The sequence below is a fragment of the Musa acuminata genome, chromosome BXJ1-8 (assembly GCF_036884655.1).
Source record: "Musa acuminata AAA Group cultivar baxijiao chromosome BXJ1-8, Cavendish_Baxijiao_AAA, whole genome shotgun sequence".
NCBI classification, from domain to species: domain Eukaryota; kingdom Viridiplantae; phylum Streptophyta; class Magnoliopsida; order Zingiberales; family Musaceae; genus Musa; species Musa acuminata.
Window position 1 is genome coordinate 31179064 of NC_088334.1, and position 72089 is coordinate 31251152.

Consider the following 72089-nt stretch of genomic DNA (forward strand, 5'->3'; position numbering starts at 1 on the left):
TGTTCAATAATAATAATAATCCAAATCTGTCTTCATCTATCAGAGGCGATTGAAATAAATAATAATAATTAAATAATTCACTAATAAATAATTTAGATAAATCTTTTAATTTTTCAATTAAAGTATCTACATGGCTATTTCTCGAACCTTTTGTAAATTTTTAATTTTTATTAAAAAATATCTTCTCATCTAATAAAAAATCTTTGTATGAATTTACGTTCATTTATGAATAAGTTTTCAAAAAGTGTTGGAAGAGTCTGAAGTCTAACAATGAATTGAAATGACACCTAAAACATTGGTATGAGAAGGAGAGAAGAAATGATTCCTTCGGGAGTGGAAAGAGATGACCATATCTGTAATTATTTTACCACCATCCACTATCTATCCACTATAAGAAAAATGCCTTTTGGCCACAGATAAAAATCATCATCAAAACATAAAAACTTGTAGTAGAATATTAATGATGAACAGATGGATGCTTCCTTTGTTAGTGTAGATTCCGTGGTTAAACTTTTAATGATGAAAACATATGTTTGTCACTGAATTACTCCCTAATATCAACTTTATTATTTCATTTCATATATATATATATATATATATATAATTAAAAAAAAAACTTTTGTGAATATCAACATGCTCTTTTGAATCAAATTCTGGAAACAAGTGCGAAATAAACAAGTTGAAAATTTTGATACACATTCTTCATTTAGATTAGCACTGTGGCCTGCATAGCGTAGATACTGTGGGCTGTGCCGTGAACAGGTCCTTATCATATACGTTGTACTGGTCCTCGGCAGCGAACCCAGAATTCATGCCCTTGTCCTGGCTAAAGAGCCTCTGATCGTATATTGTGACCTCCCCACCCCCAAGTATATTAGCCATGCCCAGAGCAACCTTCTCACTGACATCTCGATTCCTATCCCTGGTGGTCTTGCTCTTCTTCGCCACTGCGGCATCCCTATTCTCCAACCTTCTCTCCCTCTCCCTCTCACGTCTACGCTCTTCACGGATTTGATCGCGCTGCAGCCGCTCTCTCCGTTCCTCGATTGTCTCCTTGTGCTGTTCTTCTTGTTCTCCTGTTTCAGCATCGGCAGGTGCTGAAGCATTGCACCTTTGATCGAGCCTTTTGAGCCACTGCACGGAGCTCCTGCTCCTGCTCCTTTCTTTCTTTCTTTCTTTCTTTCTTTCTCATTCATCATCAACTCCCTCTGCACCTTTGATCGCATTGCAACAGCCTCTCTTGCCTAGTGCTCCGCCACATACAAGGCCTCGGAGAGCTTCGCCAAGTTGTCATCGACCTGCACTTCCCGGAGATCCCTGCCATCCGCAGCCGGACGCTTGTCCAAAGAAATCGTGTAGCCTTTCGGGTTCTTCCAATTCGAGATGCACGAGGGATCTTCCAGTCCTGCTGGTCCGTCATAGTGACAGCCCGTGAGGGGGAATGCATCACCGGAACCGGTGGTGACCCCGACGCCCTCAAGACTGTTGTGCTTGAACTTTGGGGGCTCAACTTGATGGATCCACGGGAATCTAAATTATCAGAAAGATTGTAACGCCCCCAAAAAATTGTTAGAAAGGCCGAAATGGTAGCCGCAATCCTATATGTTTTACTACGGGAATGTAAGACTAAATTCTGAATGGATAATTTAATTTTATAAAATATTCATTATATTTTAACTCAAACAATTCAATCATTGGACATTCATAACATGTTCTATTATATTTGAACAACTCATATATATATATATATATATAATTAACAAAAATCACACAATCAAAACCTGAACAAGCAACATAATTTTCACACAATCAAGTAAGTTATTCATCTTCATATAACCACCGTATAATTATATAAAATTCTGCATCATATCACAATCAATACTAGTGTATTCACATAATTACAAGATCACCATATCCGATCCAAAATAATATTTCATATTAACATTATACAAGCCCAAGATATAATAAGGTTCTAAACTATAATATTTTCCCTTAAGCATATTCACGCTAGACTATTCCTCGGGATTTGAAAATTTTAAAGAATAGAAATATCAGCAAATAATAGTTCATTAAACACCATAACTCATATACCAACAAAAAATTATTACAAATAATTGTTGAATCTCGGATTTTGATGATAAAATCAATTGTCAATTGTTTGTCTAATCTATGTGTTGAGATAAGTGTGCAGGATTAACTACGATGAAAGTAAGACATGCAGCAGGAGTTGCGCCGGAGTCATGACAATGATCACGTTGGGAGTTCAAGAGCTCGACGGAAGTTCGGACAGTCGTCGGAGGTTCTGCGGGAACAAATCCGAGAAGTCCAGAAGCTTGCCAAAGGAGCTCGTCGGAACTTGCCAAGTGGATCGTCGCAAGTCCAGGAATTTGCCGGAAGTCCGCAGGAGGATCACCGAGGGTTCGTCAGATGATCGACGGAAGTTCACCGGAAACTCGCCGGAAGAAGCGATTGACGCACCGGAGCAAGCTGCAGAATATGTCTTAGGAAATAATCGTAGTTAGCACATTGATTAAGTTAGAAATGGGAGGTGATCCCATTAGCTTAATCTTGGGGCAATTGGGCCCCTGAAAGAATCAAATTGGGCCGAATGGATTAACCCATTCGGACCCAGGTTGCTGTGGGAGGTGCAACCGCCCAGGCAGGGAGGTAGCACTGCCCAGGCTATGTCTCCCAACGAGACTGGGCGGTGCAACCGCCCCAGCCAAGAGGTGGCACCGCCCCGGGCTCAGTCTTCGAGCGAGACTGGGCGGTGCAACCTCTTCTGTCAAGAGGTAGCACCGCCAGAGCTCAAGTTTCGAGCTTTGCCAGATGGTGCAACCTCTCTAGTCAGGCGGTGCAACCGCCTGAGCTCGATCTTCGAGCTCTGGCAGAGAGGTGCAACCGCCCCTGACAGAGGTGGCACCGCCTAGAGGCTCAGTCTTCGAGCTCTGCTAGGCGGTGCAACCGCCCCAGTCAGGAGGTGCAACCGCCTAATCCCGGAATTTCGGGAATTGACAGATTTGAGCTCCAAATTTGAACTAGGTTGGGGCCTATAAATACCCCACCCATTCAACACTGAAAGCACAGAACACACACTCGAAATCTTGCTGTCTTTCTGTGATTCTTAGAGCTCAAAACTGTTAGTTCTCCTCCTTCTGTTCTTCAAAGTTTGAGTTGTAAAGAGAGGAGAGAAAACTTCTGTAAGGGTTGTCTCCTAAGCCCGCCAAAAGGAGTGAATCTGTAAGAGGGTGGTTGGCCTTCACCTATTGAAGGAAGGTCTCTAGTTGACGTCGGTGACCTCGTCGGTGGAGGAAGCCAAAAGTGGAGTAGGTCAAGATTGACCGAACCACTCTAAATCTCGGTTTGCATTTCCCTTGAGCATTTTACCTTTACTGCAAACTTTTCAATAGCTTACTACCCTCTGCGATTTTACGAATGAGTTTCAAGGTTCAAACGTAAATCTGCATTTAGACGTAAATCTGCGTTTAGACGTAAATTTGCTTTTTCGTATGATGATCTTATTGCAGATTGCATTTACGTTTTGAGCTGTACAATAGCAGCACACTGCCTTTATACTTCTGCTTAAACTGCGTCTTATCTAATCAAGTGATTTACGAATCGGCACTTAGACGTAAATCTGTTTCTTCGTACGAACGTCGGATTTCAGTTTGCGCCGATATTCTGGTTTTCATCATAACTGCAAACTGCCTGTATAGATTGACTGTAACCTTGCTTAGTATCAACTTTCATACAGAGTTGTCTTTATCGTTCAAACGCAACTTTCGGTTTTAATCGCAAAAAGTTTATCGTTCAAACGCAGCTTTCGGTTTTAATCGCAAAAAGTTTTCCGCTGCACCAATTCACCCCCCCCCCTCTTAGTGCTCTCGATCCTAACAATTGGTATCAGAGCCCGGTTAACTCTCAAACGGATTAAAACCGAAGAGAGATGGCTTACGCCAGAAACCAAGAGGGCCATTCTATTACACGTCCACCCATGTTTAATGGGACGGACTACACCTATTGGAAGACCCGAATGAGGATTTTTCTTATTTCTATGGACGTTGAACTTTGGAATCTTGTCGAGAATGGTTTTTCGAAGTTTTCTCTTCCAATGATCGATTGGAATGATTTGGAGAAGAAGGCTTTCGCTCTCAATGCAAAGGCTATGAATGCCTTATTTTGCGCACTTGATAAAAACAAGTTTAATCGTGTTTCGATTTGTGAAACTGCATTCGATATTTGGCACACACTCGAAGTGACTCATGAAGGCACAAGTAGAGTGAAAGAGTCAAAAATCAATCTTTTGTTACACTCTTTCGAACTTTTCCGAATGAAACCGAGTGAGACTATTGGCGACATGTTTACCCGTTTCACGGATGTCGTCAACGGTCTAAAAGGACTCGGAAAAAGTTTTTCGGATTTTGAGCTCGTAAATAAGATTCTAAGATCCCTTCCTAAGAGTTGGGATCCTAAAGTCACTGCTATTCAAGAGGCAAAAGATCTAAATAACTTCCCTCTTGAAGAATTAATTGGGTCATTAATGACCTATGAGATGACTTGCAAAGCTCATGAAGTGCAAGAAGACATCCTTCCAAAGAATAGGAAGGATATGGCACTTAGAACTTTGGAAGACCACTTGAAAGAAAACTCTGATGAGGACTGTGACGATGACTTGGCACTTCTAACAAGAAAATTTAAAAAATTCATTAAAAGAAACAAGTTTAAGAATGACACTAAAAATAAACTTGAACCCAAGAAGGACCAAGTTATTTGCTATGAGTGCAAAAAGCCGGGACACTACAAGAGTGATTGTCCCCAAGCCAAAAAGAGAACAACAAAGAAGAAGGCGCTCAAAACAACATGGGATGATTCGAGCGCATCCGAAGAAGAGGAGTCCAACACTGAGCAAGTTGTTCATTACACCTTAATGGCCATCGGAGATGAGGTAACGAATTTACTAGATGCTGATTTATCTTTCGATGAATTATTAAATGCCTTCCATGACTTATTTGATGAATGCAAGATTATCAATAGAAAATACAAATTGCTAAAAAAGGAGCATGATAGTCTTACTTGTGATTTTGATAAGTTAAAAACTGAATATCATGATAGTTTAAATTCATGTATCAAATGCCATGATCTAGAAACTCTCCAAAAAGAAAACCTGCTACTTAAGGACACCTTGAAGAAATTCGAGGTTGGTAGTAAGTCATTAAACATGATCCTTGCAAACAAGGGTCACGTTCCAAAAAGGAGTGGAATTGGATTTGTGAGAAGTCCTCACCTAAATCCAACCACCTTCATAAAAGGCCCCATCTTACATGTTCAACACCAAGCCAAATGCAACTTTTGTTGCAAATTTGGACACAAGACGCATTATTGTCCATTCAAGAAAATTAGTCCAAACAAATTGATTTGGGTTCCTAAAGGAACCATGATAAACTCTACGCAATATGATAAACAATATAGATCTATCTTTGAGGCACCCAAAAGCAAATGGGTACCTAAAAATCATCCTTTCTTGTAGAAACTCACACCATCGCAAGCTAGGAGCAAGAGATGGTACCTTGATAGTGGATGCTCAAGGCATATGACCGGAGATCCATCTCAATTCTCTAAGCTCACTAGCATAGACGAAGGCTATGTCACCTTCGGAGACAACAACAAGGGTAAAATCATTGGCAAAGGAACCATAGGTAACAAATCCAACTTCTTTATTGAAGATGTTTTGTTAGTTGATGGTTTAAAACATAACCTCTTGAGCATTAGTCAATTATATGATAAAGGATACACTGTCAAATTCGAATCTAATGCTTACATCATTGAAAAACCACATAAGAACATGTCTATGATTGCATTAAAACAAAATAACGTATACACTATTGACATCAATGATTTATGTAATGAAATGTGTTTTGCGGTTATGAATGAGGATGCTTGGCTATGGCATAGAAGATTAGGTCATGCTAGCATGAAACTAATCACTCAAATATCATCTAGAGAACTTGTAAGAGGAATTTCTCATATCAAGTTCATCAAAGATAATGTATGTGATGCTTGTCAATTAGGTAAACAAATTAAGGGTAGTTTCAAAGCTAAGAATCAAATAAGCACCTCTAGGCCCTTACAATTGATCCATATGGACTTATTCGGACCAATCTCTACATCGAGTCTAGGAGGTAGCAAATACGCCTTTGTCATTGTTGATGACTATAGCAGATATACATGGACCTACTTCTTAAAACAGAAAAATGAATGCTTTAGATATTTTACCAAGTTTTGTAAACTTGTTCAAAATGAGAAGGGTTCTATGATTTCGTCAATTAGAAGTGATCATGGTGGAGAATTTCAAAACCATGATTTCTAAGGATTCTGTGAACTCAATGGATACAACCATAATTTCTCTACTCCAAGAAATCTTCAACAAAATGGGGTAGTAGAAAGAAAAAATCGAAATCTACAAGAAATGGCAAGAACCATGTTGAATGAACATAGCCTACCCAAATATTTTTGGGCCGAAGCCGTAAACACTGCATGCTATATTTTGAATAGAGTTCTAGTAAGACCCTTACTCACCAAAACTCCTTATGAGTTATGGAATAACAAAAAACCCAATGTCTCATATTTTAAAGTCTTTGGGTGTAAGTGTTTTATCTTGAATGAAAAGGATAACTTAGGAAAATTCGATGCTAAATCTGATGAAGGAATCTTTCTTGGTTATTCTTCGGTTTCTAAAGCTTTTCGTATTTTCAATAAAAGAACTTTAATTATTGAAGAATCCATCCATGTTGTTTTCAATGAGATTTCCGAAATTAGGAAAAATGATCTTGATGATGATGTTAATTTTGATTCTTTGAATTTAAACGAAACCCCGTCTCCAACTAGCAACTTGGATGCATCCACTTCCCAGATTTCCTTACCCAAGGATTGGAAGTATGTAGATGCTCATCCTAAGGAGCTAATCTTAGGAGACACACCAAAGGGGGTTCAAACACGATCTTCTCTTAAAAATTTTTGTGCTAACGCCGCTTTTCTCTCCCAAATTGAACCCAAGTGTGTTGACGAAGCCATGAAAGATGATTCATGTATTATCGCAATGCAAGATGAATTAAATCAATTTGAGAGAAATGAGGTGTGGACGCTTGTTCCTAGGCCAAATGACCATTTAGTTATTGGTACTAAATGAGTCTTTAGAAACAAGCAAGATGAAAATGATATCGTGGTTAGAAACAAGGCTAGATTAGTGGCAAAAGGTTTTAACCAAGAAGAAGGTATCGACTACGAAGAAACCTTCGCTCCTGTGGCTCGATTAGAAGCCATAAGGATGCTCCTTGCCTACGCTAGTAGTAATAATTTTAAGTTATTTCAAATGGATGTTAAAAGCGCTTTTCTTAATGGCTTTATTTCCGAAGAAGTCTATGTTGAACAACCTCCTGGATTTAAAAATAATAGTCTCTCTAATCATGTGTTTATATTAACTAAAGCTCTCTATGGTTTAAAACAAGCTCCAAGGGCTTGGTATGAGAGACTTAGTTCTTTTCTTATTGAAATTAATTTCATAAAAGGCAAGGTTGATACTACATTATTCATCAAGAACTTTGAAAATAATTTTCTCATTGTTCAAATTTATGTTGATGATATTATCTTTGGTTCTACGAATGAATCTCTTTGTGAATCTTTTGCTAAAACTATGAGTCTTGAATTCGAAATGAGTCTAATGGGAGAGTTAACATTCTTCTTAGGTCTACAAATTAAACAACTAAGCAATGACATCTTTATTAGTCAAACTAAATATGCTATGAGTTTACTAAAAAGGTTTAATATGAATAACTCAAAAGCTATTAACACTCCTATGAGCACCTCCACTAAATTAGAAATTGATGAAAGTAGAGAAAACTTCGATAAAAAAACTTATAGGGGTATGATAGGAAGTTTACTTTACCTCACTGCAACTAGACCAGATATCATGTTTAGTGTAGGACTTTGTGCTAGATTTCAATCAAACCCTAAGATATCTCATCTCAAAGCAGTTAAAAGAATACTCAGATATCTTAATAGTACCACAAATCTAGGATTATGGTACCCAAAATCAGAGAATCTTGAGTTAATTGCTTATGCTGATGCAGACTTCGCTGGCTGTAGACAAGATAGAAAAAGCATATCAGGAACATGTCAATTCTTAGGACATGCCCTTGTTTCCTGGTCATCTAAGAAACAAAACTCGGTTGTACTATCAACAACCGAAGCTAAATATATTGCAGCAAGTGCATGCTGTGCACAAGTTGTTTGGATGAAAAACACCTTAGAAGATTATAAAGTTCATCTTAAAAATATTCCCATTAAATGTGATAACACAAGTGCAATATGCTTAACAAAGAACCCTATACAACACTCAAGAACAAAACATATTGATATTAGATATCACTTTATACGAGATCATGTTACGAATCATGATGTAATCATAGAGTTCATTGATACGAAACATCAACTAGCTGATCTTTTTACAAAACCTCTAAGTGAAGAACAATTTGATTTTATAAGAAGAGAATTAGGAATGTTGATGTGTCAGAATACTTAAACTAGTTAAAATTATTTTTCGGACTTTATTGAATGATCAAAACACTTGATTAGTATTACATGCCTTGGTATCACTTGATCAAATAACATGTTGGAAATTATGTGTCAAATATAAAAATGTTTTTGAAAATCAATAGTTTACTCATATCTGAATGCATGAAAGAGGTTATTTTCGGATTTTCCTAACAATTTGAATGCTAAAAATCGGATTTTCCTGTACACTCTTATGAAAATATTTTTTGAAAAATGAGTTTCCTCCTTTATACACAAAGAATTATAACATACAAGGAGAAGATGTATTCAAAGTATTATATGTGTCATGCCTTCCTTTATGTGCTTGATAACCTACTTATATTGTTCTCCTGGAATCACATCTACCATGCTTTTTGTTGATGACAAAGGGGGAGAAATATATGAATTGATATGTTTACTATCACTAATGTTGATATGGTTGATGCTGATATGTTTACTAATGATGATATGGTTGCTATCACTGATTGCTATCACTGATGCTATGATTAGGCTATACTTGCATCACCAAGAAATATATGATTGCTATCATTGCTATATGCCCTGTATCTAGATATCAAACAAAAATTTGCATCGTACGAGCTGATATCTTACAATGTGATACAATGCTACACTTGCTAAATATTCGAAATGTGTATATCATGTAATGATATCAAAATCTTGCTTCACAGCTTTACATGTCGATATCTTACAATATGATGAATTGCTACAATTACCATCATTCAAACTTGTTATATTTGAAAATGAATGTCAAGCTTTGACATCATCTCAAAGAGATACATCATGATAGGAATCATGATGGGAATATGTCTCTTGAATTTATAAAGTTTTTAAATTCAAGAAGTATGACATATAGACAGGGGGAGTTAAGGTTAACTCCATTATCAATTGATTGTCATCATCAAAAAGGGGGAGATTGTTGAATCTCGGATTTTGATGATGAAATCAATTGTCAATTGTTTGTCTAATCTGTGTGTTGAGATAAGTGTGCAGGATTAACTACGATGAAAGTAAGACATGCAGTAGGAGTTGCGCCGGAGTCATGACAATGATCACGTTGGGAGTTCAAGAGCTCGACGGAAGTTCGGACAGTCGTTGGAGGTTCTACGGGAACAAATCCGAGAAGTCCAGAAGCTTGCCAAAGGAGCTCGTTGGAACTTGCCAAGTGGATCGTCGCAAGTCCAGGAGTTTGCCGGAAGTCCGCAGGAGGATCACCGAGAGTTCGTCGGATGATCGACAGAAGTTCACCGGAAACTCGCCGGAAGAAGCGATTGACGCACCGGAGCAAGCTGCAGAATATGTCTTAGGAAATAATCGTAGTTAGCACATTGATTAAGTTAGAAATGGAAGGTGATCCCATTAGCTTAATCTTGGGGCAATTGGGCCCCTGAAAGAATCAAATTGGGCCGAATGGATTAACTCATTCGGACCCAGGTTGTTGTGGGAGGTGCAACCGCCCAGGCAGGGAGGTAGCACCGCCCAGGCTATGTCTCCCAGCGAGACTGGGCGGTGCAACCGCCCCAGCCAAGAGGTGGCACCGCCCCGGGCTCAGTCTCCGAGCGAGACTGGGCGGTGCAACCTCTTCTGTCAAGAGGTAGCACCGCCATAGCTCAAGTTTCGAGCTCTGCCAGGCGGTGCAACCTCTCCAGTCAGGCGGTGCAACCGCTTGAGCTCGGTCTTCGAGCTCTGGCAGAGAGGTGCAACCGCCCCTGACAGAGGTGGCACCGCCCATAGGCTCAGTCTTCGAGCTCTGCCAGGCGGTGCAACCGCCCCAGTCAGGAGGTGTAACCGCCTGATCCCGGAATTCCGGGAATTGACAGATTTGAGCTCCAAATTTGAACTAGGTTGGGGCCTATAAATACCCCACCCATTCAGCACTGAAAGCACAGAACACACACTCGAAATCTTGCTGTCTTTCTATGATTCTTAGAGCTCAAAACTGTTAGTTCTCCTCCTTCTGTTCTTCAAAGTTTGAGTTGTAAAGAGAGGAGAGAAAACTTTTGTAAGGGTTGTCTCCTAAGCCCACCAAAAGGAGTGAATCTGTAAGAGGGTGGTTGGCCTTCGCCTATTGAAGGAAGGTCTCTAGTTGACGTCGGTGACCTCGTCGGTGGAGGAAGCCAAAAGTGGAGTAGGTCAAGATTGACCGAACCACTCTAAATCTCGGTTTGCATTTCCCTTGAGCATTTTACCTTTACTGCAAACTTTTCAATAGCTTACTGCCCTCTGTGATTTTACAAACGAGTTTCAAGGTTCAAACGTAAATCTGCGTTTAGACGTAAATCTGCGTTTAGACGTAAATCTGCTTTTTCGTATGATGATCTTATTGCAGATTGCATTTACGTTTTGAGCTGTACAATAGCAGCACACTGCCTTTATACTTCTGCTTAAACTGCGTCTTATCTAATCAAGTGATTTACGAATCGGCACTTAGACGTAAATCTATTTCTTCGTACGAACGTCAGATTTTAGTTTGCGCCGATATTCTGGTTTTCATCATAACTGCAAATTGCCTGCATAGATTGACTGTAATCTTGCTTAGTATCAACTTTCATACAGAGTTGTCATTATCGTTCAAACGCAGCTTTCGATTTTAATCGCAGAAAGTTTTTCGCTGCACTAATTCACCCCCCCCCCCTCTTAGTGCTCTCGATCCTAACAATAATTATAAATATATTAAAAAGCAATCAATTTAGCAAAATATATAGAATGTTAAGTCATTCTTATTATTTCTATCAAATGTCATACACAAGCTTTATATTCATTTCAGACTAAACAAAGTCATAATTATAGCTAAATGATGTGTCAAAATATCATAGTAGCATATTTATAGAAATGATCATGAATAATTGTTCAGAAGTTCAATAAATATAGCTAAATTGTACATTCATAATAAATATAACTATAGTTATGGGTGTGTGTCAAAACAATAGTCATAATGGTATTAAGACCATATTGTATCCTTATGATACGACTCAGAATCATGTTTAACTTTCATGGTATAGGTAACATATTTATCCGTATGTCAAGATCTAGCTAGAAGAAATTAGTTTCTAAAATATTTTTTAATCTATAACCTGCTCTAGATTGTACTCATACGAGTCATACAATATCAAGTATCAAATACATTTAGAAAATAAATTCTTGAATAATTTTTTTTATCTTTCATAAATAATTTATGAATAATTAAAATATCAAATTGATACTTCTAAAGCTTATACATATTTCATTTAATAAGTGCAAACCATACATTTCCATAAGCTTCAAACGTATAAGCAAATTCATGTATATTACTTTTAAAATAAGCTTGATAGAGTTACCCGGGCCAAATCGTGGATCCTTTAACTCACTTAATAATCAAAATACTTTTTTTCTAATTATACATAAAATATTATTCATTAATCACCCTGAAATATGAACAAATATCATCTATAAATTACCTTGATTTGACTTTATTTTCTTCTTAATTATTCATTGTTATCATTTCTAATTATTCTAAGAATTTTGTCAATTCCTAAATAAACCATAAGCAGCTTCCCTTTATCTCTCTTTTTATTCCTACCTAAGTATCAGGACAGCTTTCTCCCTTTTGTACTCCATCTGAAACATGAACTTTAACAATAAGTTAATGCTAATTAAGGATTAATGTCATTAAGAATTCTATTAACTTAAGAAGCTATAAATAACTAATTAATAATCTTATTTAGTATTCTAATTAACAAAAAATTAAGAATCTAAAATCATACCTAAATTAATTTTATACGAATTTCCTACTGTCAAGTAAGTTCCCTTCTCTTTCTTCCTCTCTGTTATCTTTTCTTTTCATTCTTTTGTTTCGTCCCTTCTTAGTTTCCTCTGTCTTCTTTTTTTCATTATTGGTTACGGTGGCTGGTTTATGACGGTCGGAAGAGGCAGTGGTGGAAGGACAAAATTGTTTTTTTTTTTTTTTGCAATTTAGTCTTTCTTAAGATATATATTCACAATTAGGTCCTTAAAGAATATATATATATATATATATATATATATATATATATATATATATATATATATATATATATATATATATATATATATTCTCATCTCGTTGCAATCTTAAACTATTCTTGATCTCAAGTTGAATCCAATATTTTCCAAAATCACGCATTAATTTTTTTTACTTTAACTAGAATCTTCTGTAAAAAAAGTATGGATAAGGTGAGACTACTGATGTGAATTTCTAATTGGTCTATGAGACTAGCATTTATCCTTTCGGAATAAGAAGATGATGGGAACATATGAAAGAAGTCATAAAGTGTCTATGATAGGAAATGTCACGTACCATCGTCCACGATTCCCGATGCTGAATGGTTGGTGCGAGAGCGAGAGAGGGGGCATGCAGTTTATGTGGTGGAATATGTTTATCTCTAAGCAAAAGCAGCTCCGAAGAAAGGGTTGAATGAAGCTGTCCTTCTTAAGAAACACAACAACTGGTGATGCATGATCAACGTGGAGTGTGTGAGTGGTGATGAAGATGCCATCAGTCGCTGTTGGATGGAGCCTTTGTTACAACATTCCCCTATAGTAATCTCCCTCTGTGGGTCCGCAACGTAGAAATTATGGAACCTGATTCCACTCTGTGAGAGAGAGAGAGAGAGAGAGAGAGAGAGAGAGAGAGTCGTTTTCATGGTGAAACCATATCTCGTGTTCAGGTGCAGCGAAAAAAGGTTCCTGTAGCTATCAGCATAGCTTGAGATAAAGGCAGTGCCTCCTCCCCTGAACAGATACATTTGTTCTCAATTTAACTGATAGATAAGAAGATGATTCGAATTCAGAAAGGTAAGAAGAATTCGATCTCAGAGGCATCTCGAGATTGGAGGAGACAGGAACCAATCACTCGATTGATTGTGCTCCCCTTATTTCTTAGCGTACAGCATGAAGGCAGCAGTCCACACTTAGCTGGAGACCTCTTCCAGGAGCTTATACCTCTTGACTCTACCTCGAAAGGCTTGCTTGGGTTGTGTCCGCGTCTCGGATCTCACGCTTTCGATCGAGCTCGATGATGCTTTGTCGGGCAGTCTTTGCTTCTTGATGGGCTTGTCGAGGTGCAATGGGGACGGTGAAGAACAGCGTTGTAACTCATTTCCTGAACCGAATCCACCATTGCTATTAGAGGGGGAAGACACGGAGTTGATCTGATCTATGGAGGAGTCTGCCACGGGCTTATTTTCTTTTCGATCGCTTAAGCACCAATTGCACGCGCGATAGCACTCAGCTCTCGGGTAGAGATTGCTGCAGTATCTGATATATAGTCCACAGCTTAGCTGACGGATAAAGCTAGGAAAAGGCCAACTTCATACAACAAAGTTAGACGATCGATGATCTTGTTTCTTCTTACTTGTGCTGAAACCTAACGAGGCAGGATCTGCATCGGAAGAGTTCCTCTGACAGGCCGCGATCACCGCACATGCAACAGACGGGAAGCGCCGGTGAAGAGGACGGAGACGACGAGCCTCCTTTCCCTCCCATCTCAGACACTCTTATTTTACCTTCCTTCTTGGAACGAGACGAGGAGCATTAGGAAGAAGAAGAAGAGAGAGACAACGAGAGAACGAAGGAGGAAGAAGACCACACACATTATCGTCGGCTCTTTACGGAAGGCGTCGGACACTTTCATAGGTCCGCTTGTGAAAGTGATTGAAAATTATCTTATATAGTTATTATGCTTTATATAGTTCTAAAAATTTATTATCAAATTATTTTGTAAGTATTTTTAATTTTATCTCCTATTTAAAATTATTTTTATTTTCTTGATTAAAAGTACTCTATTTCAGTTATATCATAATATTTTATTTTTATTATTTCCTTGCCCCTCAATCCCAACATTTGTGGTATAAGAGCCAAGTTCAATTTGAACTGAGCATTATGAATTTCATTGGTGATTTCATGTCTCAACCCCTTATTCTTATCTTTTCGAACAAATGCTATAAATTTTGAGTATCAAGATAAAAACTTACGAAGATCTTTAGGAGTTAACAGAGAATAGATATATAAATTTAAATGAAGAAACATGCTAAGAGTTGTATATGAGATAATCTTCTCAATGGTTATAGTAGTTACAACCTTAAAACAAGCTTGGTTGATACTTTAAAATAAAATTTAATGCTCATAGAAAGTAATTACGATAAAACTTTAAACTCTTCATCAGAAGTTTAAAATTTTGTTCATCAAAGCAATAAATTAGTGTAAGATTTTCTTCCTATTGTGAATATTTTTAGGATCACATAATTGTTATAAAAGTTCTAAGAAGTTTAACTCTGAAATTTGATCATTTTGTTGTTGCAATTAAAGAGTTAAAAGATTTATCTATTTTTTCATTTGATGAACTAATAAATTCCTTGTAAGCATAATGTTGAATGGGTTATTTGAGAAAAGGGAAAAAAAGTATTTTACTTTTAAGGGAGAATCTTCTACTTTAAAAGAAGAGATAAAAAATGAACAAGAAGAGGATGTGGTAAAAGAAATTTCATGGTAGAGCAAATAAAAGTGGAAGAGGAAAAGGACACTTTAATGAGCATGATAAATAAAAATAATCAAATTATGATTAGAAACACTATAAAAGTAGAATTAAATGCTACTATTGTATGATCTGAAAAACTATAAGAGTAGAATTAAATCTCACTATTGTAAAAAGTTTAGTAGGTAAATTAAAGAGAAAAGTAAATAAGCTATATGGAGGAAAATAAAGAAAGTAGCAAGTTATTTATGACTCATTTATCTCATATTTGATTTTTGGATAATGAATCATATGTCAGCTATAACTAAATATTAATAAAACTCATAAGTTGAAAGTTAGACTTAGAGATAACAAACAAATATAAGTGAAAAATAAAAAAACAATTAAGGTGAAGTCAAGACAAGGGAAAGTAAAATACCTTAATAATATTTTCTTTGTTTATAGTTTATCATATAACTTATTAAGTATTGGACATTTATTGAGGATAAATATTTAATTATATTTGATAATGGTTCATGCATTATTAAAGATAAAAAATCTTGTTTGATTATAGTAAATGTTTGCATGACTCAAAATAAGATATTTTCACTTAATGTTTCAAATATTGAAAAGCATACTCTCATTATAACTTAAAAGAATGAATTTAATTTGTAATATTTAAGATATAAACAACTTAACATTAAGGATTTAAGATTATCAAGTAAAAAAAATAGTTTTTGGATTGTTCAAAATTAATATATTTGATGTATGTATAGGATACATTTATAGCAATCAAACTAAGAAACCATTTCCTATTAGAAAAACATAGAGAGCATATAATTATATTGAATTAATTTATGTTGATTTATGTAGACCTATAATTATAAAATCATTTGGTAGAAGTTGATATTTTCTATTATTTACTGATGATTATAATCATATAAGTTGGGTATATTTCTTGGAATTGAAATATAAAATATTTGATCATTTTTAAAATTTTAAAGTACTTTTGGAAAGACAAAATAATATATATATAAAGATCCTTCAAATATATAGAGGTGGTGAATTTATATCTAATAAGTCTAATTTTTTTTGTGAAGAAATGATATTCATAGAAAATTGACAGTACCACATGTACCAAAGCAAAATGATGTGAGAATCAAATTATAGTTAAAATGGTAAAAAATTTACTTAAGAGAAAGCATCTTCCAAATCAATTTTGAGTAGAAGTATTTGCAATAATAATTTATTTGTTAAATATTTCACCAAAGGCTATTATGAATCAAATTCTTTTTTAAGCTTGGTATTGTATGAACCTAAGTATAAATCATTTAAGAATTTTTAATTGTATTGCTTATACTTTGGTAAATTTATAAAATCATCATAAGCATGATGAAAAATCTAAAATATCTATCTTAATTGGTTATTCCTTCTAATCTAAAATTTATTAATTATATAATTTTATTAGTAGAAAAGTTATTATTAATAGAAATATTGTGTTTGATGAAAGGCCAAGCTAAAATTGAGAGAATAATAAAGGTAAAAAATAAATTTAAATTCCAATAGAACTAGACTCCATACAATTAAAGTGATAGATCTTACTCTAATAAGTTCATCGTCAACCTTATCCAATAGTAGCAGTTCAAATTCATTAAATAATTCTTCGTATGAAACAACTCCAAGAAAATTCAAATCTCTAATAGAAATTTATGATTCAACATTTATTTTAGATCCTATTGTTAGGATCGGAGCGGCACTAAGAGGGGGGGGGGGTGAATTAGTGCAGCGGATTAAAACTTCGATTTTAACAAAATCTTTCGTACGATAAGAACGGAACTTGAAAAGTTTAACTTGAAAGCGTATTCTTAAAGTTGCGCAGCAAGGGTAATAAGGAACTAAAGCAGTAAGAAGATTTGCAGTAATGTAAATGACAATAATAAAATGCAAACCAGAGATTACGCCGATTTTTAGAGTGGTTCGGTCAAATGACCTACTCCACTTGCGAGGCCCCTCTTCGATGAGGCTCCCACCTTCCACTAGCAAGTCTCTTGAAATGGAAGGGTAAACACCCCTCTTACAACCTTTTACAAGCAGCTCAACCTCTTACAAATTTTCAATAAGAAAGAAGGAGGAGAACTCTCTAGCAAATTGAAAACAAGACTTGCTAAGACTTTCTAAGACTTTTCTCTCAATCAAAATGCTTCTCAAAAGTTGTAACCTCAGCTGAGATTTGAGGGGTATTTATAGGCCTCAAGAGGATTCAAATTTTGGGCTCCAAAATTTGAATTCTCTTAGGGTTCCTGGTGTTGGAGGTGCCACCGCCCAGCCAAGCGGTGCCACCGCCCAGCGCTCGGGTGCTGGACGGTGCAACCGCCCAGCCAAGGAGGTGTCACCGCCCAGCTCTCGGGTGCTGGGCGGTGGCGGTGCCACCGCTTGGCACTCCGATTTCACTGTTTTGGCTTAATTTAAGCCCAAACCATATCTGACTTTGGGCCCAGTTGGCCCCTAACCAGGATATAGGATTATCTCTTAATCCTAATCCTAATTACAAGTGAACTATATAACAAAAACACATCCTAAGCAAGCTTTCAACCGCGAACGTCGAGTCTTGTTTCGGCGAGCTTTCCGACGAGCTTCTTCCGACGGACTCCCATCAAGCTCCCGATCTTGTGATGACTTTAACGAGTAGCCGAGCCTTCTCGGTGATCTCCGTGAACCTCCGACGATCTCTTCGGCGAACTTCCGAAAATTCCGATAGGTTCCCGATTTCTTCTCGGTTGGTTCCGGCAGCATCTCCGACGATTCTTCGGACTCTTAAACGTCCATCGATCTTGACTCCGGTATTCTTGCTTTGTGTTTTCTGGTTATCGTAGTTAATCCTGCACACTTAACTCAATAATATGGATTAGATCAATTAACCCATCAATTGATTTCATCATCAAAATCTGAGATTCAATAATCTCCCCCTTTTTGATGATGACAATCAATTGATGACGGAGTTAAACATAACTCCCCCTATCTATATGTCATATTATGAGAAGATGAAAACACTTGAATTTCATCCATTGAATTCAAGCATAAACCGATAAGTTCTAACCGTAGAGCTTATCGTTATTCTCATTAAGCAATAGTAAATACGAAACTTCGATGAAAATCATAAGTCAAATGATATGGGACAATTTTTACTACGATAGGAGATAAAGATTTTCAACATGAATTTCATGATATCGATGTAAGGCATGCTTTTAATATGATCAATCAATCTTGTGATATTCTCAAGGATTTTGCAAGGCATATAAGACATTCATATCACACAAGCTTTTGCAATTCATATAAGTCATGCTATTAAAATGATACAAGTCATCACTTTTCTCCCCCTTTGTCATCAACAAAAAGGGAATGAGACTTGAAGCACATAATTTATCATACAAAGATTTTATTATTGATCATACATCACTCATCTATATTATCATTGATCATACAAAGATTTTATCATTCAAAATTAAGTATGCTAAAATATTTACGCAGAGTTCATCTTAAAGGAAAATTCAGCATTCATCCATATTATCAAATCTCTTCTTTTTATTAATAACAAAAATTGTAGATGTACAAAGAAGAGATTGGGATAAGAAAAAAATTTTAAGTAGTAACTCCAATAAGTCAAGATCATAATTCGAATACAAATCCATTCAAATTCAATTCGTCAACTTGAAACTCATAATCAAGCCATCAAAATCAATTTCGAGATTCAAAATATCATAAAATCATTAATCTTGATCAGATGGAAGCGGTGTTTGACTCAAGATAGGATAAGATAATTTAACAAGTCACCGAGGAACGGAGAGAGAATGAAGAACTTTATGGAAAATCCATTCAAACAAGTTTATTCTTAGGGACAATTTAACATACCTAATTCCCTTCTAATAAATTCAAATTGATCTTCATTCAAAGCTTTTGTAAATATATGTGCTAATTGATGCTTTGTGTCAATGAATTCTAGAACAACATCATTGTTAAGAACATGATCGCGTATGAAATGATGCCTAACGTCGATGTGCTTAGTTCTAGAGTGCTGAATTGGATTTTTAGTAAAACATATGGCACTAGTATTATCACATTTTATGGGAATGTTTTTAAAGCGAATTCCATAGTCTTCTAATGTATTTTTCATCCAAACAACTTGTGCACAACATGCACTTGCAGCAATGTATTCGGCTTCCGCCGTAGATAGTGCAACTGAATTTTGTTTCTTGGAAGTCCAAGAAACAAGTGCATGTCCTAAAAATTGGCATGTTCCGGATGTACTTTTTCTATCTATCCTGCATCCGCCAAAATCGGCATCTGCATAAGCTATTAGATCGAATTTTTCAGATTTTGGATACCACAATCCTAAATTTGGAGTTCCTTTAAGATACCTAAATATTCTTTTAACACTCTTAAGATGAGATAATTTAGGATTAGATTGAAACCTAGCACAAAGTCCTACACTAAACATAATATCCGGTCTAGTCGCAGTGAGGTAGAGTAGACTACCTATCATTCCCCTATATGTTTTTTGATCGAAATTTTCACTATTTTCATCCATATCTAACTTAGTCGCAGTACTCATAGGAGTGTTTATTGCTTTTGAATTATCCATGTTAAATCATTTTAACAATTCTAATGTGTATTTAGATTGGTTAAGAAATATACCATCCTTAAGTTGTTTGATTTGTAATCCTAAAAAGAAAGTTAATTCACCCATTAAACTCATTTCAAATTCATGACTCATAGATTTGGCAAATGATTCACATAGTGATTCATCCGAAGAGCCAAAAATGATATCGTCAGCATAAATTTGCACAATAAGAAAATTCTTTTCAAAATGTTTAATAAACAATGTAGTATCAACCTTGCCTTTAGTAAAATTATTTAAAATAAGAAAGGAACTAAGCCTTTCGTACCAAGCTCTAGGAGCTTGTTTCAAGCCATAGAGGGCCTTGGTCAATTTGAATACATGATTAGGAAGAAGAGAATTTTCAAATCCGGGAGGTTGTTCGACAAATACTTCTTCGGAAATAAAACCATTCAAAAAAGCACTTTTAACATCCATTTGAAATAGTTTAAAATTATTACTACTAGCATAGGCAAGGAGCATCCTTATGGCTTCTAATCGAGCCACGGGAGCGAAGGTTTCTTCGTAATCGATACATTCTTCTTGGTTGAAACCTTTGGCCACTAATCTAGCCTTGTTTCTAACCACGATACCATTTTCGTCTTGCTTGTTTCTAAAGACCCACTTAGTACCTATGACTAAGTGGTCACTTGGTCTAGGAACAAGCTTCCATACCTCATTCCTCTCAAATTGGTTCAATTCTTCTTGCATTGCAATGACCCAAAAATCATCTTTTAAGGCTTCGTCAATGCATTTAGGTTCAATTTGAGAAAGGAAAGCGGCGTTAGCACAAAAATTCTTGAAAGAAGAACGAGTTTGAACCCCTTTTGTTGTATCTCCTATAATTAGCTCTTTTGGATGAGCATCTACATACTTCCATTCTTTGGGTAAAGAAATTTCAGAAGAAGATGCATTCAAATGGCTATTTTGAGGAGGGGGTTCGTTTAAATTCAAATTATCAAAATCAAGATCATCATCAAAATCATTTTTCTTTAAATCAGAAATTTCATTAAAAACTACATGAATAGACTCTTCTATTACTAAAGTCCTTTTGTTAAAGACACGAAAGGCCTTAGAAACAGAGGAGTAACCAAGAAAAATGCCTTCATCGGATTTAGCATCAAATTTACCTAGGGCATCCTTTTCATTTAAAATGAAGCATTTACAACCAAAAACTTTAAAATAAGAAATATTTGGTTTTTTGTTATTCCATAATTCATAGGGAGTTTTTGATAGAGATGGTCTTATTAGGACCCTATTCATGATGTAACAAGCCGTATTTACGGCTTCGGCCCAAAAATATTTGGGTAAACTATGTTCATTTAACATAGTTCTTGCCATTTCTTGTAGGCTTCTATTTTTCCTTTCAACTACTCCATTTTGTTGAGGATTTCTTGGAGTTGAGAAGTTATGATTGTACCCAGTAACTTCGCAAAAATTTTGAAAGTCACGGTTTTGGAATTCACCATCGTGATCACTCCGAATTGATGAAATCATGAAGCCTTTTTCGTTTTGAGTGAGTTTACAAAACTTAGAGAAACACTTGAAGCAATCACTTTTGTGAGCTAAGAAATAGGTTCAAGTGTATCTAGAGTAGTCATCCACAATCACAAAAGCATATTTGCTTCCACCTAGACTTGTTGTATCAATTGGTCCAAATAAGTCCAAATGGATCAATTGTAATGGTCTAGTGGTGCTAATTTGATTTTTTGGTTTGAAGCTTGTTTTAATTTGTTTGCCTAGTTGACATGCATCGCATACCTTATCCTTAATAAACTTCATATTCGGAATCCCTCGTATTAATTCTTGAGATGAGATTTTAGATATTGTTTTCATGCTTGCATGACCTAATCTCCTATGCCAAAGCCAAGCATCATCATTTACGACGGAGAAACACATTTCATTACCTAGTTCATCAAGATTGATGGTATAGACATTATTTTGTTTTAAAGCAATCATAGTCATGTTATGATTTGGTTTTTCAATAATGCACATATTTGATTCAAATCTAACGATATAACCTTTATCGCATAGTTGACTAATACTTAAGAGATTGTGTTTCAATCCATCAACTAGTAAAACATCATCAATGGAAAAACTAAATTTGTTACCAATAGTTCCCTTGCCAATGATTTTGCCTTTGTTGTTGTCTCCGAAGGTGACGTACCCTTCTTCTTTGCTAGTGAGTATAGAGAAATGAGATGGATCTCCAGTCATATGTCTTGAGCATCCACTATCGAGATACCATCTCTTGCTCCTAGCTTGTGGGTTTGTCTCTTCTTCTAAAGCCATTAGCGCGTAATAAGCAACTTGCTCGGTGTTGGACTCCTCTTCTTCGAACGCGCTTGAATCATCCCATGTTGCCTTGAGCGCCTTCTTCTTTGATGTCCTCTTTTTAGCTTGAGGACAATCGTTCTTGTAGTGTCCCGGTTTTTTGCATTCATAGCAAATCACTTGGTCCTTCTTTTGTTCAAATTTATTTTTTATATTATTTTTAAGTTTGTTCTTTCTTAAATATATTTTAAATTTTTGAGTCAAAAGTACAATGTCATTGTCACTATCCTCATCACTTGATGTTCCTTTCAAGTGGTCTTCTTGTGATTTGAGTGCCATATCCTTCCTGTTCTTTGGAAGGGGGTTCTCGAGCTCGTCATGAGCTTGACATGTCATTTCGTAGGTCATTAGAGACCCAATGAGTTCTTCAAGAGAGAATGCTTTAAGGTCTTTGGCCTCTTGAATGACCGTAACTTTTGGATCCCAACTTTTAGGGAGGGATCTTAAGATTTTAGTTACTAGTTCAAAGTTAGTAAAATCTTTACCAAGAGCTTTGAGTCCATTGATGACATCCGTAAACCGGGTGTACATGTCTCCGATGGACTCACTTGGTTTCATTCGGAAAAGTTCGTAAGAGTGCACAAGGATGTTGATTTTGGACTCTTTCACTCGGCTAGTGCCTTCATGAATGACCTCAAGAGTTCTCCAAATATCAAAAGCCGAATCACACATTGAAACACGATTAAATTCGTTTTTGTCTAATGCACAAAACAAGGCATTCATAGCCTTTGCATTTAAAGCAAAAACCTTCTTCTCCGATTCATTCCATTCGCTCATCGGAAGAGAAGATTTTTGAAATCCATTCTCAACAATAGACCAAAGCTCAAAGTCCATAGAAATGAGGAAGATCCTCATGCGAGTCTTCCAATATGTGTAATCCGACCCATTAAACAAAGGTGGTCGTGCAATAGAGTGGCCCTCTTGCATGCCGGAGTAAGCCATCTCTCTTGGGTATTAAACCAAATATGAGAGATAACCTCGCTCTGATACCACTTGTTAGGATCGAAGCGGCACTAAGAGGGGGGGGTGAATTAGTGCAACGGATTAAAACTTCGATTTTAACAAAATCTTTCGTACGATAAGAACGGAACTTGAAAAGTTTAACTTGAAAGCGTATTCTTAAAGTTGCGCAGCAAGGGTAATAAGGAACTAAAGCAGTAAGAAGATTTGCAGTAATGTAAATGACAATAATAAAATGCAAACCAGAGATTACGCCGATTTTTAGAGTGGTTCGGTCAAATGACCTACTCCACTTGCGAGGCCCCTCTTCGATGAGGCTCCCACCTTCCACTAGCAAGTCTCTTGAAATGGAAGGGTAAACACCCCTCTTACAACCTTTTACAAGCAGCTCAACCTCTTACAAATTTTCAATAAGAAAGAAGGAGGAGAACTCTCTAGCAAATTGAAAACAAGACTTGCTAAGACTTTCTAAGACTTTTCTCTCAATCAAAATGCTTCTCAAAAGTTGTAACCTCAGTTGAGATTTGAGGGGTATTTATAGGCCTCAAGAGGATTCAAATTTTGGGCTCCAAAATTTGAATTCTCTTAGGGTTCCCGGTGCTGGAGGTGCCACCGCCCAGCCAGGCGGTGCCACCGCCCAGCGCTCGGGTGCTGGACGGTGCAACCGCCCAGCCAGGCGGTGCCACCGCCCAGCGCTCGGGTGCTGGACGGTGCAACCGCCCAGCCAAGGAGGTGTCACCGCCCAGCTCTCGGGTGCTGGGCGGTGCCACCGCCCAGCCAGGCGGTGCCACCACCTGGCACTCCAATTTCACTGGTTTGGCTTAATTTAAGCCCAAACCATATCTGACTTTGGGCCCAGTTGACCCCTAACCAGGATATAGGATTATCTCTTAATCCTAATCCTAATTACAAGTGAACTACATAACAAAAACACATCCTAAGCAAGCTTTCAACCGTGAACGTCGAGTCTTGTTTCGGCGAGCTTTCCGACGAGCTTCTTCCGACGGACTCCCATCAAGCTCCCGATCTTGTGATGACTTTAACGAGTAGCCAAGCCTTCTCGGTGATCTCCGTGAACCTCCGACGATCTCTTCGACGAACTTCCGAAAATTCCGATAGGTTCCCGATTTCTTCTCGGTTGGTTCCGGTAGCATCTCCGACGATTCTTCGGACTCTTAAACGTCCATCGATCTTGACTCCGGTATTCTTGCTTTGTGTTTTCTGGTTATCGTAGTTAATCCTGCACACTTAACTCAATAATATGGATTAGATCAATTAACCCATCAATTGATTTCATCATCAAAATCCGAGATTCAACACCTATAAGTTTTGAAAAAATAATTAAAAAAGAGGAATGACAAAAAATAATATATGATAAAATTAAATCAATTGAGAAAAATAAAACTTATGAGCTAATGGATCTTAAAAAAAAATATTAGATTAAAATAAATATTTAAAATAAAGTATAGAAAAATTCAAAAGCATAAGACTCGACTTATATCTAAGGGATATTCGTAGCAATGTATTAATTTTGATAATACTTTTTTTCGGTTGCTAGTTTTAAAATTGTAAGGCTTTAGTTGCTCACTTGAGTTGTTTTATTTATCAATTTGATGTGAAATTAAATGAAGACTTACAAGAAAAGATTTTTATTACTTAACTTAAAATTTTTTAATTAAAGGATATGAAAAAACAGTGTATAAACTCATAAAAGCACTTTATTAGCTTAAACGAATGCCAAAGGGTATGATATAGTAAAATTGATCATTATTTTTATCAAAATAGATTTAAGAAAAGTAATAATGGACCTACTCTTTATCTAAAGAATGAAAATAAATATTATCTTCTTATAGTTTATCTTTATATTAATGATATTATATATATGATGAGTTCATTTAACTCTTTTGTGGTAGACTTTAAGAAATATATAATGAATAAGTTTGAAATGTTAGACTTGGTAGGTTGGAGGTGAAGCAAAGATCAAACTAAATTTTTATTTCATAAAGAAAGTATATAATAAATCTACTTAAAATGTCTAACATAATTAATTACAAAGGTAATGTAAAAAAGAAATTAAAACTTGAATATGATATATGTTTGACTCATACTCGACTAGATATTACTTTGTATGTTGGTGTATTTCCAAGTTTATGCATAGTTCAAGCAAATATCATATCAAAACTATTAAAAGAATTCTATATTATATTACTGGAGCTACAGGTTATCGCTTCTGGTATTTTCATAATTTTAAATATAAATTATTTGATTTCACTAATAATTGTATAAGAGTTTTCGATAATAGAAAAAGTACTTCATGCAACATTTTCAACTTCGAATCAGGAGCTATATCTTGGAATTCAAAGAAAAAAACAACTATATTATTAACATCGAAAGCAAACAATGTTGTTGAAATGTCAGTAGCTTGTCAAGCAATATGACTTAAAAGACTTCTTGGAGATTTTCATTAAGAACAAAAAGAAGCAACTAAAATATTTTATAACAACAAGTCACAATTGCAATGCCGAAGAGTCTAGCCTTTCACGAAAGAATGAAATATATAGATGATATATTATCATTTTATTCGATATTTTATAGTAAGTGGAGCTATAACAATGAAGTATTATAGCACAGTTGAATAAGTTACATATATTCTCACTAAGTTACTTTCATCTCATAAGCATGTTTATTTTATATCTTAAATTGATATATGTAACTATGAATAAGAGGGAGCATTGAGAATTGATTTATAAGTAGTTAATTATCTTATCTAGTTATCATGTGTTAGATAGTTTTAGCAATATTCTAGATAGTTTTACCTAAATGGCCCATGATCCAAGGAGTTATTGTCATAGGGATAATTCCTACACTTAGCTTAATAATTATGAGTGGCATGAGATGGTAAGATGATTACTATTAGGTTCTATAAATAGGATCATGATTCATAATGTAAAAGTGTATACTCTTGAAAATATTTTATAATTATTCTTGATTTATCTCTTATTTAATACTATTTTAATTTTTTGATTTAAAATATTATTAATTTTTAATTATATCATAATATTGTATCTTTATCTTTTATCCATTCCCGACCACAAGCGGGATCGGTCTTTTTCTCGCTGTGGAAGGTTGATCTCTAGTGAATGGTTGTTGGGAGTGCTTCATATGTATACGTGAAGAGGTCGAGTAATGTTATCTTCTTCCGTCACTTTTGGATTATTTATTTTCGTGTAAGCTCCTATCAATCTTGACGTGCTAATATTATGGCACGTATTAAGCTACTCTCTAGCTTTTAGAAGCGTATCGAATGACCACGTGGATCGAGCCACCAAAGGAGAGCACTGAGATTACGCTGCTCTCTGCGGGTGAATGAATGACATATACTAACTAAATCGAGAGCTAAAATGTGAAATGATTAATATTTATGGCATAAGATGAGATATAACATGATATAAAAAATATTTTAATAAAAATTTATAAATAAATATTTAAATGTATTAAACTTTATTAAATATATAATTTTTATAGATCTTAATAATGACAAAAGATTCATGCTTCTCTTCCATCAACCAAACTCCACGTACACTTGGATCCATTTGATCCTCTAATTCTTCTCTAATTTTATGTATAATCAATATCTCGATATATTCATATATACCAAAAGAAAAAAGAAAGAAGAAAGAAAATGAAGCAATCGAAAGAAAAGAAATATAAGGAGCAAAAGAAAAAACATAAATACAATTGCTTGTATGATGGTATGATTACTAACAAAAAAAAAAAAAAAGAGTTAAGCCTCCTTTTGAGCACGCCAAATGTCGAGAAGTTTCTAAGAGGAGGTGATGACTTTACCAGGAGAAATATTACTTTCATCTTTCTAAATAAAATGCTTAATGTCACATGAAATAAATTTAACCGAATAAAAGTCCAAATACAGATTTCTACAGTTTTCATGTTTACATTAGCAAAATCGCTAAAGCTATGCTTACATCAATAGATATGAAAATTAGAGAATACAAACGCCACATTTTCAAATCCATGGAAATTAAAGCTAAAGCTTTTTAACGAATTGATGACATCTAATCTACTCGTGCGGCAGATAACCTTAGGAAACTGGAGATGATAGAGAACAATGCTTGCACGTTACCATAAGTTTGGCCAGAGTCCACTTCGCTGCTGCCAGCAAAGCCACGATTCCGGACAGAAACAACTCGATTCCGTCAAAGGTAGCATGCACATATAACCGCAAGTTGAATTCAACAGAGAATCCATCTCAAGAACAAGAAGGCTATCCAAATAACAATATCGCCAATGGTCTGATGTGGAAATTTTATACCAACAAGCTATATCGTAAATGACATCTTTTATGTGACACCACCACCAGGGAATACAGATAATGTGTACATACAAAAACATTTACAAACGATTAGAGCAAAAGACAAATCCTCAAACAGAGAAGCTGATAAATTTTCAAAAGCCTACCCAGGGACTAACAGTGGGTCACGCTTTGCTTTCCTTACCGTACAATGAATAATGAGACGCCAGACGAAATAGGTACTGCTCTAACACCATATTGTTACTGGACTGCAAGACGCTGAAGATGATCCAAGAAAACCTGGAAGCTAACATCATCTGTGAATATGATATCTCCACCAGGCGGCGGAGGATTGTCAGAGTTGTATGTGACTGATGGATTCAATTTCACCAAAAGAAATCGAGCCTGAAATATTAAATATCAAATTATTTTTTTTATCAATCGGCCTAAATTTGTAGTGATCTTCCACTAATCAAGCTTAACATGGAACTGATTTATTAAAAATTGGTTGTGGCAAGTAAATTAAACGGCAGCAAACTAAATGAAAAAAAGGAGTGATGTGTCTGTTATCTAATATGCAATTCTAACCAAGCATAAAATCCATTGCAGCAGTAACTTCTATGCGTATAAGACCAAAAACAAAGCTCAAACATCTTGAGACAGACTCATGCTCTATGACTACAATGTCATTTAAAAATCCATCAAAATAGGAAACTCCTGAACAAAATGTGTTTTGTAAAATGCATAGTGCTTTATCAAAATAAGCTTTCCATTATTTAGCAAGTTCTAACTTGGCACTTGAAGCTACTATATCACCTCTCTAAATGCCAATTTGGTGGAGATACATATAAACAAATATTTGTAACACTTACCCTCGGGCTTCTACACAACGCATCAAACAAACAATGGAAGACATAAAGAAACAATCATCTTAATATTCTATATTGCCATTTAGTTCATCTAGCAAAAAGATGTTGAATCTTGTATTTTGAAGATGAAATCACTTGATATGTGTTTATGTTTTAATCTACGTTTTGATTGACGCAGGATGCTTCGATCAGGATGAGACAATTAAAGCAGAAAAAATCATGTTGTGCCGGAGGAATATGTCAGAAGATTGGACGTCGGGTCGGTGGATCGGTCGACGTATCGACAGAAAGCTTCGGGCCGTGGACTCGGGCATCGGGCCAAGAAGAGCAGGTATTGTGCCAAGGATATTGGAGTTGCAGAGTCAACTGGCCGATTGGGCAATAGGCCGCAGGAGAGGACGATGCGCCGAATAATCGGATGACGCGTCGAGGGACCAATGACATGCCGGACAACTTGGTTAATTGCTTAGGATTAATTATCTCGATCGAAGTTTTATTTTATATGTGCAGGATTAACTATGATGAAAGCAAGACATGTAGCAGGAGTTGCGCCGGAGTCAAGATTATGATCACGTTGGGAGTTCGAGAGTTCGACGGAAGTCCGAATTGTCGTCGGAGGTTCTGCGGGAACAAATCCGAGAAGTCCAGGAGCTTGCCAAAGAAGCTCATCGGAACTCGCCAAGTGGATCGTCGCAAGTCCAGGAGTTGGCCGGAAGTCCGCCGGAGCATCGCCGAAGGTTCGTCGGATGTTCGCCGGAAGCTTGCCGGAAGAAGCGATTAACGCACCGGAGCAAGTTGTAGTAAATGTCTTAAGAAATATCGTAGTTAGCATGTAGATTAAGTTAGGAATGGGAGGTGATCCCATTAACTTAATCTTGGGGCAATTGGGCCCTTGATGGACCCAAATTGGGCCAAATGGATCAACCCATTCGGACCAGAATTCCTGCTAGGCGGTGGCACCGCCAGGATTGGCGATGGCACCGCCCAGGAGATAGTCTCCCAGGAAAGCTGGGCGGTGCAACCGCCCCAGTCAGGCGGTGGCACCGCTTGGGCTCAGTCTCCGAGCGAGACTAGGCGGTGCAACTGCCCCTAACAGGCGATGGAACCGCCTGAGCTCGGTCTCTGAGCTCTGCCAAGCGGTGCAACCGCCCCTGATAAGCGGTGGCACCGCCCAGAGGCTCAGTCTTCGAGCTGCCAGGCGGTTGTAGTCAGGAGGTAGTACCGCCAGGACCCCGGAAATCCGGGAGGTGACATTTTTTAGCTCCAAATTCAAACCAGTTTGGGGCCTATATATACCCTACCCTTTCCTGCATGAAAGGGCAACCAATAGACACCGAAAATCCAATCTTACTCTGTGATTTTTAGAGATCAAAAGTGTTGTAAAGGCTAGAAGTTCTCCTCCCTCTTTTCTTCCAAGTTTTAAGCTTTCAAGAAAGGAGAGAAATTCTGTAAGGGTTGTCTCCTAAGCCCGTCAAAAAGAGTGAAACTGTAAAAGGGTGGTTGACCTTCGCCTATTGAAGGAAGGCCTCTAGTGGACGTCGGTGACCTCGTCGGAGGAGGAAGCCAAAAGTGGATGTAGGTCAAGATTGACCGAACCACTCTAAAATTGCAGTGCTCTCTGGTTTGCATTTATTCTTGCTACTTACCTTACTGCAAACCTCCATATGTGCTCTACTTCCTCTTTACCTTTGCTGCACTCCTATACGAACTCGCTTTCAAGTTAAGTTTCAGAAAACGGTTTTACGTCGGAAATGATTTCATCGTACGAACGCAGTTTTAAACATCGAAAGTTTTCCGCTGCACTAATTCAAGATTGACCGAACCACTCTAAAATTGCGGTGCTCTCTGGTTTGCATTTATTCTTACTGCAAACCTCCATATGTGCTCTACTTCCTCTTTACCTTTGCTGCACTCCTATACGAACTCGCTTTCAAGTTAAGTTTCAGAAAACAGTTTTACATCGGAAACGATTTCATCGTACGAATGCAGTTTTAAACATCGAAAGTTTTTCGCTGCACTAATTCACACCCCCCCCTCTCTTAGTGCTCTTGATCCTAACAAAAGAGTCGGGAAAACTTTATAACTATTGCTGCCCTTTAGAGTAGCATCAAGCATCAAGCATCAGCATTAACAATATTCAACAGAAACCTTTAGCAGTTTTTGCCAAATTACTCAGACTCAGGGTAGATAGGTGAGGCATGGATATGAATCTTAGTTTCTGGTAAACCACTACCTCAATTTAGGATGCAATATTGGTAAAGAATCCAAGTTTAAGATTGAAACAGTGGAAATGGGTCCAAATTAAAACATCTAGAAGTATGTAGAATGAAAAGAGATGACACAAATTAATTATGTAAGTTTATATTTAAATTTTTAATATTGTATTTTAATTGCATACACTGAAAATATTACAATTATGTGAATACTAAAATTTTTGTTGTCTCCTTTAATCTATAAAAGAAAAGCAGATCCTGGATGCTAACCCATGAAGATCATTAGATATCTCCTGTGAACTACACTCCTAGATTCCTAATTTTCTCAAGCCCTCTCAATTTCTTATGCAGCAAACAACACCATGGAAGCTCAATGGCAGTATCAGCAGGGCAACATGATGATGACAGCAACATGGCTGTGGCAAGACAGCTTAGTAGTAGCTATAGCAGGGCAACAGCAGTGCAATGGAGGTAGGTTTCTTCTCTGCTTTTTCTTCTCCAGCTATAATGATTATCTGCCTCTTCTTCATCAGTAATGAAAAATCAACAACCAGTTGAAACTGGCCAATTCTGGTCTGGATTGGCTAAATTCAACCAAGGCCCACCAGTTTTTAAACTACGCAGCTGAATCTGGCAAAATTGGACGCAAACCCAATGCTAGAATCTGTGTCATTTCGTGTGAACATGTGTGCAGTGCATGTATAGGACAAGTCCAAGCTTCAAGGGTTTTCACATTATAGACCATAGCAAGACCGCTCTAATCTTCAATCACTTCGATGATACTAAATAAGAATGTTTCTTGTGAGACTTCTAGATTGAGTCCATCCATACCATTTTACATAGAACAAAAATCAACTTGCTAAATTGCTTTGTTCTATGATACACATGTTAAAGAACTCTAAATTTTATTTTCTTTTTCACATAAATTGAACCCTACTCTTGGGGACCACCAAAATAACACTAAACGAATAAAATAATAATACATTGTTCACTTATCATGTAATAAAGTTGCAGACAGCACATTTAGGGATTATATCCCAAGATAATAATTAATCCAAATAATTGCAGTACATTGGCTTCAAAAGGTTGACCTTGTTTTCTTTTTTTCGTGCTTATAGTTAGTTGAAAATCTACTCTTTAGTATGCCTTGGAATAATTATTGTTCATATATGCATAAAAACAAGCAGTCTTAATTACCATTGACAGGAACACATTAAAGTTAAAAAGAGCCAACTAAATTTAGAAAATTGGAGAGAAAGTGACCTGGGAGCCATGTTGATCACAAACGACCAAACGAGGAACAGGAAATCGCTCCTTTGTTATTGCATCTGCCTCATCGCGTGGAGCTTGAAGTAAATGAGCAAATGTCTGTAAAGAAAATACAACACTAAATAAAATAAAAACCAAGCAGTACCAGTCCATGTATTCACCAATTTATAGAAAATATATGAGAAACCAGAAAGTGAATAAACAAAAATAGTTAACCACAATAGATGGATAATGCACATTACCAACAAAATTTATGTATTATTCAAGATAAGTAAGAGCACCTTTCTGACAGGCACCTATGCAGAGCAGCAAGATTGATAAACTATAAAACGATTGCTTCAAACCAGCAGTAAGATATCAAGTTTAAACAGGAAAACCTATGTTCATTGCTAATGTAACTATGAAATGTGAAGGTAGAAATCACCAGAACTGACAGTTCCATATAGTACATTCTAGATGCATATGGACTTCCAAACTGAGACCAACTAGTCATGTTGGATAAGTATTCACATGCATGTGACTTGCACATTTATCAGCTTTTATAATTATATTATTCTAAAATCAAATGATATTACAATTGAAGTAGATCGTTTTTTTTACGATTGCATGGCTTCTTGTAATTGACAAGAAATCTGAAGGTCAAAAATTAAAAAATGTAACATTTATGATTAGATCACCTCATGCTCAGGTTGATTTTGGTAGCCAGCATTTCGCCATTGTGCAATGCTTATTCCATGAAATACAACCACCGTAAAATAAGAATCCAACAGCAGAATCCTATCGGCAGCAATTGCAGTTACATCCAGAAGAACAGGCTCAGGGGCAGAATGGAAGGAGTAAGATATCAGTGATGGCTGGATCATAACAACTGCATTTGCAACATTCTCTCTATTCAGGATCATCCTATAGTATGCTGTCTCATCAGGACTATTGTTAAAGACCTTCATGAAATATAACAAAGGTATTAAGATCAGAGTGGAAATTTGTATTCTATAGAACAACACGGAGAATAATGCATGAGACTTGTCAGTTGTCCAGTTTGAAATCAAATATTTTTGTCATGCCTGGACAAACTGAGAACGCCTCAAGTGGAACATAAATTGAGGAAATATTGATAAGCGTGGAGATAAGCTGAAAGAGGATGGACTGTCTTTCTGGTAATCTCCAAACTTGGAACACAAACGTATCAAAGATCGATCAAGCCATCGTATTGGATCAAAATCAGCCTACAGAAACAAATCCAGACAAGTCATTTATCAGGGCATCAAAATATGAAACACCAGAAAAAGCAAAGTGTTTTCTTATCTCTTACGAGAAGCAAGCTGATAGGAATTGGTCACATAAATATATTACAAACATTATAATTATTAATAAGACCATCAATATGGTAAAATTGAAAAGGTAACAGTAAATAAATCAAAAAAATATCCTTGACCCTAAAAAATGGTTAATTATGAAGGCCTATTTCTAAATTTTACAAATCACATTTTGATTTTACTAGTACAAAACCTGACAAGAACATCAATTTTAATCCTCCAACAGCATTCCAGAGACGTATCACCAGATATAAATTTCCTTTCAGTTGTACAGATGCATTAAATTTTCTTTTGGTTTTGTGACTTGTATTATCGCCAATGTATTGCAACAAAGTATTTCATATCAGATACAAAATAAAATATTACCCTATCCAAACTCAACTTAAGGCACGATATCACCATTTTAGTTAAAAAAGCCATAAGTTGGTTATAAATTTTATACATACTCTCAGGTATTATTCACCGAAATTTAGCGGCTGAATCACCAACAATTCTATACATAGTGTCAGCGTTAGCCTTTAGGCCTATCAATGTAAACAAAGAATATGATTGTTAATTGTTACCTCTGATGCAATAAATTCAAACAATAAAGCATACCTCTGTTTCCATCTTGAAAGAAACCAGGCGTGCCATGACTGCAGCAGCAGCTTCTTGGTCAAATCCAGATACCAAATCCTACAAAAGTACAGAAAAGATTATTCACTGTGTAAGCACTCTTCAGTACAGAAGGGCTTGACTCAATCATAAAGATTAAGATGCATCTCCAAATGACCGTATATATCTGTTCAGGAAACATCCATTTTGAAGTTTCCAATTGGTCTCCAGAAATGGTTAGATGTCCTCTGTACTTGATCACATAGTTGATACAAGTATGACAAGAAATGGCGCGCCCATCTTCCATATGCCTAGTAGGTTCCAACCACTTGCCAATAAACAAACTCAATTTTAAAGTAATAGACCCAGTTTGTCCTATAAACAAACTCAATTTTTCTCCCACTTCCAATGCAGAACCATACTGGGGTGTCATGAATATCCCATATTTGTATTTATAACTTTTAATAGGTTAGTCCACGAACTCACAAAATTGAGTTTATATTTGTATTTGTAACTCACGAATATGAATATATGTTCATATTTATATTTGTATTTATATTTATATTTATATTTATATTTATATTTATATTTATATTTATATTTATGTTCATATTTATATTTATATTTGTATTTATGTTCATATTTATATTTATATTCATATTTATATGAATATGTTCATATTTATGCTTGTATTTATATTTATAAATATGTTCATATTTATATTTGTATTTATAAGTCACGAATATGAATATGTTCATATTCCATATATGGAATATGAATATCCCATATTTGTATTTATAACTCACGAATATCCCATATTTCTTTATATTCAAGTTGAACGTTAATGGAGGAATGTAATCCATATGAGCATTTTGGCAGAAGATACTGAAAAAAAATTGAAAATAATCCTTTTCTTAATCAAAATTCTAGTTCTTAGCATCATCTTATGTTGAACTAGTTTCTTTCTTCTTCATACTAATCATATAAGAATTTACTAAACAAGTAACAACTTCTTTAACCTGCATCAACAAAAGAACTCCCAATTATTTGGGGTCACCTCGTCATTGAGCTTCTTGTAATGCAATATTTCCAATTCAGTCAACAGCATTCAACTCTCCTTTTATTTGTTCATAGTAAATTCTTCTTATATCTACCACCATAATCTTCTTGCACTACTAATTCTAATTAACTAATCTCGTCTAGCCACAGTTAACCACAATATCAATACCTCCTTTATACATATTCATAGCATCTTAGTCAATCTTACCTCATTTCAATTTCTATCAAAGTGCACCAAGTTATTCATCAACTATAAAGCCTTTTAATACATGTGGATTCTTATGCATATAACACTAATTTGAGCATGACATGTTCATGCGAAATCCCCAATGAACTTTTTCCATTTTAATCACTTAGTTTTAACTATGTATAATATTTTCATCATCAAACTCTACAACCTGTTGAATAATGTATTCAAAATATTTAAAACTTTTACTTACAAAAACTTGTTTTTCATCCATCTTAACCACATTTCATATATTCAGTATTAATCCTTATTAATATAAAATACTTTAAATTTTAATATTTGTCCCACAACTCAAATATAGAATTAATCGCAACTAAACTCTCTAATTGGCAGTAAATAACATATATCCTGGAGTCTATCATGTATATGGATAGTTAATGTGTCCATCACCAATGTGAAGTAAGAACGTAAAGGTGTTCCACAATTTCGCCAAGGAAACTAATTAATCACAACCCTTAAAGTCATAATATCAATTACCTCTTTATCAAGAATATCCTTTTATCACATTGATATAATTGCTGGATCCACTTTTATTTTCTAAAAGGCCCCAAAATAAATATTTATGAACTCTATCACAGACTCCTTCCAAATAAATGAAAACTTTCTGCACCAACATCAAATTATAACCACAAAAGAATAAAAACTGATATAGAAACCTGATTCTAGAAAATGATAATTCACATAACAGTTAGTATAAATCTTAAGTGACAAAATAATGCCAATCATTATGATGTGCAAGTTTTCTTTAAATAGTACAGAAATTGGATATTAAAAATGGAGACTCGGAATCATTCCAAGAAAAAACAACGCCACTTCTTGCTGACACTTAAAAGTCTAATATAACAAAAGTTACATCAAAGCTTAATATAACAGAAGTAAGATCTATGATTGAATAGCTTAAGGTATAATCTTTTCAAGGTTTGAATCAACCTACAAATATTAAGGGAATCCAGCAGAGCAACAAGTACTCTTTTCCAATATATAAAACTGATCAACCTATATATATAGATATACCAATCCAATAACAGATATAGATAAAATTAATGAATCAATAATAAATTTATGCCCCAAATCAACAAATCCCACATGGAAAATGTCTACCTACATGCAATATATTGAATCAAAACTTGTAAAGGAGCAATTCCCAGGATTGCCTTTGTTAAAACAGAGCATGGTGTTCAATCAGAACATTCAGATATCCTTCTTAACAGTACCTGTTAAAGTCAGCAGCATGATTCAAGCCCACATTCAGGGTTCGACATGCAATCAAGAATGATTTCATGTGGCTAATTAAATAGTTTGTTGTCTATTTCTCTTTATCTAATAAGATTCATCAAGATACTCAGAATCTTTATAATTTTAAAGGGTCAGCAAAAATAGCAAATAAAAAATGTGAATGCAATCACTTCATCTTTTTCATATAAAAAGTAACTCGAGCATTATTTAAGCCCAAAAAAAAGCAGCTTGTAGAAGACAAGTCGTGGTATAATTACTTCTTTGCTATACAGAACTAATCAACATTGATATGTAGACAACATACGCATAGCATATTAAACAAAAGCAAATGCAGAAAATGTAGTCCAAGTTAACCTGTGTACTGCCAGGACCTGCCACCCATCTTCTGGACAGAGTGGTTGCACGTAATCTCATCTGGCCATCGCTATGTTGATAACTGCAGAAAGATCTTTAACGTCTGTCAAAAAGTCCACAGCTGTCCAGATAGTAAAATAACGCAACAAAATAGAAAATAAGAAAGTATATCACCCATACTATGTCAAAAATTGGAAATAAAATTGATTGCTTGTAGGTTGAGCATTTGTTTCTGGACCATCTTTTCTCACAATCTCAAATATCAAACATAACGATGTCTTTTTATCAAGGCCGCACATCTTCCAGGCACTTGTGTTTCCCTGACCAACAATTGTTTCAGCGCACAAAGGCCCCTTCTGTTCAAAAACACCAATAACCAACATTATAACCAAATTAAATGATAGTGTGAACTGTGAACTTCAACCTTCATATCAACCCACCTTATCAAGAGAAGCACAAGGACCAATGATGCCCTGGACTTTCAGATCCTTTGAGCAGTTAACCTCAAATACGCCACTGCAGGAACCAAATTTTCAACCCACACCACATCCCCAAAGAAACCCCACAATCAACACCAAAGAAAATAACAACAGTAAGTGATGGTATTACCTACTTGGAAAAGCATCTAATATGCTAAGTTATGGCTCAGAATCCACAAAAAGTTAAAAGACAGATAGAATTAAATAGGATACAAGTTTAAATTATAAACAAATACAGTTTCTCAAGGGAGGAACCTTACTTGAATGCTAGACCAAGATCATACTCAGCTGACTGAAAAATGCGTCGCAGTGAATCCTTGAAAACAGAGTGTCCAAAACTTTCTGCAAGAACCACAATACCTCCAGTCCTTTCAACTGCAACTTTAAGCTCTGCCACCCCAACCTAAAAGAGAAACTGTTAAGTGTGAACTTATATAACAGAGAAAACACAGTAAATCCTCAAAAGTACCGGCATCTTCACAATATATTCCACAAATTAGCGGACCCAGATTGCCCCTTCAGAAGTAAACAAAATCTACAGTAATTAAGAGCATTGTCTAGAACATTTCAAAAGAAATATAAAGGGCAATTCCATTTTAATCATGGTCATGTCAGAAATGCTTGAAATTGTTTATCTTGACAATATTTCACATCTCAGAGTACTCAATAACAATACATGAACTACTCAAATGAAGCAACAAAATCCTTCATTGTGTATCATATTTGCAAATATATTTTTTTCCTACAGGTTTGTGGTGCTCATATAACTGTCAAATGGACCAATGTAATCATAAGATTGTCTTCCCCCAGACACCATCAAGGACACATCTGACAATCAAACACACTCCCGTCCACAATGACATCCTATCTACATCATGGTGAATTGAGAAAAAGCTCTAATACCAAAGGCATTACCATGATTTCATACATTGATCACTTCAGAACCAAGGCACAAGATAATTTCCCTAAGACGATGTCATATTGAACTTGAAAGCTTTTGACCAAATGCTAGGCCAAAATAAATCAAATTACAATTGAAGGTTGAAACGAATGGTTACAAAACCTAAAAGCTGAACATTTAAGAAAGCATTAGCAAGTAAGGATAACCATAAGTTCCTCAACAGCAACACCAAATTTCCTCTGATGTACACAAACAGAAAAATAAAAGACGAAGAAAGAATGTTATAGGAAAAAGCCAAAAAGAAACTCTATGACATCTCGCTTTCATATGCCACAGAAATTTTCTTCATCCCATGGTATTCGGCACTGCTCCATTTTTTTGTTCTCAATTTTGTTGCTTAATGAAAGGGTGGATTCATCATTTTTCATACTGAACAGTCATCGATTACGAAACATCAAATTCCTGAAAATTTATACGATGACGAAGCAAATATTTTAATTTCAACTGTATAAATTGATACAGATCAGTATTTACCTGACCAAGGGTCAACTGGTGTGCCAACAGCAATTCTCACCTTTATAAGTCGGGCATACCATACGGTACACTTACCCTGCTCAGCATACCATCTGATACGTTAAACCCACAAACATACTGCCTGATACACTTAACCTACAAACATACCACCTGATATACTTAACCTACAGACACACAGTCTAGTACACTTACAGTACTAGGCATTCTGTCCAGTATACCTGGCATACTGCAAAGCATATCATCTTTAGTACCAGTGCCAATCCACTATCATCTCTGGTCTGAATCCAACCACATGTGCAGCCCTCCCAACAGAGTTTTATCTGATTGCTCTCTCTCTCTCTCTCTCTATCTCTCTGGGTCCTCAGTATTAAGCAAAATATAGCTTCTCATTCTTAAACTCTGCACTCAAAACAAAGCTAGCAAATAGGAACAGAAGAAAAAGCAATTGATCCAGTAGCAGTACATAGCTGGCAAATAGCTTCTATAAAGAAGCAAAGTTATTGATGCTATAGTAATAACACTAAGCTAGCATTTAGTTCTATAGGAGTAAAGTTATAGCAACAGTACTAGTACAAGATTAGTAATAGTACGCTAGGAAATAGCTGCAGTAATACAACATACTAAAAGCTAACAAATTTCTCCATATATGAGCAATGATACTGCTTATACAGTATTATTGTATTAGTAGAATACTGCCAGTACTAATTAATAAATTAGCAAATAGTTATACCAGAGGAAAACTACTGCTGCTGTAGTAGTACAAAAAGTCAATGCTGCTAGACCAAAGCTGCTACTTCAACTGTAGTAATATTACACTATTGAACAATTCAATATACTAACAGAGCTATTGCAGTAGTACTATGGCATTATTTAGTACGAAGCTAGCAAATAGCTCCATATAGGAACAAAGCAGCTACTGTTGATGCTGGAGACATAGTAGTACACAAATGCACTGGTACAAAGCTAGAAAATAACTCTTTGTAGGAGCAAGGTTGATGTTGTCGTAGTAGTAATAAAATACTACTAGTAACAAACTAGCAAATAACTCTATGTGAGAGAAAAGTTGATGCGAAGTACAAAAATTTGCTGCTGCAATATTAGTACTAAGCTAACAAATAGCTCTAAATAGGAACAAAGCTGTTCCAACTGGAACTAAGCTAACAAATAGCTCTTTATAAGAGAAAAACTGCTGTTACACAGTAGCAGAGTAGTATTAACCTAGCAAATTGCTCTAAATAGGAGTAAAGTTGCAACAAATTATAGTCGTAGTACAGTATTACTAATACTAAGGCAGCAAATAGCTGGCTTTACCTGAGAGCAAAGCTGTTGCTGCTGCAGTAGCAGCACAGAAGGATACTGCCATTGGAGAACTGCTACTACTTCGCAGAAGTAGTATCATGCTGGAATATGGCTCTATATAGGAGTAAAGTTGTTACAGCTAGAGCAGCTGCAGCAGTATTCCTATGCTAGAAAACAGCTCTAACCTAGGATCAAAGTTGTTGCTGCTGCAATATCAGCAACAACTATCAAATAACGTTATATAGAATACTGCCACAACCTCGACAGGCACGTACGATGGTGTTATATCTTCCATACGCTATATTCCAATTGATGCTGTTTTTGACATATGGTTTATAACAATTTTCAAAAATGTACTTTCATGTATTATTAAGATAAAAAATCTAAAAAACCAAGGCCAACCATCAATTAAGAAACAAAAAAAACACTCTTTTAAGAGTCAAACTAAGACACTCTCAACTTGAAGACTAGGAGAAAATTATACCAGCTGAAAATTCAATGAGATGTTTAAAATCAAAATCTGGAAGCACGCACCTGGTCAAGTGCACAAGCAAACAAATCCAATACATGACCTTGATGCGCAAGTTGCTTTGAAAGTGCCTCATAGAATTTCACAGCTTTATTATAAAGTGGAGCAGCTCCTTTATCAAGGTCTTTGTGAGAACGAATTGGCTCAGAAAGATTCTTTGATACGATCTGCAAGCATCCGGAGGGCATTTAGGAACATATAAGGAAAGATAAAAGAAAGGAAAAGATAATGTAAACATGTAACTTGTAAACAATGGCAAAGGAACTTCAACAAGAAAGCAAACATTTTCCTGCAGCAACCTTCAAGGCCATAAAAAATTCATCTTATGATGGAAATAATCCAGAAACCAAGCTGGGGTGAACTACAAGCAAAATATGAGAAAAAGGTTCTCCATTTAAGATGTAACACCAGCTCCATAAATGTGATTTGATAAAAATGGTCCCACCACCCTTTGGAGGCAAAATTTTCAAAATCAACCTATAAACCAGATTGAAGATTATTGAAAGTTGAAACACCAACATGTTTCTTTATTAAAGTACTGTGGCCCAACTAATACTGAATATGAACAATCACCACTCAAAAAAAATATAAAATGAAGAAGAAAAATTTTAAATACATGATACTTTAACCTCAATAGTTTAGTATAGCATGCTGAGGAATGTGCTGCATTAGGCAGAGATGCTTGACAGTCAGTTCACATTATTATCACATACCACTACCAAATTACTGGTTCTACGAATTATGTAATCAAAACTAAACTATAATATTATGAGGATTATGCTTTTAAGTTTCAATGAGCCATGTTCAAGAAATTTTCATATTTTCAAGCACATAGAGTTTTACCTCCATGAATAGTGTTTGTTTATCATGTTACCAGAACTATAAGAGTTTTGAGCATTAGCAGTGTTTCTTTTCTTGTAATGTAGGTTTCGCACTCTATGGCAAGTAGGTTTGTAATCCATTTGTACTTTTGACTCCACATTAATATTTAACAACCTGAATATTTAAAGAAACTAAATTCTGCATATCTTTCAATTACCAGACATAACTCTTCAACAAGGAAAGAAGGGCCTCCTTGTTTCAATTTTTTAAAAAGAAACTAGCATTTGACCACAAAAGCCATACCGAATAAAATTCCAAGACCTTGTCAAATCAATGGGAGCATTAAGTTAGAAAGATATAACATCTGTATCTGATATCCAGTGTGATAACTCGGTTCAAGTAAGATTTCTATCATCAGAAGTAGAGGCACAAGAAAATAAGATCCATGAGATGATTTATATGAAAAACACTTACAGAGCCTGTTCCCTCTGTAGACGGACCACCAACAAAAGCCATAATTCTAGCTCCTGTACCAGGAACACAGAGACCTAACAAACTAGCTGCAATACTTAGTGCCGTGCTGGTGCATCTTGAAGCACGTTGGTCAGCTGGGACAGGCCAAGGATCTCTCTGTAGTTCTTCTAGAACCTACACATCCAGTCAGAACCCAAAGATTGGACATCAGCATCTTCATTGTTAATGTTTACATCAGATAACAAACCAAAAACCAGGAAAATGCAAAGGTACCTGCACAAACATGTAAAATCACCATATCCTTATATTACATTATACAAAACAAAAGAATGTTTTATGGAAAGCATAGTACCAAGCAAAAAAATTATCAGTGTGATTAAATTTGACAAAAGACATTATTTTACAAATCATTCATCACAAAGTTAATCATTTGAACCATCCATGAATTTTGAGTATAAATCGACTTATCATATATATGGAAAGAGCATGCATGACCTTACCTGAAAGTAAGATAGATCAACAATGATGCAGATATCATATATTTAAATCACAAAATATATGTGTGCAGACAAGAACATATACACTTAACCCTCCTAATGCTCCAGAGTGGCAAGAGTTTCTGAACAAGCTTGCCCTTTATTACTTCAATATATAAGTACATAATGATTCTAATGCTTTTTATTTTTCGATCATATAAGCAACATAAACCCCTTTATACAGTGATGCTAACTCTTTTGTTTTTCAATCATTAAAGCAACAGGAACCCCTCTATATAAGATATATATTAGGTCCAAAAACTTAACTGAGTTCAAGACAAACTCGCACTCAGAGGCAGGTAAAAGGAATCTGCCAACACTCTCTGATGACAGTCCATCCCTGGGGCCCGCAATCACTCCAACATTTGGTCTTGCCTTCCCTGCAAAAAAACACATTTGGTCCAAGAGTTGTTCCTTTGTGTACTCTTTCGACCCTTTGAAAACATAGGATTTTGGCATATGCCCGAAACCTAACTCATGGACCTGCATATAAGATATAAATAATTTGATACTAACAAGAAAAAAAAAAGTTTCAGATACAGAGTTAACTGCTAGATGTTAATCACCTGTACGTAAGTCCCAAAAGTGATTAAGCCAACAAGAGAATTCTCTGGCAACAGCTCAATAGCCTGCGACAAGGCTGACTTCAAGAACACAATCTCCTCCTCAATCATACATGTATCAACAACAAAGAGGAACACTGAAGGGATCTTCGAGCCAGTCTCAATGGAGGATGCATACTCAATGGTTGTGTATTGAGGGAAAAGCTCAGCAGGAAGGTTGTCCTCCGATATTGACAAATAGTGTTGAGGAAAGTGGTTGCGCTGAAAGCAGAATGGGCATACCCAGATCTTGGCAACATAGTCCACAATGGAGAAAGGATTGAGGATGGAGCGGCAGATGCGGCATCTAAGAGGCGAGTAAGGCAGGACTGGCATGTCAGGAATTGGTTTGAGAGGAGTGTAGATAGCAGCAACTGGTATGACGCAACCCAAAGCTTCTTGCTTTGTGCCTGGAAGCATGTTCCAGGTCATTCGCACCCCATCTTGCGTTTCTAGGTCAAGGAACTCTGACATTTTCCGGATATTGCCAAACCTCTGCTAGTGGTGTTCCTCACTGTCTTATTTCTTTGGGCTTGTTATGTTCACGAAAAACAACTGAACTGTAAAAGATGAGCATCACCAACAAAGAATAAAAAGTCAGATCCTACTAGAAGCAGACGCCTCTCAGAATGAAGTCCAACCCACACCACAACTTAATGCACACTATAAAGACCTACCTGCTGCTTCCTCCATAATTATCACAAATATGCAACAGGAAATGAATCAAGAAAGAACTTGAAAAGAATTTCCATCTCAAACTCTGACTTCTTTAAAACCAAAGAGGGAAACTCAGAACTTATAACAAAAAGACAACTAACAAAAATAACCGAGAGAGAGTCAACAACTGAATTTGCAGATTCTAATACAAAAGAAGAAGAAGAAGAAAAAGACTACTCTCCCCAATTTATCCCCATCAACCTGCCTCAGAACACAAATCTGCAACACAAAATAAATCAAGACGGAACTTAAAACAATTCCTCTCTCCATACACCGAGTTATTTACAATAAAATTAGAAAAACTAGAAATTCACGAGAAAAGACAGCTGACAGAAGTAACCTACACAGCGTCGATAACTAAATTTGCAGATTCTAATATAAAAAAAGAAGATTACACTGTCTCCGAATTCCGCTCCTCAGATACGGTCCGCAGACGACTCGGCTCGGCGAAATCCAAGATTTCGATCGGACGGATAGATCAGAGCACCTAAGGTCTTCCGCCCCTGCCTTCACTTCTACCTGTCAATCCTCCATGGTACAAAGAGTGAAAACGAATAGTAGGACACCCAGTTCAATACTCAAATGCTCCGAGGCGCTGTGAATTGTTACGAGTGCGAACCCTAACTGCACAAGAATCGATCTCTTTTAGGGTTTCGGGGCTCCCTTCGGCTCTTTCGTCTTCGCACAGCAGAGGCGAGAAGTGAGACGGAGAAATAAGAAATTAGTGGGAGCGTTTCTTAGAGGGTCAAAAAGGTTCGGCGATCGTGATGAGAACAGGATACAGATTTCTAAGTACTTCTCTAATATGACACGTGGGACGAATACGCTTCCGATCCTAATCAAAATGAAACTTTTGTATCCATGCCGAGCATTGAATTAACAAGTTTGCCATTCCAATATTATAATAAACATATATAAATATTAAAATTCTTCAATGTCTTTTTTTTTTTTTCAGTGTAATTTAATAATTTATTTTACGTTGATCTTTAAAATGCTGATTTCCTCGGATCTTATTTCTCTTGGTGTAATAATAGATCCATATATGGAGTTTTGACTAATGATTCTTGTGATGTCTTATTTATGGATACTTTTATTTTTTATTTATCTCATATTACTTGTGGATCATTCGTCTATAATTATCAAAGTGAAAGATTGCAATGAAGATCATAATAAAGTTAAATTATTTTATTTTGAACCTATATAGTTGGAGTATTCTGAGATTATTATTTTTTTTATTTAGTCTCAAAATTTTGAAATTATTTTCTCTTGTTTATCCTATGGATTCATTCCCCTTCAGCAAAACCTATCGAGACTTAAGTTTACTCTTACTGAATGAATGGAGTAAGAAAATGGTGACAACGTAATTAAAACAACCTCATATGATATAGCTAAACTTGAGAAGGCTAATGGCCTTGGCTTATTATTTTATTGTACTCTCCAATATCTTCATAATAAGATGATTGTTCTTATTAAACAAATCCACTTGAAATAAGGGATTAGAGCTAACAATATTAAATTTAATCACTCGGATGGATGATACCTAACTGGTTCTCTAGAATGACTTTACCACTTCCTTTTTCTATTCTTGGAGCAAATATCCTTAACTTTCTTATTTATCCTTACATGAGCAAAGAGAGCTAATTACCTCCTTTTCTGAAAATCTAATCTTTTCGACTTTAAATCAAATGGGATTGAGAGAGAGAGAGAGAGAGAGAGAGAGAGAGAGCCCAAGTGAGTTTAATATTGAATTTTATAGAATTTTTTATGATGATATTAAAGAAGAAATTTTGGTTTCTTGTTCTTTGTTTCAAGAGTCTTGTTATATTCTTGATAGTTTAGTTGGGGGAGAACTCAGTTAGTGCTTATTTCAAAAAAAAATAATGCTTCTCATATTTAGAAGTGTTAGGATCGAGAGCACTAAGAGGGGGGGGGGGGGTGAATTAGTGCAGCGGAAATCTTTCAGCGATTAAAAACGAAAGCTGCGTTCGTTTGATAAAAACTATTTTGATGCAAAAGCCGATTCTAAGAATACTTATGATTAAGTGCAGTTTATGTCTAAACACAGTTTGCGTCTAAGCGCAGTTTACGCAGTTTGCGTCTAAATGCAGTTTGCGTCTAAATGCAGATTGCGTCTAAGCGCAGTTTACGTCTAAGCGCAGTTTGCGTCTAAGATCAGATTGCGTCTAAGCGCAGTGCAGTTTGCGTCTAAACGCAGTTTTACGTCTAAACACAGTTTTACGTCTAAACGTAGTTTTACGTCTAAATGCAGTTTGCGTCTAAACGCAGTTTTACGTCTAAACGTAGTTTTACGTCTAAACGCAGTTTGCGTCTAAACGCAGTTTTACGTCTAAACGTAGTTTTACGTTTAAAAGTAGTTTACGTCTAAAACATAGTTTTACAGGGATCTGAACTTAGAAACTTCGTTCGTAAAAGCGCAGAAGACAATTTTGCAGAATCAAAACGTAAACGTAAACTGTAATGTATGAAAACACCGATTTACGTCTGAATGCAGATTCGGAAAGATCAGCACTTAGAAACTTGTTTGTAAAGGCGCAGAGAGCAGTAGCTATGTAGGAGGTTTGCAGTAATGATAAAGTGCTCAAAATAAACACAAACCAGAGATTTAGAGTGGTTCGGTCAGTCTTGACCTACTCCACTTTTGGCTTCCTCCACCGACGAGGTCACCGACGTCAACTAGAGGCCTTCCTTCAATAGACGAAGGCCAACTACCCTCTTACAGATTCACTCCTTTTGACGGGCTTAGGAGACAACCCTTACAGAAGTTTTCTCTCCTCTCTTTACAACTCAAACTTGAAGAATAGAAACAGGAGAACTAGCAGTTTTGAGCTCTAAGAAACACATAAAGATAGCAAGATTTTGAGTGTGTGTTCTATGCTTTCAGTGCTGAATGGTTGGGGTATTTATAGGCCCCAACCCAGTTCAAATTTGGAGCTCAAAACGATCAAATCCCGGAATTTCGGGATCAGGCGGTTGCACCTCCTGACTGGAGAGGTTGCACTGCCTGGTAGAGCTCGAGGACTGAGCCCAGGCGGTTGCACCTCTCTGTCAGGGACGGTTGCACCGCCTGAGTCTGGCTTGGAGACTGAGCCCCAGGCGGTGCCACCTCTTGACTGAGGCGGTTGCACCTCTCTGCCAGAGCTCGAAGACCGAGCTCAAGCGGTGCCACCTCTCTGTCAGGGAGGTTGCACCGCCCAGTCTAGCTCGAAGACTGAGCTCAGGAGGTGCCACCTCCTGGCTGGGGCGGTTGCACCGCCCAGTCTCGCTAGGAGGCTTAGCCTAGGCGGTGCCACCTCCTGGCCTAGGCGGTTGCACCTCCTGGTGCAATCAGGGTCCGAATGGTTAGCTCCATTCGGCCCAATTTCAGTCTTTCAGGGGCCCAATTGCCCCAAGATTAAGCTAATGGGATCACCTCCCATTTTCTAACTTAATCAATGTGCTAACTACGATTAGATCTAAGACAATTTCTGCAGCTTTGCTTCGGTGCGTCAATCGCTTCTTCTGGCGAGTTTCCGGCGAACTTCCGTCGATCATCCGATGAACCCTCGGTGATGCTCCTGCGGACTTCCGGCAAACTCCTGGACTTTGCGACGATCCACTTGGCGAGTTCCAACGAGCTTCGCTTGGCAAGCTTCTGGACTTCTCGGATCTGTTCTCGCAGAACCTCCGACGACCGTCCGAACTTCCGTCGAACTCTCGAACTCCCAATGTGATCATGAACTTGACTCCGGCGCAACTCCTGCTGCTTGTCTAACTTTCATCGTAGTTAATCCTGCACACTTAAAACAAAAACTTCGATCGAGACAATTAATCCTAAGCAATTAACCAAGTTGTCCGGCATGTCATTGGTCCCTCGACGCTTCGTCCGATTCTTCGGCGCATCGTCCTTTCCTGCAGCCTATTGCCCAATCGGCCAGTTGACTCTGCAACTCCGATATCCTTGGCACAATACCCGCTCTTCTTGGCCCGATGCCCGAGTCCACAGCCCGAAGCCTTCTGTCGATACGTCGACCGATCCACCGGCCCGACGTCCAATCTTCTGACATGTTCCTCCAGCACAACATGATTTTCCTGCTTTAATTGTCTCATCCTGATCGAAGTATCATGCGTTACTCAAAACGCAGATTAAATCATAAACATATATCAAGTGGTTTCATCATCAAAATACGAGATTCAACAAGAAGTACATACTAATTGTTCTTTGGAATGTGATTTATAAATTTCTTACTAAAATTTAACCTACTCATATAAAAGATAAATTAGAAAGGTCAATTAGTCAAGAACAGTCTACATTTGTTCCAGCATTCCATGACTAAATTTAGGAAAACCATCTCTCATTATCATTAAATTAGACATTGAAAAAGCTTATGACTCATTATCTTAAAAAACTATTTTCAGAATAAGATTCCCTGATTTACATATTAAATAGATTAAGGATTATATTTCTTCCCTCTCCTACTCATGTCTTATTAATGATCATTTATATAAGTAGTTTTCTAATAAAAAAAGGGATCCTACCTCTCCTTATATTTTTTTTATCTTAGTTGAACAATTTCTTTCCAGATTAATCTCTCAATTTGTTGAACATAATAAAATTATTCTTTCCACCATTAAAGGTATTAAGGTTTCTTTGCGGATGACCTTATAGCATTTAGGACAAATAACAAATTTTGTTACAATGTTGTTGTACCTCAAATTTATGAGGAGCTCACTAAGCTTATAATTAATTTGGCCAAATCTAATATTTACTTTCCTAGACATTATGAGCCTATAATTAAAGAAGGCTCTTGGCATAAAAGAATACTACCCAACTATCAAATACCTTTATCTCGTTGATAAAACTAGTAACAAACTTTAAAGATAGTAGAAAGGGCTCTTATCCTAGGTCGATAAACATGTTCTCTTGTACATTGTTATTAACACTATTTCCTTACAAATACTTCTAAATTGTTGGATTTTTAACAAAATTCTTAGAAGATTCACTTGGATGTCAAGAGAACTTTTTTTAACACTAATCCCCATAAGAAAAAAATTAAGCTTATCAGTTGGAACTGCATTATCAAGATTAAAGATAAATGGGGTTTAGAGTAGAGATATCTTAATTTTCTTTTGTACTAAAAGAATATTTTTTTATTAAATAAGGATAATGTGTTATGGGTTAAGATTTTTATCGTTGAATCTCGAATTTTGATGATGAAATTAATTGATAAAGTTTATAATCTAATTTACATTTTGAGTCACATAGGACTACCTTCGATCATGAAGAGACAATTAAAGTAGAAAGAATCAATGTTGGGCCGGAGTGGAATTGTTAGAAAATTGAACGTCAAGTTGGAAGATCGATCGACATGTTGGCAAAAGGCTTCGTGCCATGAGTTCGGGCATCAGGCCTAGAAGAGTGAACATTACGGTAAGGAGACCGGAGTTGTAAAGGTCAACATACCGATTGGGCAAAAGGTCGCAAAAGAGGATGATGAGTCGAAGGACTGGACGAAGCGTCGATGAACCAATGATATGCCAAACAACATGTGATTAATGTTTTGTAATAATTATCTAGATTAAAATAGTTTTAAGTTGTAATTAGGTTGGAATTAGGCCAACTTAATTAGGGGGCCATTAGGCCTGAATCAGGGCTGAATTGGGCTTGTTGTTTGGCCCATTCAGTGTCTTGTAGCTCGTCTAGGTGATGGTACCACCCAAACACAATCTCCCAAACTGTGTCAGGTGGTGGTACCGTAAGACTGGGCGGTGGTACCGCCCAGTATCAGTGCTGCAAGCGGTAGCACCACCCAACACAGGCGGTAACATCGCCCAACACAAGCGATGGTACCCGAGAAATTTGGGATGGAACCTTTTTTAGCTTTATTTTTTTAAGTCATTTGGGGTCTATAAATACCCCAGCTATTCCTGCATGGAGTAGTAAGAATTGAGTTGAGAAAGGGGGAAAATATTCTTGAGAAAGAAAGGTTGTAATCTCTTTGAAGTGTAGGGTCACTTCTTCCTAGTATTTAGAAGTTCTTCTAAAGGAAGAAATGAGGTCTAAGAAAGAGAGGGTGTAAAGATTCTCTCCTGAGCCTATCAAAAGTAGAAAGAGTTGTAATGGTAGTTGATCTTTGCTCGTTGAAAGAAGATCGGTAGTGGAAGCTGGTGGCCTCAAGTGAAGAGGAATCGGGAGTGAATGTAGGTCACGACGATCGAACCACTATAAATCTGGTTGACATTTACTTTGAGCTTTTTATTTTTATTGCAAAATGATTTCTTACTTTCACTATTCTTATGAACGTATTTTCAAGTTAACATCTTTTCGATATTGATTTTCATCGTACAAAGTTTCAAACTGACGTAATTTTTACTCGATTGGATCCTAACAGTTGGACTTGATCCTAACAGTTGGTATCAGAGCCAACCTGATCCTAATAGTTGGTATCAGAGCCAAGTTTTTCTCGATTGGATTAACACCCAAGAGAGAACTTTTTTCGGTAATCAAGAGGGTCATTCTTTCACACGTCCTCCCATGTTCAATGGAATGGAATACACATATTGAAAAACTAGAATAAGAATTTTCTTGATTTTTATGGATTTCGAGTTATGGAATATCATTGAAAATAGATTTCAAAAGTCTTCTCTTCCGATAAATGAATGGAATGATTTGGAGAAGAAGATTTTCTCTTTGAACACCAAAGCTATGAATGTTTTATTTTGTGTTTTGGATAAAAATGAATTTAATCGAGTTTCTATTTGTGAAACTGCGCATGACATTTGACACACTCTTGAAATCACATACGAAGGTACTAGTAGAGTTAAATATTCAAAAATTAATCTTTTGATGTATAGTTTTGAATTGTTTCAAATGGAACAAAATGAGTCCATTAAAGATATGTACACCCATTTTATGGATGTCGTAAATGGTCTAAAAACACTTGGTAAAATTTTTTCTAATTTTGAACTTGTTAACAAGATATTAAGATCCCTTCCAAAAAATTATGATCCTAAAGTTACGGTAATACAACAAGCAAATGACTTAAATAACTTTCCACTTAAAGAATTTATTGGGTCTTTAATGACTTATGAAATGACTTGTATTGAACATGATGAATATGAGAACTACCTATTGAATCTTGGATTTTGATGATGACGTTAATTGTCACTTGTTATCTAATCTATATGTTGAGATAAGTGTGCAGGATTAACTACGATGAAAGTAAGACATGCAGTAGGAGTTGCGCCGGAGTCAAGACTATGATCACGTTGGGGGTTCAAGAATTCGACGGAAGTTTGGACGGTCGTCGGAGGTTCTGCGGGAACAAATCCGAGAAGTCCAGGAGCTTGCCAAAGAAGCTCGTCGGAACTTGCCAAGTGAAACGTCGCAAGTCCAGGAGTTTGCCGAAAGTCTGCAGGAGCATCACCGAGGGTTCATCGGATGATCGACGGAAGCTCGCCGGAAGAAGCGATTGACACACCGGAGCAAGTTGCAGTAAATGTCTTAAGAAATTCGTAGTTAGCACGATGATTAAGTTAGAAATAGGAGGTGATCCCATTAACTTAATCTTGGGGCAATTGGGCCCTTGACAAACCCAAATTGGGCCGAATGGATCAACCCATTCGGACCCAGATTACTTGGCTAGAGGTGGCACCGCTTGGGTCGGTGGTGGCACTGCTTAGGTCGGTGGTGGCACTGCTTGGGTCGACGGTGGCACCGCCCAGGGCTCAGTCTCTGAGCTTTGGTTGGGCGGTCCCAAGCAGTGGTGGCACTGCTTGGGTCGACGGTGGCACCGCCCAGGGCTCAGTCTCCGAGCTCTGGCTGGGCGGTGCAACCGCCCCAGTCAGGCGATGGCACCGCTTGAGCTCGGTCTCCGAGCTCTAGCAGGAGGTGAAACCGCCCCTGACAAGAGGTGACACCACCCAGAGGCTCAGTCTTCGAGCTCTGCCAGGCGGTGCAATCGCCCCAATCAGGCGGTGCAATCGCCAGACCCCGGAATAACGGGAATTGACAGTTTTGAGCTCGGAATTCAAACTGGGTTGGGGCCTATAAATACCCCACCATTTCAGCAATGAATTGGAGAAGAAGACTTTCACTCTTACTACAAAGGCTATGAATACCTTATTTTGTGTGCTTGATAAAATTGAGTTTAATCATGTTTGATATTTGGTATATACTCGAAGTGACTCACGAAGGCACAAGTAGAGTGAAAGAGTCAAAAATCAATCTTTTGATACACTCTTTCGAACTTTTCCGAATGAAACCGAGCGAGACTATTGGCGACATGTACACATGTTTCACGGATGTCGTCAATGGTCTAAAAGGACTCGGCAAAAGTTTTTTAGATTTTGAGCTCGTAAATAAGATTCTAAGATCCCTTCCTAAGAGTTGGGACCCTAAAGTCACTACTATTCAAGAGGCTAAAGAGTTAAACAACTTCCCTCTTGAAGAACTAATCGAGTCATTAATGACCTATGAAATGACATACAAGGCTCATGAAGAGCAAGAAGACATCCTTCCAAAGAACAGGAAGGATATGACACTTAGAACTTTAGATGGCCACTTGAGAGAAAACTCAAGTGATGAGGACTGTGACGATGACTTGGCACTTCTAACAAGGAAATTCAAAAAATTCATTAAGAGAAACAAGTTTAAAAATGACACAAAAAATAAACTTGAACCTAAAAAGGATCAAGTTATTTGCTACGAGTGCAAAAAGCTGGGACATTACAAAAGTGATTGTCCCCAAGCCAAGAAGAGAACATCAAAGAAGAAGGCGCTCAAAGCAACGTGGGATGACTCGAGCGCGTCCGAAGAAGAGGAGTCCAACACCGAGCAAGTTGCTCATTACGCCTTAATGGTCATCGGAGAGGAGGTAACAAATTTAATTGATGCAGATTTATCATTTGATGAGTTATTAAATGCCTTCCATGACTTATTTGATGAATGCAAGATTATTAGTAGAAAATATAAATTGCTAAAAAAGGAGTATGATAGTCTTACTTGTAATTTCGATAAGTTAAAAACTGAATATCATGATAGTTTAGGTTCTTGTATAAAATGTCATGATCTAGAAACTATCCAAAAGGAAAACTTGCTACTTAAGGACACCTTGAAGAAATTCAAGGTTGGTAGCAAGTCTTTGAACATGATCCTTATAAACAAGGGTCATGTTCCCAAAAGAAGTGGAATCGGATTTGTGAGAAATCCTCACCAAAATCCAACCACCTTCATAAAAAGCCCCATCCTACATGTTCGACACCAAAGCAAATGCAACTTTTGTTACAAACATGGATACAAAACGCATTATTGTCCATTCAAGAAAATTAGTCCGAACAAATTAATTTGGGTTCCTAAAGGAACCATGATAAACTCTATGCAACATGATAAACAATGTAGATCAGTTTTTGAGGCACCCAAAAGTAAATGGGTACCTAAAAATTATCCTGTCTTGTAGAAACGTAAACCATCCCAAGCTGGGAGCAAGAAATAAAATCCTGCTCTTTGGATTCTTGATATTCATAACCCGAGATCCAAAAAGAACACGTGATGCTCCCTGGCCTAAATAACAAAAAGAGGATTAGAAAATTAAAATTACAAGAGCAATACAGATACAATCCTATTTGATCCCTCAGAATTGGAAACCCATGATTCTACCTTCACATATCCTCTGGATTTTTGAACCCATCAAATTGACTTGTTCATTACTTTCAAATCTAACTATATCATGAACTTACGTCTTATAAGCAAAGTTTGTCATGGACTTGCAAAGCTTACCAACTTGGATAATCTGTCATAAACATGCGTACGACATTTGAAGTAGAGTATGCGCATCACTAGATCTATCTTGATCGTGTAAAATTTCTCATCTTAAAATGAAAATTCTTACGTAATTACGTAAGTAAAGTTGACTGCTCCACAAATAAAAATTCTTCTCAAGTGAAAAACATTCAAATCAGACCACACAGCAATCAAAACGAGTGCTCGCTGCCTGCAGGCGGTGGCACCGCCCCAGCTGGAGGTAGCACCTCCGGCTATCACGTATTGCAACCGCCCGCAATCCTGCCCCCTTTTAAACCAAGCTAGGGTCGGTCGTGGAACCGACCCCAACTCACTCCCTTCCCCTCTTTACTCTTCCAAAGCTTCTCCACCTCCATTTCTCCCCTCTTAGCATCCCAAATACTCCTCATTTCGAAGCAAAAGATCAACAATCTCTCCTTCTCTTGAAGATATCATCACTTAAGATATTCTCTAAGAAGTTCTCTATCTTTAAACCTTTGGCAATTTTTCATATCGATTTAAGAGATTCGGGAGCAATATGCAAAGGGGTTATGTTTGCTAGTCATAGGTGCCGAACAAGCCAATCACGTGAGTGATGGCACGTGTGACTTGATACAAAATCTTTTTGCTTATTATATTTTGGCATATATCACTTTATAACTATTGCATATGTGCATATATATATTGTGATGTCCTTGGATTTGTGCAATGGAAATCGGATCGTGATGAGATCACGATAATGAGATCGATTCACCTTTAAACACATATCCTAAATAATCCCGGTCATAGGTTACTCGAGAGGGACATCATGATAACCGGACAGACTAGTGTGCTGTATACCCGTCCATATGATGGATGCAGCTGGTCTTATAGTTGCTCGTGTAGGGACACTAGGGATACAGTACAGGTACTCATTGGAGAATGAGTTCACTGATTGATCCGCTTACGGAATACTGGATGGTTGATGATGTCTTATTGTCAGACAGCGATTCCGTAGTCCTAGTGGTGTATCTGGTCCTTAGACTTGAGACACCAAGGATGTCATGTATGAGTGCTCCACTCTTTGATACCAGACTTATAGGTTTGGCTGTCCCAGATCTAGTACAGCTGGTCATTGGGAGTGGTAGTCGACCTTACGAGGGCTATTGAGTGTCGATAGAGGATCATCCACTCTCGTCGTCATGAGAGGAATATCCCATGTGATCTTGCTCAGACAAATCCCTTGCCAAGGTCATTCGGGTTGAGAGAGAAAGAGTTCTCCGGGAGAATCCGATTAGAGCGAGACTCGAGTAGAAATCGTATGGGTCTGACAACACCATGCTCGATATACGGTCTCTGGGATATTAGATGGATGAGGGACTATAGGTACATGGTAACTGAGGACAAACAGGTCCAATGGATTAGATTCTCCTGTATCGTTTAGGGACTACGGCGTAGTGGCCTAGTACGTCCGTAATCGATGAGTTGAGTGAATTATTACAGAGATAATAATTCACTGAGTTAGAAGGAGTTCTGACAGGTATGACTCACGGCCAGCTCGATATTGGGCCTAGAGGGTCACATACATATGGTAGACATTGCGATGAGTAGAGGTTCGGATATGAGATATTCGACGGAGCCCTTGTCTTATTGGATGCAGATCCAATACCCACTAGAGGAGAACCCATTAGGGTTTGATAGGGGGTCCTCTATAAATAGGAGGGATTCAGAGCCTCATAGGCTAGAGTCTTTGCTTGCCTTTCCTATTCTCCTCTCCCTCTCCACCTCAGATCAGGCCTGGAGTTTTGAGGAGCGTCGTCGCAACCCTGCTGTGTGGATCACCGCTAGAGAGGAGGACGCTTGACCTCCTTCACCCTCTCCTAAGGATCTGCAAGGAAACAGAGATATACGATCTCCCTAGGTAACACAATCTACTCTATCGCAATTTCATGTTTTGCGGATTTTTGTGTACCAATCTTCGCAAGACGACAAACATCTCTTTGGGAATTGGGGATTTTGTTTTCTTGTTCTTCCGCTGCGCATGTGATGTCGCCCCCAAGATTTCTCAACAGTGGTATCAGAGCCAGGTTGTTCGTATGAATGATTGGTTTTGAACTGCGTGTGTTGTGTTTAGGAAGAATATTGACGTCAAAATCGTTGACGCAAAAGCGAGAAAGGGCAGCAACAGTTGCTGCCCTCGATCTGCGTGCGTGAAGCGCAGCCGAAGGCAGGCAGCGCAGGGGCTGCTTCTACAGTAGCCGACCGGCGGCCTGCTTGCAATAGGCTTGCTGCCGGCGGGGCTGGCAGCCCACGAGTAGAGGCGCTTGCCGCCGCTGCTCCCGCGGGCGAAACTCCCCCCCACAGGGGCAGTCGCCCGGCGGGACAGCACCGCCTGCGGAGGCAGCGGCGCCCGAAGGGGGCGCCCACCCGCAGCGACAGCGCCGCCAGCGGGCGTGCCGCCTGCAGGCGAGGGCAGTGCCCTCGCCCCGCCGCACAGGCCGCCGCCGGCAGGGTGGCGGCAGCGGCAGCAGTGAAAGGGGGAAAGGGCATTAGGGTTTTCTGGGCAAAAGACAGTTTTGCCCCTCAGAATTTGAGAAATTCTAGTTTCTGTCTTTTGTCCAAATTATGAAAATACCCTTATAAATTTAGAAATTCCCTACATGTCCCTGATTTCAGAAAATATTAATTAATTAAAAGGTTTAGTTGATTATTCTTTTTATTATTATTTAGTAGTCCTACATGATGATGATTATTTATACATGTGATGTATGATGTGTGGATGGATGATCATGGACCGTGTAATGTGTGTACTTGTGATTATTATTATTGAGGTCTGCGAACCTCCATTATATTTCTCGTTTATTGTCGGGCCTGTGTGCCTATGATTAAGTTGTAATCACATGAGGAGGCACAGCGAGAGCGATGATGTGATAGCGGGACCCACGAGACGGACGATCGTGATGCATGGAGATGCATTAAGATGTCGACGAAACCGATGAGGACGAGATGGATGATCACAGAGCATGGAGATGCACCGTTGCACACATAGATCTTGATGTGAGTGATTAGGCCTACTAGCTCGGGCCTAATCATATTAGGTTGTGGTCCATGATTATCTGGTGTAATTGATTATACACATACTAGATAAGTATATATATTTGCATGCGATGTAGATATATATTAAATATGTATATGTGTGACATGTCATATTAGGAGACCAAATCTTAGAAACATCTCTCGATAATATTAAGTCAGGTAAACGTGAGGCAATTAGATTGACCCACGTGGCCTTCCATCGTTATAAGTAGGAACCGATTCCCGGTGTAGGTTGAGTTGGTCGAGTCCCTGGAGACTCACCTATATCATGATTCGCTATCTTGCTTATGACATAGAGATGTCACAGGTGACCTGAGGGCATGGTATACTTGGTCGAGTCTCTCGAGGGTATATCATCAAATCAGACTCATCTTGTAACGAAGGTGTTGACTTAACCGAGTATCATGGTTGGTCGAGTCTCTCGAGGCCATGGTGATTCGGAGGCCGAACAGGACGGGAATCACAAGGAGTTGTGATCGGCAAGAGTTGCCTACCTTTTAGGCTTAGTGTGATTGGTCGAGTCCCTCGAGGTTACACTAAGACGCTGATTGGATTTTGATCCCCACTAGAAGTCTGCCGGAGACTTCCGTTTCACGTGCTGAGGGTGTCGCGTGACTCGTTAGTAAAATAGTGGGAGCATATTAAGATAGAAGTCCATATCTTGATAGTTTATTTCTTGCAAAATCTGCATGTTATTCATTTCTACTGCATCTTTATTTTCAGAAAATGTCGCTTTCAAATCCCTTACGTGGCATACTTGATGTCAACCGCATCACTGGTCCAAATTATACGGATTGGCTCCATAACTTGAGAATTGTTCTCACAGCGGAGAAAATCGTGTACGTCCTTGATTCAGTGATGCCTACGCCCGAAGAAGGGGCAAGCGAGGATGAGATCGCTCGCTACGTGAAGTACATTGATGACTCCACTCTTGCTCAGTGCTATATGTTGGGCTCTATGACTCCTGAGTTATAGAGACAACATGAAAAGATGGATGCTAGATCCATTCTCCTACATGTCCGTAAATTGTTTGAGGAACAGGGAAGGACTCAGCGATATGAGATATCCAAGAGCTTCTTCCGCGCTAGGATGACTTAGGGGACACCGGTTCAGAACCATGTCCTAAAGATGATTGAGTGGATAGAGAAACTCACAGGTCTAGGAATAGTCCTAGAGGATAACTTGTGTATGGACATTGTGCTTCAGTCCCTACCAGATTCATTTTCACAGTTCATAATAATGAATTTTAATATGAACAAGCTTGAGGTGACTCTCCCAAAGCTCCTCAATATGTTGAGGGAGGCAGAGAGTACTATTAAGAAAGAGAAGCCAGTTCTCTATACTGGTGAGACTAGAAAGAAAAGGAAAGCAGAAAGGTCCCTTAAGAAGGGAAAGGGCAAGGGCAAACCAGGTAAAGCAAAGGTTGCTAAGAAAGACCCAGTAAAGGACAAAGGCCAGTGCTTCCACTATGGTAAAGATGGGCACTGGAAGAGAAACTGTAAAGAGTACCTTACAGAAAGGGCGAAACAAAAGCTTGGAGAAGCTTCAGGTACATTCATGATCAATCTCCAATTGTCAGAATTTTGTGATAGTGCATTGGTATTGGATACCAATATTGCTTATCACATCTATAATTTATTGTAAATTCTAGCGAGGGGAGATTGACGAGAGGAATATTGCATAAAGGTTTGTTTATGCAAGATACTACTCCACATATCATGAATGTAAGTGTCTAAGAGGAAACAAGATGAGGTGAACAGTGCATACCTATGGCATTGTAGGCTAGGCCACATCCATGAAAGAAGGATTCAAAAGTTACTAAATGATGGATATCTAGATCCATTCGACTATGTGTCATATGCAACTTGTGAGCCTTGCCTTCGTGGAAAACTGACCAACTCTCCATTTAGTGGAACTGGAGAGAGAGCCACCGAGTTGTTGGAACTCATACATAGTGATGTATGTGGACCTATGTCAACTCATGCCATTGGAGGTTACTCATACTTCATTACATTTACTGATGATTTCTCAAGGTATGGATATGTGTACTTAATGAAGTACAAGTCCGAGGCCTTTGAGAAATTCAGAGAGTATAAGAATGAGGTGGAGAACCAGACTGGAAAGAGTATCAAAACTCTTCGATCAGATCGAGGAGGTGAGTACTTAAGTACGGAGTTTACTCAGTTCCTCAAAGACCATGAAATATTATCCCAATGGACACCTCCTTATACACCTCAGCTCAATGGTGTCTTTGAAAGGAGAAATCGTACGTTATTAGATATGATACGGTCCATGATGAGTTTCGCTGACCTACCCATCTCATTCTGGGGATATGCCCTAAAAACCGCAGCTTACCTTCTGAACAGAGTTCCAACTAAGTCGGTAGTGTCTACACCATATGAGATATGGAAAGGGAAGAAGCCTGATCTTAAGGTTGATAAGATTTGGGGCTGCCCTGCCCATGTTAAAAGACACAACCCCGATAAGTTAGAATCAAGGACAGAGCGATGCAAATTTGTGGGATACCCCAAGGAAACTTGTGGGTATTATTTCTATCGTCTCAAGGACCAAAAGGTCTTTGTAGCTAAGAGAGTAGTGTTCCTTGAGAAGGAACACATTCTTGGTGGAGACAGTGGGAGAATGATAGAGTTGAGCAAGGTTGGAGAACCAAGCTCAAGCACCACTCTACAGCCCGAGTCTGTTCAGGTACCTAATACATAAGTTTCAACTTTACGCAGGTCTGATAGAGTATCCCATCCTCCTGAGAGATATGTGGGACATATTAGAGGAGAGGATGTTGAAGATATTGATCCTCAGACCTACGAGGAGGCTATTATGAGTATAGACTCCGGGAAGTGACAAGAAGCCATGAATTCTGAGATGGATTCTATGTACTCCAATAAGGTTTGGAACCTAGTTGATGCGCCCGAAGGTATTGTACCCATCGGTTGCAAGTGGATCTTTATGAAAAAGATCGGAGTAGATGGAAAGGTAAAGACCTATAAAGCAAGGACAGTGGCTAAGGGGTATCGTCAAAGGCAAGGTGTTGACTACGACGAAACCTTCTCACCCGTAGCAATGCTAAAATCCATCAGAAGTCTATTAGCTATTGCAGCACACTATGATTATGAGATCTGGCAGATGGATGTGAAAACCGCGTTCCTCAATGGGAACCTCGAGGAGGAGGTGTATATGATGCAACCTGAGGGATTCGTGTCCAAGAACTGCCCAGATAAGGTGTGTAGGTTGCTTAGATCCATTTATGGACTAAAGCAAGCTTCCCGAAGTTGGAACATAAGATTTGATGAGGCAATCAGATCTTATGACTTCGTTAAGAACGAAGATGAGCCTTGTGTATACAGAAAGGTAAGTGGGAGCGCTATCACCTTTTTGGTGTTATATGTGGATGACATCCTCATCATTGGGAATGACGTAGGAATGCTATCCACAGTAAAGGCTTGGTTATCTAGACACTTCTCCATGAAGGACTTAGGGGAAGCATCCTATATCTTGGGGATTAGAATCTATAGAGATAGATCCAAGAGGATGCTTGGCTTGTCCCAGTCCAGGTACATAGAAACCATTGTCAAAAGGTTTGGCATAGAAAATTCCAAGAGAGGTCTCATACCGATGAGACATGGGATATCGCTTTCTACAAGTATGTCCCCAAAGACTCCAGAAGAAAGGGCGAACATGAATATGATACCTTATGCCTCAGCAATAGGGTCTATCATGTATGCCATGCTATGTACTAGGCCTGATATAGCGCATGCTCTGAGTGTCACGAGCAGGTATCAGGCGGATCCAAGCTTGGAGCACTGAAAAACAGTAAAGTGTATCCTTAAGTACTTGAGAAGGACTAAGGATCTTTTACTAGTATATGGAGGTAATAGCCTTAAGGTTAAAGGCTACACTGACTCAAGTTTTCAGTCTGATGTCGATGATAGCAAGTCGAATTCAGGGTATGTGTACACCTTGAATGGAGGAGCAGTGTGTTGGAAGAGTTCCAAGCAAGATACCATTGTTGACTCGACCACAGAGGCGGAGTACATTGCTGCATTAGATGTAGCAAAGTAGGGAGTCTGGGTGAAGAAGTTCATCACAGATTTAGGAGTCGTGCCGGGTAGCGAGGAACCGATCTCCTTATATTGCGACAACAACGGGGCGATTACTCAAATAAGGGAACCCGGGTCTCATCAGAAGTGTTCTAAGGAGGTTCCAACTTATCAGAGAGATCGAAACCCGAGGACATGTAATAGTGGAAAGAGTTTCATTCGAAGAGAACATTGCAGATCCACTAACAAAGTCGTTGTCTCAGATTATCTTTGAGCGTCACAGGGGTCTGATGGGGATTAGACACATAGGTAATTGGCTTTAGGTCAAGTGGGAGATTGCTAGTCATAGGTGCCCAGCAAGCCAATCACGTGAGTGATGGCACGTGTGACTTGATACAGAATCTTTTTGCTTATTATATTTTGGCATATATCACTTTATAACTATTGCATATGTGCATATATATATTGTGATGTCCTTGGATTTGTGCAATGGGAATCGGATCGTGATGAGATCACGATAATGAGATCGATTCACCTTTAAACACATATACTAAATAATCCCGGTCATAGGTTACTCGAGAGGGACATCATGATAACCGGACAGACAGGTGTGCTGTATACCCGTCCATATGATGGATGCAGCTGGTCTCATAGCTGCTCATGTAGGGACACTAGGGATACAGTACAGGTGCTCATTGGAGAATGAGTTCACTGATCGATCCGCTTACGGAATGCTGGATGGTTGATGATGTCTTATTGTTAGACAGCGATTCCGTAGTCCTAGTGGTGTATCTGGTCCTTAGACTTGAGACACCAAGGATGTCATGTATGAGTGCTCCACTCTTTGATACCAGACTTATAGGTTTGACTGTCCCAGATCTAGTACAGTTGGTCATTGGGAGTGGTAGTCGACCTTACGAGGGCTATTGAGTGTCGATAGAGGATCATCCACTCTCAGCGTCATGAGAGGAATATCCCATGTTATCTTGCTCAGACAAATCCCTGGCCAGGGTCATTCGGGTTGAGAGAGAAAGAGTTCTCCGGGAGAATCCGATTAGAGCGAGACTCGAGTAGAAATCGTATGGGTCTGACAGCACCATGCTCGATATACGGTCTCTGGGATATTAGATGGATAAGGGACTATAGGTACACGGTAACTAAGGACAAACAGGTCCAATGGATTGGATTCCCCTATATCGTCAGGGGACTATGGCGTAGTGGCCTAGTACGTCCGTAGTCGATGAGTCGAGTGAATTATTACAGAGATAATAATTCATTGAGTTAGAAGGAGTTCTGACAGGTATGACTCACGGCCAGCTCGATATTGGGCCTAGAGGGTCACACTCATATGGTAGGCATTGCGATGAGGCGAGGTTCGGATATGAGATATTCGACGGAGCCCTTGTCTTATTGGATGCAGATCCAATACCCACTAGGGGAGAACCCATTAGGGTTTGACAGGGGGGCCTCTATAAATAGGAGGGATTCAGAGCCTCATAGGCTAGAGTCTTTGCTTGTCTTTCCTATTCTCCTCTCCCTCTCCACCTCAGATCAGGCCTGGAGTTTTGAGGAGCATCGTCGCAACCCTGCTGTGTGGATCACCGCTAGAGAGGAGGACGCTTGACCTCCTTCACCCTCTCCTAAGGATCTGCAAGGAAACAGGGATATACGATCTCCCTAGGTAACACAATCTACTATATACGCAGTTTCATGTTTTGCGGATTTTTGCGTACCAATCTTCGTAAGACGACGAACATCTCTTTGGGAATCGGGGGTTTTGTTTTCTTGTTCTTCCGCTGCGCATGTGATGTCGCCCCCAAGATTTCCCAACAATGTTCACATTACGACGAGCTGTGGAGCCGCAAGCATCACTGTAAAAAAGGGAGACTTCATGTGATTGAACCAGTAGAAGAAGAAGTCATTGAACATCTAGAAGAAAGCATTGAACATGAAGAAGAAGATGTAGAAGAAGAGCAACAACCGACCGACTTTATAATACATGCGCTAGCTAGCTACTCAAACCTATAAACGATAAAAGTTGGAGACCTTCTCAAACAACAACCGATCACTATTCTCATCATCATGGGCAGCACTAATAACTTCCTAAACAGTAAGGTTTCTACTCGAATGGTGCTCCATATTGAAGGTTACATCAAGATCGACGTAAATGTCACCGACGGTTGAATCCTAAAGTGCGACCAAAGATGTCCGCGGGTGAAACTATTACTATAAGACCAAGAAATTATCATCGACCTACCAATTGATGATTATGAGGCCATGCTTGGCATAGAATGGCTGATGATGCTAGGTGATGTCTCTTGAAACTTTTCCAAATTAATTATGAAATTCTACTACAAAGGCAAACAGATCATCCTACATGGGAAGCGCAGAAGCAACGTGTTGAATCTCAAATTTTGATAATAAAATCAATTATAAATTATTTGATCTACTCCATATGTTGAGAAAGGTGTGTAGGATTAACTATGATAATAATAAGACATCGAGCAGGTGTTATGCCGGAGTCAAGATCGAGACTTCGTTGGGAGTTCGAGAGTTTGTCGGAAGTCTAGACATTTGTTGGAAATTCTATCGGAACTTACCAAGAAGTCTAGGAGCTTGCCAAGGAAGCTTGTTAGAACTTGCCTAGAAGATTATCGTAAAGTCTAGGAGCTTGTCGGGAGTCCGTTGGAAGTTCGCCAAAGATCGTTGGAAGCTCGTCGGAAGAACAATTGACGTACTGGAACAAGAGTGCTTTGTTAAATGTCTTAGTTATTATAGTTAGACCGTAAGTTGAGTTAGGATTGAGAAATAATCTCACTAACTCAATTAGGGGTCAATTGGGCCCTTAATAGGGCTGAATTGGGCCGGATTGAACAGCCCATTCAGCACTTAAAACCACGGTTGGCGGTGGCACCACTTGGTGACCCAGTCTCCCAAGTGGTTTGGGCAGTGGTACCGCCGGTAGTTAATGCTACCAGCTGTGGTATCACCCCTGTCAGGCGGTGGTACCGCTAAAGCTCGATCCCCGAGCTCTGTCAGGTGGTTGTACCACCCAGATTAGGTGGTAGTACCATCCAGTGTCAAAGTGTCAGGCGATAGTATAACCCAATAATAGTAGTGGTATCGCTAGTACCCTAAAATCCAGGGATGTGACACTTTTTGGCTCTAATTCAGAAGCCATTGGGACCTATAAATACCCTACCCTTTTCTGCATGAAAGGGAACGAAAGTGTTAACATAATCTTGAATTCTTAGGGCGTTAAAGTGTTGTAAAAGTGAGAAGAGTCCTCCCCTCTCTCTCTTAGCTTTGTAACCATCCAAGAAAGAGGAGTAGGGCTTGTAAGGGTTATCTCCTAAACCTGGTAAAAGGCGAAAGACCAGTAAAAGATGGTTAGTTTTCGCTTATTGAAGAAAGACCATTAGTGGATGCTGGTGACCTCGACGGAGGAGGAATCCGAAGTGGATGTAGGTCACAATGACTGAACCATTCTAAATTCTGGTTTGCATTTCTATTATCGTCATTTACTTACTTTGCAATTGATTTACTTTCTCCTTACGTGGCTTTCACTACTCTACTAGCAAACATGTCTTTAAGTCATTTTCCAAGATTGCTTTCAACGAACGAAAAATATTCAAAACTAATGATTTTTCCACTGTACTAATTCACACCCCTCCCCCCCCCCCTTTAGTGCCGCTCTTGATCCTAACAATTGGTATCAAAGCAAGATCACTCTCATTTGGTTTGAAACCCAAGAGAGATGATATTTGCCGGCAACCAAGAGAGTCATTCGATCACACGTCCTCCAATGTTCAGTAGGATAGATTACACATATTGGATGACTAGAGGATTTTTCTAATTTCAATGGATTTTGAGTTATGGAACCTTATAGAAAATGGCTTTCAAAAGTCTTCTCTTCCAATGAGTGATTGGAATGAGTTGGAGAAGAAAACTTCCACTTTAAATGCCAAGGCTATGAATGCCTTGTTTTGTGCTTTAGATAAAAACAAGTTCAATCGAGTGTCTATTTGTAAAACAACTTTTAATATTTGACACACACTCAAAATCACTCACGAAGGCACTAGTAGAGTAAAGGAGTCGAAGATAAATATTTTAGTTCACACTTATGAATTGTTTTGGATGAACCCAAGCAAAACTATTGTCGATATGTACACCCATTTTATGGATATCATAAATAGTTTGAAAGCTCTTGGCAAATATTTTTTAAACTTTGAACTTGTTAATAAAATCTTGAGATCCCTTCTAAAGAGTTTGGACCCTAAAGTAATAGTCATTCAATAGGCCAAGGATTTAAATAATCTTCCTCTCGAATAATTTATCGGGTCACTAATGACCTACGAACTGACTTGCAATGCTCATGAATAGCTTAAGAACAACCTTCCAAAGAATAGAAAGGATATAGCACTAAGAACTCAAGAAGACCACCTGAAAGAAAATTCAAGTGATGAGGACTATAATGATGACTTGGCACTCTTGGCAAGAAAGTTCAAAAAATTCATAAAAATAAATAAATTTAAAAATAATACTAAAAATAAATTTGAACCCAAGAAAGAACAAATTATATGCTACGAATGCAAGTCAAGACATTTCAAAAGCGAATATCCTCGAGCAAAGAAGAAGGCTCTTAAAGTAATATGGGATGACTTAAGTGCATCCGAAGAAGAGGAGCTAACCAACACAGAGCAAGTTGCTCACTACGCACTAATGACTATCGGAGATGAGGTAAGCAATTCATTAGATGCAAATTTATCTTTTGATGAGCTTTTAAGTGTTTTTCATGAATTGTTTAATGAATGTAGATCTTTAAGTAAAAAGTATAACTCTTTGAAAAAAGATCATACTATTTTAAATGTTGAATTTATAAAACTTATGCATGATAATCCTTCTTTACCTCCATATACTAAGTGTGAATGCTTAGAGGCACTTAAGAAGGAAAACTTGCTACTCAAAGAAACCTTAGAAAAGTTTGAGGTTGTTAGCAAGTCCTTGAACATGATCCTTGCTAATAAGGGTCACATTCATAGAAGAGGTGGAATCGGATTTGTGAGTAGCTCTCATCAAAATCCAACTACCTTTGTTAAAGGCCCTATCTTGCATGTATCACCCCACACCAAATTCAACTTTTGTTGCAAACCTGGACATATTGCGTACAAATGTCCATTTAAGAGATATAGTCCACATAGATTAATTTGGATTCCTAAATGAACCTCAAATGACTCAATGCAACATGACAAGTTGTGTAGATTGATTTTTAAGGCATCCAAAGTCAAATGGCTACCTAAAAACCACCCTTTTTTGTAGAAATGTTTAACATCATAAGCTAGGAGTAAGAGATGGTACCTTAATAGTGAATGCTCAAGGCACATGACCGGAGATCCATCTCAATTCTCTAAGTTCACTAGCTTAGACGAAGTGTATGTCACCTTCAGAGACAACAACAATGGTAAAATCATTGGCAAAGGAACCATAGGTAACAAATCCAGCTTTTTGATTGAAGATGTGTTGTTGGTTGTGTTAGGATCAAGAGCGGCACTAAGGGGGGGTGAATTAGCATAGCAGAAAAATTATCCGTTTCAAAAGTTTTCGTTTCAATTAAACCTGATTCCGACGAAAATCGTTTTGTAAAGATTTTAACTTGAAAGCGTATTGGAGCGAAGAGAAAGCAGTGAGAAGGTAAAGTAGCTTACAAGAAAGGTAAATTGCTTAAGAAGAAATGCAAATCAGAATTTAGAGTGGTTCGATCATTGTGACCTACATCCACTTTCGAATTCCCCCTCCATCGAGGTCACTGGTGTCCACTAATAGTTTTCTTTCAATAGGTGAAGACCAACCACCTTTTATATATCTTTCTCCTTTTATCGAGTTTAGGAGATAACCCTTACAAGTCTCACTTAGAAATTTTCACACTATCAATTGCACTTTGTTACCCTTTCATGCAGAAAATGGTGCGCTATTTATAGGCCCCAATGGCTTTTGAATTGAAGCCAAAAAGTGTCTCTTCCTCGGATTTCAGGGTACTGGTGGTATCACTGTCATTATTGGGCGGTACTATCGCCTGCAGACTAACACTGGGTGGTACGACCACCTGACAAAGCTCGGAGACCGAGCTCTAGCGGTACCATCGCTTGACAGGGGAGGTACCATCGCCTGATAGCATTAACTATCGATGGTACCATCGCCCAGAGCACTTGGGAGACCGAGTCCCGAGCGATGCCACCGCCGGCCGTGACTTCAGGTGCTGAGTGGGCTGTTCAACCAAGCCAATTCAACCCTGTTAAGGGCTTAGTTGGCCGCTATCTGAGTTAGTGAGATTACCTCCCAATCCTAACTCAATTAATATACTAACCACGATTAAGGCAAGCGATTAGTCCGGTATGTCGATTTCTCTCGGCGATCCTCTAATGAACTTCTCGATGAGTCTTTCGGTACGCTTCCGATAAACTCCCGATGAACTCTCAGTGATCTTCCAATGAGCTCTCGGTGATCTTCCAACGAGCTTCCGGTGATGAGCTCTCAGCGATCTTCCAACGAACTCTCGGCAATCTTTAGACGAGCTCTCAGCGAGCTCCCGGTACATCATCCAAATCTTTGATTTTAGCTCTTCATCTACTTTACGCCTTACTGCTATTGTAGTTAATCCTACACACTTATCCCAACACATAGATTAGGTCAAACAATTTACCAATTGATTTCATCATCAAAATCCGAGATTCAACAATCTCCCCCTTTTTTATGATGACAACCAATTGGTGAAGGAGTTACCCTTAACTCCCCCTATCTATATGTCATACAGTCTTGAATTCACAACCTTGAATTCAAGCTTTGATTTAGAAATCACATGCAATGTACATCACTATAATTTCAAGTCATCAAAATATTAAATGCACAATCACTTCATGCATGATAGCCTTTCATCACTCTTTGTATGAAATATCATCATTATTGTATTATAGCATTCAAAAGTTCACAATTTTAAGAATCCGATAATGCACCATTTGTATGATAAAGAGATCACAACATCATAAAAATTTTCAGAATTGAAGAGATCACAACATCATAGAAATTTTCAGCACAGAGTTTCAACATCAAAGTAAGTAGCATTTTAAGATTACAACATCAAAGTAAGCACAATAAAAGAGAGGGATTTCGTTCACCTCTCCCCCTTAGTCATTAGCAAAAGACATACACAGCTCATTCAGGTGGTGGTAAGTCAAAATGTCTAAACAAAGTATTAAGCTATTGATGAATCTGCTACAACTCAATTAAAAATTGATCTTGACGTTATTCAAATCGATCCGTTCAAGTCCCTATGTCGTCGATAGATGAGGGGGGGACTTGCTCTGTTGGAGGTGTTACCTCAAAAGAACCAATAGGAGGAGATTGATTAGCCCTAAATATTGGTGTTTTAGGTTCTGGTTCTAGTGGAAGGAGATCAGTCCTTCTAGGTAATCTAGTCCATATCCCATTTCTAAATATGCACCTTAATCTTTGAAGTAGGTTTCTATTTATGACATTAAATCTATCTAGTTTCATAACTTCTTCGTAAAGTGGGATAACTATGTCATGAGCATAGATTAGTCTTGTGATCAGGCCACCATATGGAAGCATCATATCCTTTTTTGATAGTTCAATCATATTTTGTTGAGTTAGGTAGCTAAAACAATTTTCATGTCCTTTCATAATCCAATACATCGTTCCTACTTTCATTTGGTTAACTTCATTATGATAATATTATTTTAGAATTATAATGCTTAACAAGATATGATGAAGTAGTTTGTTGTTGAAAGATAATAAATGTTCACAGTTTTTTTGGAAGAATAGACAAATTAGTATTACCAAAGATGGTTCCTAAGGCTTCAGAATAAGTGGTCACAACTGATGCTTCATCCCATTAGCCTCTAAAATAACAACCTCTTTCTTTCTCCATAATTCCTATGAGATTGCAAATTACGCTATCCATAATGAGTATATGATGTCCTAAGAAATACATGGAGACCCTATCATTTTTATCCACATGCATATTATTATAGAATAATCTAACAAGTCTAGGATAGATAGGTTCATATATTTGAAGGATTGGTAGGATATCTAGGTTAGCAAACCATTGAATATGTTTCAAATCACTTAATTCCTCTAAATCAACATATTTACACTTATGAACATTTCTAGATTCTATGGTTGGAAATTTAAGGGCATGTTGATGAGAATCAAAAAGTAGGGAGTCATAGTTTTCATCTAATCTCCTCTTCCCTTTGTCCCTTGAGGATCTTCTAGAAGTCATGGAGACTACAATTATGAATACAATGATAAGACCCTAAAGTTTTATCGTCGCTCTAATACAAAATGATAAGACCTTAAAGTCTTATCGTAAAAAGAAAAAGAGAAAGGGGATGATCACTTCGAGGGGATCGACCTCCTTGATCGCTTCGAGGCAATCGGCCCTCCTTGATCATTTCGAGGGGATCGGCCCTCCTTGATCGCTTCGAGGGGATCAGTCTCCTAGAATTTGTCAAAAGACAGAATAATATTTTTCATAGATTATTGAAAAGAAGCAGTTACATCCCTATTTATAGAGTTCCACCCAAAGTCCATCAGGACTTGAACTCTAATAATAAATAAATATTAGATAAACATCTACTTGACTCTAACTGAACCAAACCGACTCAATAAACAAATGGACTAAACAGACTCAATAAACATTATTCAAAAGCTCAGAAAAAGGATCCTAACAGTTCCTCCCTCTTCAAATCAGCCTTGTCCTCAAGGCTGAGCAGCATCAATCTCGGGGAGCTTGTCTTTTAGCACTTTAGTCATAGGCTATCTGTAACGCATCACAACCCGTTGATCAATTAAGTATGGTCTCCACTTTTTGACAGTGTAAGCAATAGGTCGATCTTTCAGTGTAGTAATCATTGCAAGAAATTCCTGGCCTTTGCTATCATAAGTTAAAATCCGTCCACCAGCTTCGAATATATCACAACTTTTAATGTGGTGGGCTAATTGGGCTACAACTTTCCTATCCATAAAATTATTAGTGCTATCTGTATCAATCAAAATAGTGACAGGTTGATGCTTCAAAGTTCCTCCGATTTTTATAGTTTGTGGGTTAGCATAACTAGCCAATGCATGCACTGTATGTGTGATGGCTTCAATATCTTCATCAGTTTCCACACCTTCATAATCGGAGTCCAACTCTTCTGCTTTCGGTTCCTCTCCAATTGGCTCAATCATTATATGTTGCCCTCGTTTACATTGGTGCTCCATACTCCATTTTTCATCATAATACAAACCCCTTGTTGATCTTTCCTTGCTAATTTTTTTCTCATGTAGATTTGCAAATGAGATCACAGCTATTATAGTACGGGGTTGATGAGCCTTAACTTCATACCGGATCTCTAGAATAAGCCCTTCAATAAATGTATCCAGAAGTTGTCGGTCCGATCAAACTCTAGCTGGATTTGATAATCTTTCAAACCTACTCTGATATTCTAACACTGTAGAAGTCTGATGAATTTTGGCAAGTTGGCAATCAACATTCTTATATTTGGATGGGCCAAAACGAACAAGAAGCCCTCTTTTGAACTGCTCCGACGAAGGAACTCCGTAGAAAGTTTCATACCAATCATACCACTGGAGTGCATCTCCCTCGAGCTGGATTGAGGCCACTTCTACCTTGGATTCTTCTGGGGTTCTGTGAAAATAGAAAAAATTTTCTGCCTTAGAGATCCAATTGGTCGGATCTTCATCTTTCCATCTCGGAAATTCCATCTTCATGTGTGAGTAATTTGTGCCACAATCTTGGGGTACTTTTCTTGTATTTTTAGATCTGTGCAACGTAGAACTTGAGCCCCCAGTTTGTTGAAATTTGCTGAGGCCCTCTAGTAGGCTCTTTTTGAAATCATTAAGTGTTTCTTGCAGTCGGTTCTCAATTCTGATTTCCAATGCTTCCATTTGTGCTTTCACCGAGTTATCAGTGGCCATTGCGTAAGACTGCAAATCTGTAATTTCAACTCATGTTTTTGGTGTCGGTCAAGGGCATCAACACTGTCGATGCGAAGTTGCCGAGGAGGTGGACGCCAAGGGCAGTGCTGCAGTCGCTGCATTGGAGGAAGAGTAGCTGCCCTGTTTCTATCGCTGCGTGAGGTGAGAGCACCAGGGTTGGAAGGCGAATGTGTTGATGTGGCTATAGCTGCTACGACCCAAGGGGCGATCGACGAGCAACGGGGTTGAGGCTGCGATGATGGCAACCTGTGGTGATGGCAACCTGTGGTTGTGGCAGAATATGCTAAGCAAGGGGGAGGCAGCGTTGATGCGGCCGAGGTTGAGAAGAGGAATCGGTGTTGCATGCGCTGCTGGGGTTGAGGCAAGGCAGCGTATTTGCTGCGTTCGCTGTTGGAGGGCGGTTGCTGCAGAACAAGGGGTTGGTCGTTGGCCGGGAGCGACTACGGTGGTTACAATCGGTGGCTACGACAGCAGAGGGTGCCACTGTTTTTGTTGCTGCGTGGTGGTTGCTGCGTACTATTTCTGTCGCACCACCACAGGAGTTGGCCGGAAGGATCACGAGCCGTTGAGGAGAAGGCTGCGGTGGCTGGCAGCAGTGGTGGTCGCTGGCCGGAGCGCAGCGTTGGCAGTGGAGAAAAAGGCAGCGAGCGTCGTCGCTGGCCGGGAAGTTTCGATGCTGGAAATGGGAAACAGTGTGCTCTGTTTCTATCGCACCACAGCCGGAGCTGCTAGCGATGCTGGCAACGGCGGTGCGATGGTGATCGTGCGGCCGAGAAGCAGCGGCAGCGGTGGAGAAGGAGGAGTCGACGGTGTCACGGTTGGGAACAAGCGCAACCGGTGAGTTGCCCTGTTTCTGGCACTACGGATGCAGAGCAAGGAGGATCGGCTTCTGGGAGGCGTGCGGCGGTCGTCTCACGGTGGCCCGCAGTGGTGATGGGTCGGCTGGGCAGCGACAGCGCTGGAGGGGAAGAGGAGTGCTGGAGGCGGCGCGGCTGGTGGAGGCGCGGCTGCGATCGACGAGGGGCTCCGACAACAGAATAACTCTGTTTCTGCAACCGTTGCAACGAGGGGCTGCGGCACCCGGCGGCTGCGGCTGCGACCCAAGGGAGGGGGGGGGGGGGGACGGCTAGGGTTGCGGCTGGGAGGCGGGCGGCAGTGATCGATCGGCCGGGAAGCAGCGGCGGCGGTGGAGAAGGAGTTGCCCTGCAGCGGCGGTAGAGAAGAGGAGCAGGGCTACGACGGAGTGGGACGCTGGCAGCGTCGTCTCCTGGCAGCGGTGGTGGCTCGGATGGGAGGCGGCGGTGGACTCTGGCCGGAAGTGGGGCAGAGTCGGTTGCTGGCCGGAGAGCAGCGACGGGCGACGGGTGGGCTGGCCGGAAGCAGGGGAAGCGTGGCTGCGGCTTCTTCTTCCTCTCTTGTTTCTTCTTTTCTTTTTTTTTTTTCTTTCTTTTTTTTTTTTTGAACAAGATGGGGGCAGCGAGTAGGTCGAGCGGCGGTGGAAGGTCGGTGAAGAAAGAGTTGCCTTGTAGTGGTGGTGGGGAAGAAGGGAAGCAAGGTTGCGGCGGGCTGTGCCAAGGATCGTTGCTCTGATACCAAATGATAAGACCCTAAAGACCCTAAAGTCTTATCGTCGACCCTAAAGTCTTATCGTAAAAAGAAGAAGAGAAAGGGGATGATCACTTCGAGGGGATCGACCTCGTTTGTCAAAAGACAGAATAATATTTTTCATAGATTACTGAAAAGAAGCAGTTACATCTCTATTTATAGAGTTCCACCCA

The 72089-nt window shown here is 38.4% G+C and overlaps 2 protein-coding genes across 4 annotated transcripts; both read right to left on the minus strand.

Annotated features, from left to right (window-relative positions):
- Positions 1–13360: 13360 nt before the first annotated feature.
- Positions 13361–14214, minus strand: LOC103974119 (uncharacterized). Its single transcript, XM_009388877.3, has 2 exons — positions 13979–14214; positions 13361–13881 (listed from the first exon to the last, which is right to left on the minus strand). The coding sequence occupies exons 1-2, from the start codon at positions 14107–14109 to the stop codon at positions 13536–13538; spliced, it is 477 nt and encodes a 158-aa protein (XP_009387152.2). The 5' UTR covers positions 14110–14214; the 3' UTR covers positions 13361–13535.
- Positions 14215–27315: 13101 nt separating this feature from the next.
- Positions 27316–44107, minus strand: LOC135587718 (protein transport protein SEC23 C-like). Of its 3 annotated transcripts, XR_010475958.1 has the most exons (15): positions 43779–44107; positions 42631–43226; positions 42332–42547; positions 41529–41702; positions 40238–40399; positions 37230–37372; positions 36931–37006; positions 36671–36846; positions 36491–36572; positions 33598–33675; positions 32749–32910; positions 32362–32625; positions 31679–31783; positions 27539–27738; positions 27316–27379 (listed from the first exon to the last, which is right to left on the minus strand). XR_010475958.1 is itself a non-coding variant. In XM_065079419.1 (14 exons), the coding sequence occupies exons 2-14, from the start codon at positions 43138–43140 to the stop codon at positions 27595–27597; spliced, it is 2292 nt and encodes a 763-aa protein (XP_064935491.1). In that variant the 5' UTR covers positions 43141–43226; positions 43779–44107; the 3' UTR covers positions 27316–27594. The 3 variants fall into 3 exon arrangements, 2 of the variants coding, with proteins under 2 accessions (XP_064935491.1, XP_064935492.1); XM_065079419.1 differs by having other exon boundaries at positions 27316–27738; XM_065079420.1 differs by lacking the exon at positions 32749–32910 and having other exon boundaries at positions 27316–27738.
- Between the last annotated feature and the right edge of the window lie 27982 nt (positions 44108–72089).

Bases quoted from the DNA above. Each gene is read 5' to 3' on its own strand.
- LOC103974119 (XM_009388877.3), bottom strand. From the start codon at position 14,109: ATGGGAGGGAAAGGAGGCTCGTCGTCTCCGTCCTCTTCACCGGCGCTT. The intron at 13,882-13,978 runs GTAAGAAGAAAC...ACTATATATCAG, and splicing joins CTCGTTAGGTTTCAGCACAA to ATACTGCAGCAATCTCTACC.
- LOC135587718 (XM_065079419.1), bottom strand. From the start codon at position 43,140: ATGTCAGAGTTCCTTGACCTAGAAACGCAAGATGGGGTGCGAATGACC. The intron at 37,007-37,229 runs GTAAGGTTCCTC...TGGTTCCTGCAG, and splicing joins GATCTTGGTCTAGCATTCAA to TGGCGTATTTGAGGTTAACT. The intron at 33,676-36,490 runs GTTAACTTGGAC...GTACTTTTGTAG, and splicing joins CAGGTCCTGGCAGTACACAG to GATTTGGTATCTGGATTTGA.